General features: G+C 44.8%; 1 non-coding gene across 1 annotated transcript; it reads right to left on the reverse strand.

The window, feature by feature from the left end:
- Window positions 1–20,132: 20,132 nt before the first annotated feature.
- LOC127212527 (small nucleolar RNA SNORA36 family) lies at window positions 20,133–20,213 on the reverse strand. Its single transcript, XR_007833568.1, has one exon. It is a non-coding gene; the product is annotated as a small nucleolar RNA SNORA36 family (small nucleolar RNA).
- Window positions 20,214–72,089: the final 51,876 nt, after the last annotated feature.

The raw sequence follows: 72,089 nt of genomic DNA on the forward strand, positions 1-72,089 counted from the left end.
TTTTGTTTTTTGTTTTTTGAAACGGGGTTTTTTTCTGGGTAGCTCTGGCTGTCTTGGAACTCACTCACTCAGGCTGGCCTCAAGTTCACAGAGATCTACCTGCTTCTGCCTATTGATTAAAGCATGTGCCACCAGCACCTGGCTGAATTTCTAACATTTTTAAATTTGGGAAAAGAAATTGTGTTCTACATACAAATGAGCTTCTGATTGTAGGTAGCTTATTTTTTTCTAGTTCAGTGTCTGGTATTAGGCAACCTTTGAAGTAATGACACTTGTGGTTTGAATAAGAATGGATCCCAAAGGCTCATATGTTTGGATGCTTAGTGACTGAGGAGTGGCACTATCTAAGAAGGGTTAGAAGAGTTCAGAGGTGTGGCTTTCTTGCAGTAGGTGTGGCCTTCTTGGAGTGGGCTTGGAGGTTTCTTTGTTTTCTTCTTCCTCCTCCTCCTCTTCCTCCTTCTTCTTTTTTCTGAGACAGGGTTTCTTTGTGTAACAATCCTGGCTATCCTGGACTCACTTTTGTAGACCAGGCTGGCCTTGAACTTACAGCCATCTGTCTGCCTCTGTCTCTGCCTCCTGAGTGCTGGGATTAAAGGCATAGCGTGGAGGTTTCAAAAAGCTCATACCAGGTTGTGTTTCTGTTGCTGCCTACTGATCAGCTTGTAGCTCTCAGCTACTGTTCCAGAGCCTGTCTGCCCCCTGCTGTGATGATAATGGACTAACCATCTGATGCTGTAAGTAAGCCCCAGTTAGATGCTTTCTCTTATAACAGTTGCCTCGACCATGGTGTCTCTTCGCAGCAATAAAAGCGAGTAAGACAACACTCATCCACTAGTTTGTCTCTATTCTTGATGAAATGGCATAATGTAAATTGTGTTTTCTTTGTTCAAACTGTTATCACAATTAAGATCAGCAATATATTAACAAAAAAAGTCTAGGTGGGTGGAGGCTGGGGAGGAGCCTGCCCACAGGTGTTAGCTAGAAGAGGTAAGAGCTGCAGGGGCTGAGAAAGGAGGTGGGCAATGGTGAACGTCATGAGAAATGTTATTGTCATTGATGCTATAACTCGAGAAATTAGTTTAGATCCCAAGCCCACAGCTTACCGACCTGGAGAGGCAGGAAGACCTCGATTGCAGCAATGGACCCATACGTGGGAACACCAGTGAGTTTCATAAAGATTTATAGTCAATCCACATTGATATAACTATATCCCATTCACACCTAAACCAGGGTAAATGCATCCCTAATTCAACCTCCTCTGCAGCAGATCTCAGAAATGTCTGCGGATGTTCGGTTGTCGCTTGATGAGATGGTGATGCGCCAGAAGATGTAGAAAAGGGTCATACAAACCAGACTCTTGCAGACCATGTTCTGCGAACTTTTGCTAAATTGCCCTCTGGTGCAGGAAGCTTACCAACCCTGGGAGAGTCTCCTTCTGCCTCTGTGGCTCAATTATAGTGGACCAGAGCAGAGGAGAGATGAGGCACCTCCATAGATCAGGCCTAGGTCATATGCCCGTGGTGGGGGGAGGAGTGGGCACTTTGGTTTTTTTTTTGCAAAATTCTACAGGCTAGGTAGAGGCCAGGTATAACTTCTAAAGGAACATAGGAGTTCTGGTAACTAGAATATGCTTGTTTGGGATTACAAAGGGACAATAAGGCTTCTTCACTCTGCAGAACTAGGACTCATAATAGTACACTTGACCACAATTTAGCCAGGCTGACAGATTATGTTTACCTTATGCCCTGCCCAGTTCTTTATTGAGACCTGTAGCTCAGGTCAGTATCCTGAATATGGGCTGAAACTCCTCATGTTTGTTTTCTCAAAATGGCCGTTTTAACAGGAAGCCTTTTCATCATCACTTCTTTCTGTTTATGGGGATTGTTGTTTGACAGAACTTTTCCTGGGAGACATAACATGCACGTCTGTTCGACTGAGGCAGGGATCTCATAACAGACCAAGGTATGGATATCACCAGACCCTAACTTGGTGAACCAATGGGTTTTAATGAGGGAATATTGGTGAGGGGTTACTTACAGGAACAAGGCCCCCTCCAGCATGGGTGACAGCTTACAGAAGCTGAGAAGCCTGGAGCATATCGCATGTTGGGAACAAGCGAGAGAGACTTATTCTAATTCCTCCCATTTCGTTTTTAGACTCCATTCAATCGGAGGGAGAAACCACAGTCAAGGCCCCAGGCTGAGGAGCTGGGGACTCCCCAAAGCTGAACAGCCTCTGTTGTAAGGAGACACTTGTCTGAGTCCAGACATCTCAGGGACAACTTGTAAGCAGACAATTGTTGGAGTCCAGCACTTTCGAGCACAGTTTCTCCATCTTGCTGCAGGGTCAGCTAAGTTCATGTTCCCAGGCCTGAGGGACCCACTGCTATCCTGACTGATGAAACTCCCCTGCTCAACCCCTCACGACAACATCTGACTGGACAGGGCCACAGCCCACCAACGCCCCCCTTGCTTAATGGCTTCATCCTTTAAATATACTGCACAGTGTCCCTTCAGAGCTGCAGTTCAGCTCCTCTGTGGCCCTGACCCATCAGTAGCAGCTTGATCACAGTAAATTTCCTTCATCTGTGTTGACCTGGTGTTTGAGTTATGTTGGATATAAGAGGACTTCACAACAGTGCATAGTGTGCAGGTATCTCGACAATTTGGGAGAAAGTCTTTTCCAAGGAACTCTAGTCTAACCCTCTTCTAGTCAGCCTCATGGGCCCTTGCATGTATACATGTGTCATACCTGGCTGCAGGAGATTTTAAAAACCCACAAAAAGAATAAAATATTGCCTAGCTTTAAAGGCAGCCATATATTGTGTTTGTAATCCAAAACAGTGAGAATCCATAGGGTACCTTGGAATTACCTATGCCTACCAGATACAGGAGAGACATCAGGTAGGTAGATTTTCACTAGTCCTGGCTCTCTGCTAAGCAGAAGTTGGAGAAGGTGGTTTAGACTGTCATTTTGTTTAGTTTTGGTTTTTTCCAGACAGAGTTTCTCTGCGTAGCACTGGCTGTCCTAGATCTCGCTCTTGTAGACCAGGCTGGCCTAGAACACAGAGATTTGCCTGCCTCTGCCTCCCAGTGCTGGGATTAAAGGTGTGCGCCACCACGGATTGGCCCTTGGAAGTTTTAGATTGTAAATACTCATGAATCCCCAAAGATTTAGGTCTGTACAACCCTTTGAACTTACCTGAAAATCAAGCAAAGGTCATAAGCAAATTTCTATTTGATATTCTGTCTACAGATGAAGTTTTGTGAAATTATTGGTTGAGAAAAAAGAAGGCTTTTGGACTCACAGAAATGGAAAGAAACAATTCTTTTTCATACATGACAGCAAATTTGAAATATAACTGAAGAGTTTAATGGGATATATATTTTCTCTCAGAAACCTCAGCTAATGAAATTGCAAATGTATGTATGTATCTGTTGTGCCCAGCAGAGGGAGCCCCAGAGTTCCTAATGTATACCAGCACAGCACACATAAAAAACTTTGTATCCAAGAGATAGCACAACTTTCATTTTTCTGGAGGAAGTGAGGTTAACTTATGCATAGAATTGCTCATGCATCTTATTGCAAGAATCCCAAGAGTTAAGAAGTAAAAGCTTTTTGCATACAAACCAAACCAAACAGCAACAACCAAAACCCTACAGAGGGATTCAGAAGATGGCATTCCTCTTCTACATTCTCTCCAATTCCATGCTTCCAAAACAGCCATTTTGAACACTGACTTGACTTTACTTTGGGAAAAATATTATCTACCTTTTAAGTAATTTGACAACAAAACGTACATTTAAAAGGGTACTGAAACGCCTGGTGGTGGTGGTGCATGCCTTTAATCCCTATACTTAGGAGGCAAAGGCAGGTGAATCTCAATTTTGAGGCCAGCCTGGGCTATGGAGCAAGTTCCAGAAAAGTCAAGGTTGCACAGAGAAACTCTGTCACAAACAAACAAACAAACAAACAAACACAAAAAACAAAAACAACCAAAAAAACCTGAAGGGCACTTAGTGAAAGACACTTTTCTCTCCCACTGGATTCCTAACCCCTTTGCTTTTTAACTAATACCCACTTCCGTCAAGCAGTTAAAAAATAATCCTGCCACAGATTCCATGTGACAAGTCCTCTAACAATTGTAATAATTCTTAAAAAGGAAAAATGTATCTCTATATGGCTGAAACCCCCCAAAACTTTCCAATAGGAACCCAGGGGTCCCACATCTGTTTCTTGCAGGCGGTATATTAATCATTGACGTGTATTTATCAACAGGCATTGGCTGCTGGTTGCCTATGGTGGAAGTAAGTGAAGGACAGGTTCATGTTTACGTCATGGTAGACGAGGATGACGTGCATCCTCCATCCTCACCTCTTGTATAGCGTCCCTATTTGTTGGCTAATTTACAGATCAGGCCGTATGTTCTTGCTTGTCTGGGAGAGGAAAGAAGGCCGAGCATCCTGACCTTGGAGTATGTGCGGGACGAGCACCCCTTTTCCCTGGTGCCCCGCTCCCTAGCATCCTCTTCTCACTGAGGGTTCCCCTTCCAAATCCGAGTATCACCCTGCCTTAGTTAGGGTTCCTCTAGCTGGGAAGAGAAACTACGGCCACGACAGCAAAGGAAAAGGTTTAGCCAGGACTGGCTTACAGTTTAGAGGTTTATTTAGCCCATTGTCCTGGGGAGAGATAGGGTAGCACACAGGCAGGCTGCAGAGGGACCAAATTCTACGTCTTGGGAGAAAACTGACTTGAGCTTCTGAGCCCTCAAAACCCACCCCCCATAATGACATGCTTCCTCCAGCAAAGACACGCCTACTCTAATGAGGCCACACTTCCTAATAGTGCCACTCTTTATGGGCCAACCATTCAAACACATGAGTCTCTGGGGGCCATTCCTGTTCAAACCACCACACACTGTGTATTTATTACCTAGTAGCCCTGGACTGGATCCCAAGTTGTAGAAAGCTTTCTTGACATTGTCAACCATCGAAACTAAAACCAACCAACCAACAGAGCCCTTTTTCCTTTTTAGTCTGGTCTTCACCAAGAGTTCCTGCTTCTGCAACAGGTCAATCATTCATAAGTTTGAAAATGTAGACGAATCACTTTGGAACTGTGGTGTTTTTTTTGTTTTTTTTTGTTTTTTTTTGGTTTTTCGAGACAGGGTTTCTCTGTGTAGCCTTGGCCATCCTGGACTCACTTTGTAGACCAGGCTGGCCTTGAACTCACAGCGATCCACCTGCCTCTGCCTCCTGAGTGCTGGGATTAAAGGCGTGCACCACCACTCCCGGCTTTTTTTTTCCTTTTTTAATTAAAAAAAAAGTTTGTGGGGGAGGAGGTGCTGGAGAGATGGCTCAGCAGTTAAGAGCACTGGCTGCTCTTTGAAGGTCCTGAGTTCAAATCCCAGTTCAAAACCCACATGGTGGCTCATAGTCATCTACAGCTGTTGTTCCAGAGGATCCCATGCCCTCTTCTGGTGTGCAGATATGCATGCAGCTAACACACCCACATATGTACATGCATAAATTTTTTAAAAGTTTTTTTTTTTTTGTAGCCCCAGCTGGTCTGGAACTCACTAGATTAGGCTGGCCTCAAACTCACAAAGATCTTTCTGCCTTTGGCTCCCAAGTGCTAGGGCCCACACAGGGAGAGTTTGTCTTAAAATTATTTTTATTTCTACTTCATCTGTATAAGTGTTTTTGCCTGCATGTGTATATACAGACCACACGTATGCCCAGTGCTTGCAAAGGCCAGAAGAGGGCATCAGATGCTCTGGAATTGGAGCTAGAGACAGCTGTGAGCCTCTAGGTGGGCGAGAAGAATGAAACCCAGGGTCTCTAATGCTGGGCCTTCTCTCCCAGCTCCACATGAGGAGCTCCTCCCCCTCCCTCCCTCCCTCTCTTCTTCCCTCCCTCCCTCCCCCTTCCTTCTTTATTTTTAAAAAAATATTTATTTATTATGTACACAGTGTTCTGCCTGCATGTACACCTGCACACCAGATCTCATGGTTGTGAGGCACCATGTGGTTGCTGGGAATTGAACTCGGCACCTCTGAAAGAGCAACCAATGATCTTGACCTCTTAGTCATCTCTCCAGCCCCTCTTTTTTTCTTATAATGGATCTTGGTACTATTTTTTTAAGAAACCTTGGGGCCAATAGTCTTTAGATGGCCCCTCTGGTTGGGAAGCTACTGGGGCACTGAGGACTTCCCTTGGGCAGAGCGCCACCCTCTTCTTAAACTATTTTTGAGTACCCAAATAATGTCTTGCAGTCTGGCATTGTCATGTGGTTCCTCAGGGTTCCTTCCTGCTTGTGGGACTCACCTTGCAACCCAGTTTTAGTGAGTGGTACCTGAAGGAGAGGCAGAAAAGGCGTTTGTAAAATTTCCTTTTAAAGTGCATAATACATCTTGGCGTGGTGGCACACGCCTGTAATCCCAGTGCTTAGGGAGGCAGAGGCAGGTGGATCTCTGTGAGTTCAGTGCTAGCCTGTTCTACAAAGTGAGTTCCAAGACAGCTGAGGCTACACAGAGAAATCCCATCTCAAAAATGCATAATATATGGTTATTAATTATGGGTGTCTTTTTATTTATGTGAGATCTCAGGAATACAGACATTGCACATAGTCAGAATTCTCTACCCAGAAAGGACAGTTGTGTGCTAAGAAGTTGTCATGTAAGTTTTAGCTTTTTTTTTTGTTTTTGTTTTTTGAGACAAGGTTTCTCTGTGTAGCCCTGGCTGTCCTGGACTGGCTTTGTAGACCAGGCTAGCCTCAAACTTGCAGAGATCTGCCTGCCCCTGCCTCCCAAGTGCTGGGGAGTTTTAGCTTTTTAAAAGTATTATTTTTAAGTTGGTATGCATATATTTTTATATCTATCAGCCTGCATTCTGTCTTGATAAATGTATAATTTATGTGATACTCACATGATGATGAACATGTCTGTCTTCTCAAATACTCGCCATTTTTTTTGTGAAAAAAACTCAAAACCTTTAATTCTACCTTTGTTTTGAACTGCTCATTGCATTATTGCTGACTCTGTACGCTCAGCTGTGTGTGTTACATTTTCATAAAAATATCTATGTGTATGATGGTTCATGTCTGTTCCAGCATTTGGGAGGTTGAGTTCAAGGCCAGGCTGAGCTACATAGTAAGATCCTGCCTCAATCGACAGCAACAAGACTTGTGTCTTTAAAAAAAAGACTTGTGTCTTTAACTGGACATAGTCTGTGATTTAATCTGGCTATTGCAATGACAGTCAAGAAATCATTAACTTCTGGGAGATTGGAGGGACAGAATAGCCCTGTTAACCCAGATTTGTTAAATTCCCCTTAAAAAATAAAAATCTAAAAATGTAACACTAGAGGGCAGCAAAACACCGTTGCCCGCCTCCCACCCCGCCCCCCCCCAAAAATTCATTCTGGCTCGAATACTGTTTTCCTGACAAAGTGGTGTTTGTTAACTAGCTCTTAAAAAGAACTGCCCTGATATGGGAGATGCTTCTCTCTACACAGTCTCACTCAAATCTTCGCGCTTGCTTTATGTTTTCCTCCACACCACCTTCCCGGGACCGGGATTTGCTTAGGAAGCACGTTCGCTTGCTGTAGACTGAACACCCGAACTCTCCTAGTTCCTTTCCAAAGTCAGCTAGTTTTTATCCTCTTCAGACATACCACGTCTTCTGCGGAGAGGCAGCCTCTCCACGGTCTGAACCTCTCCGTTTATTCAGATTCTATTAAGAAATGCCCCCCTCACCGCCTCTCCCCCCCACCCCTCACCAAAGACCCTTCCCTCAGGAGACAGTAGACTCTGGGGGTCATGTGAGCTCATAGAGATGACCCTGTACTGTCTTGAAGGATTGCTGTGTACAGTAAAAAAAGCTATGCCACGTTTAGCTACACACTTTATCCTAACTCTGTTCCCGCTGCTTAAGATGGACTGATAACTCAGGCTATCTTTTTTTTTTTCTTTCTTTCTTTTTTTTTGGTTTTTTGAGACAGGGTTTCTCTTGTAGCCTTGGCTGTCCTGGGCTCACTTTATAGACCAGACTGGCCTCGAACTCACAGAGATCTGCCTGCCTCTGCCTCCCGAGTGCTGGGATCAATCCCCCATACAAGTTGTTGGAGAAAAGATGTGAAGACCTGCCACAGCTGTATAAGATGGCCAAATGAGGCCAGGTTTGGTGGTGCACGCCTTTAATCCCAGCACTCTGGAGGCAGAGGCAGGTGGATCGTTCGTTGTGAGTTCAAGGCCAGTCTGGTCTACAAAGAGAGTCCAGGATAGTCAAGACTACACAGAGAAACCCTATCTTGAAAAACCAAAAAATAAAATAAAATAAACAAATAAGATGGCCAAATGTAGTCACTGCTGGCAGACAGTGGAGTCCTCTAGCTGGAATTCACATGACTTTTATGCTGGGCAATGTTTTCTAGTGCTGGGTCGTGGTGGTGACAGAGCCTGGAGTGCTGGGTCATGGTGGTGGTCTCTCTCATGGGTTCTGTTGGGTGAGTTCCATAACCTCCCTTTCTTCATTTAGAAAATAAAGTCATTTTAGATAGTGACTCTGAAGCAAAATTGTGCCCCTGAATCTGATTTGAAGTAGATCCTCAACTTTACCTTCAGAGTCACATATTTGATAGTGTAGGTCTGTGGTGTATAGTTGGGTATTGTGGCATGTATAAGTGTAAATCTAATTTGCCCCCTAGGACATGAATATCCACGCTAGATAATTGCTACTATTCCCTTTCACTGTCCATCCATCCACCCACCCACCTATCCATTCATCCATCCTTCCATCCATCCATCCATCCATTCATCTATCCCCCTACCCATCAATCCATCGATCCATCCATCCATCCATCCATCCATCCATCCATCCATCCATTCATCCATCCACCTACCCATCCATCCATTCATCCACCCACCCATTTATCCCCCAACCCATCCATCCATCCATCCATCCCCCTACCCATCCATATATCCATCCATCCATCCACCTACCCATCCATCCGCTCATCCATCCATCCATCCATTCATCAACTATGTATCAAAAATGCTGAAAGTCTATATCAATCTATTTCGAATTCTGGAACAGTAATAAGTTTTCAAGATGGTTATTTAAGCTAGGCCGGAGACAGACAGACAGACAGACAGACAGACACACACACACACACACACACACACACACACACACACGTATATTACAGCTAGTGGGGTGACAGGAACTTGGTTAGGTTATACCGACACCGTTACTTGTGTTCTAAACTTCAGTGTCTTGACTGTATATGACATAATGGACCCCACCTGCTGGGTACAAGAGCTGAGGAATGGGTGCGTTTTACTCAAGTGGCTGAGTGATAGGCATCCTGGAAAGAATGGGTGTCCTAGCGCCATCACCTGTCGCCTATTGGCAGGCTGATCTTGGTAAGGAGAGCTGGCAAGGTGTTTCATTTCCTGTCTCCAGTAATTGTGACGCTTCAAAAGGAAGTATAAAACCTCACTGCATGTTTCCTGGGCTGAAGATTAGGATTCAATGAGGCGATACAGCGCATTAAGCCCTGTGTATACTATGAAGGGCTGTGCCACTCAGCGCAGCCGCAGGACTGCATTACCGTGCCAAGCAGGAGCTCTGAGGCTGTCTCAGCTGAAGGTAGCAAAGACAGCAACAGGCAGGGGCAATCTGAGTTTATGAGTGAATGACCTCTCTGGGGTTTCGCTTTTGCTTTCGCTTTGCTAAGACTGCGAAGGCCCCATGCCTTTGGTTCTCCACCTCACCCAAAGCTGCTTCTCCAACGAGGCTCTTTCATGGAGTGTTTGTCTTAGTCACTAAACATTGTACCCAGTCTTCCAAGTCAGCCTCAGCCACGCCCCATTATGGCTGTTTACTTCTGCAAATGTAAGGGTTCCTGGTAAGCTGGGCTTCAAAGGCTAAAGAACTTCCACTATGCTTTATTTGGGATTGGCTTTCTAAAGAAAGAAAGAGGGGGAGGGGACCGGAGAAAGGGAAGGAGATTACCCCCCACCCCCCACATGGCTCCTGAAGAATCTGGCTTCCTGTCTTAAAGGAAAAAGGAGACACAGGCCAAGCTTTTCAGCATCACTTGTGGCACTGACGCTCTGAGGAAGGTAAAATCGACAGCACAAACAGCCTAAGAGTGACCATTTTATGCCGTCCGTCCTACCAGCACCTGGCTTTAAGCTTACATTGAGCCTTTCCTAAAACACAACAGCAGCAGGCGAGAAGTTTCTCTTCCCATCGTGGATCCCGCTCCTCTCCTTCTGATTTGAGTGTTTTTTGTTTTTTAAAATTATTTATTTATTTTATTTTATTTTTATTTTGTAAGAGTGCCTTGATTTGAGCACGACAAAGGGTTGTGCAGTGCTGTTTCAAGCGTTTCGGTCTCCTCCAGGCTGCTCCTTGTCTCTCTGCGCACCTAAGGTAAACAACCCATGTGAGGGAAGAAGCTTTAACAACAGCTTAGGGACCTCACGCTTGTGTGGAGGAGCCAGGAGGATCTTACTCGAATGTTGTCGGGTTCCATCTGCTCTCGGTTTAGGAAGCCACACGAGGGACCGGAACTCAGCATTCAGAGTCAGGTGACCACTGCAAATGCCCATGAGCCCTTGTTTGGCCAGCGTTCCTGCCCCCGCCAGGGTTCTTTGCCCTTCCTAACGTTCTGGATGACTGCTCCTTCCTTTTTGTTTTGTTTTTTATTTTTTGAGACAGGGTCTCTCTGTGTAGCCTTGGCTGTCCTGGACTCACTTTGTAGACCAGGCTGGTCTCGAACTCACAGAGATCCGCCTGCCTCTGCCTCCTGAGTGCTGGGATTAAAGGCGTGCGCCACCACGACCGGCTTGCCCTTCCATTTCTGAGAGCCCTGAGTGAGCAATTGAAAGCGATGGTCCTTGGGCTGGGGGCTGCCAAGCTTCCAACTCCGAACGATTTTTATGTCTCCTGGGTATCAACACACTCCACAGTTTCTTTGGCTTCTGTTAGAATTGTAGCACAGGGCTCAGACCTAAAGCCTTGTTGGGAGGACGGTGGGCGAATGGTGCTACTGTCCGTTGCTCTGCCTTCAAGATGTTTTAGCTGTGTGGTGCAGTTGATATCTGTTTAAGCTAAGTCCTACAAAACTCAAGTTTATTTAGACTGTCTTAAAGTTACTACATGAACGTAGATGATGTTTAAAGATGTATTTATTATGTATACAGTGCTCTGCCTGCATGGACACCTGCAGGCCAGAGAGGGCAGCATATCACCTTACAGATGGTTGTGAGCGACCATGTGGTTGCTGGGAATTGAACTCAGGACCTCTGGAAGAGCAGTCAGTGCTCTTAACCTCTGAGCCATCTGTCCAACTAGATGATGTTTAATGATGCGTTTTGTTTGTTTGTTTTGGAGACAGGGTTTCTCTGTGTAGCCTTGACTGTCCTTGACTCACTTTGTAGACCAGGCTGGCCTCGAACTCACAGCAATCTGCCTGTCTCTGCCTCCCAAGTGCTGGGGTTAAAGGTGTGTGCCACCATGCCCGGTGAGGTTTAATGATGCTTAAAGTAGGTTTCTTTCTTTCTTTCTTTCTTTCTTTCTTTCTTTCTTTCTTCTTTCTTTCTTTCTTTCTTTCTTTCTTTCTTTCTTCCTTCCTTTCTTTTTTCTGAGACAGGGTTTCTCTGTGTAACAGCCTTTGTTGTCCTGTAATTAGCACTGTAAACCAGGCTGGCCTCGAACTCATAGAGTTCCAGTTGCCTCTGCCTCCTGAGTGCTCGGATAAAAGGCATGCACTACCGAACCCAGCCAGTTTTTCCTTTTGAACAAGGTACTGAATCTGTGTTTTGACACAGGCGAAAGGGAAAGACTTAAATATTGCATCGCTTCAGGTGTAGTGATTGAAAAGTCCTTCTTTGAAATGGGTACACGGTCCTCTTTAACTTCCTCCAGGCACGATGTGTGTCACAAGGTTGTTGTGGTGTGCAGGGTCACTCACAAGGCTGTCAAGACTGACAAGGGACCCTGAGGATGTGTCTGGGTCTGGGCTACTCTCTTTCCTGGTTTTTGGATCTCCAGTCAAACACAGTTGGTATTTTCACTGTGTCCTTGATATTTTTACTGCCCCCTTCTGGTGGGTCTTCTAGTTGCTTGTTTCCGTTTTGATTATTGTATTTTCTAGTTCTTGTATTTCCCTGTTCCCTTTTCAGAAGCCTTCCTGTTACTGTTTGCCTTTTCTGACTCCTTGGTGAATTGTTTATTAATTTACTTATTCTTTGTTTTATTTTTTTAAAAATCTCTTCGAACACCAGTAATCATACTAATTTCAAAGTCTTGTCTGAAAAATGCCGTCATCTGGGCTATGCAAGTATGTATTTTATCATTTTTACTTGTTACTCACATTCTCCGCAAACCCCCCCCCCCAGTCTCCTTGACGCCTGCGTATATCACAGTATTATATACATATATTTTGTAACAAGGTCACATTTAACCCAGGCTAGTCTAGAATGTATTGTGTAGTCCAGGTTGGCCTTGAATTCAGTATTCTCCTGCTTCTGGTTCCCAAATGCTAGAATATACGCACTTATAGGCAGGCCAAATGCTGGAATATACGCATTTATAGGCGGGCCGCCACACCTAAGGAGGTCTGATTTTACCATGTGCCCATGTGGTGGATGTTGGGTTTGAAATGCTTAATTTGCAAAAGTAATTTGAGACTTAATGTAATCTCTCTCCTTGGAGAGGATTTTATTTGGCTCTCACTAGGTGCCTGGAGGTGTTTGGACCTAGAATCCAGGGTCATGTTAAATTGAATTGAGAAACTGAGATTTGCAGGCCAGTGGTACAGGAGAGCAGGCTGAACTATAGCTTGAGCTCCTTTGCAGGGTGCAGCCCTCAGGAAGGCAGCCCCCAGCACTGGTACCTCCCTGGAGCCTCTTGCCTGGAGACTTTATATTTTCTTCCTGTTATTCTCATAAAATGTCAAAGGTACTGCTCTGTCTTCTATCTGTCCCGTAGGGCCAGCAACACACCCAGCTGTGGGATCCTGTGTCTCTGAATCTCCAGTTTTCACTAGATTGTTGCCAAGTAATTTCTCGCTAGCTATTTGATCCTTTTATGAAAAAAAAAATGTATTTTTGATTCATCTGACTTTAATTGTCTGCCGTAAATGGAAATGGAGTTTGGGAGACGATCTGTGGAGGCTGGCTTGTGTTTGTTTCCACAGGGAAAAATTTCCAGTTGCTTTCTCTGCTCCTAAGGTCATCAAAAGTCAGCTCTCAATTCACCAGATGCCTCAACTGCAACACAGGAAGCCAGTCCCTGAGGACTGTGCTGCTGGGGTCCTGGATCACACAGGCAAAACAAAACTCCGATGAAGACAGTGCCTCTTAGCAGTTCACTGTGACAGTCTCACTGTGGTGCACGAACCTTCACCTTGTGAGGAAGAGAATGCAGTGAAATCATCTTCTCCAGACTTGGACTGGGGCTCACACACAGCAAATACACACTCCTACACTACCTTGTGCTACAGACTCTGTGTGTGTGTGTGTGTGTGTGTGTGTGTGTGTGTATGTGTCTGTTTGTGCGTGTGTGCGCGCGTGGGCCCATGTGTGTGCGTGTGTGTGCACATGTGTGTGCATGTGTGTGTGCATGCGAAAGTGTGTGTGCACGCCTGTGCATGTGCGTGTGTGTGCAGGTCTGTGTGTGTGCATATAAGAGTGTGTGCGCGCGCATGTGTGTGTGTGTGTATGTGTGTTTGCAAGTATTTCTTCCACCGGCTTTCACGTGTTAGCATGCCATTGGGTTAGAGCAGGGGGCTGCAGTGTGGACTGCTGATCCCACCTAGAGTTTCCATGTGTTTGGGATGGAGTCTGGAATTTGCATTTCAAACAAGTTCCCAGGTGCCCCTGCTGAGTTGAGAACCACACTTAGAGACTCTCCTGTCTCCTCTAGTCCCTTGAGGGCAGGGAAACAGTAATATACACACCTTGGTTTTTCACAGTAACTGGATGCTCAGTACAGTGAGCCACACTTATGTAACATTCATGGTTCTAATAATGAGGTGTGCCCCCACCCTCCCATCCCCCACCCCCTACCCCTCACGACTCCCCCACTCCAGTACTGAGGGGTTGAACCCAAGGCGTCACACGCACACCAGATCAGAAAGAGCTCTGCCACTGGCGTACATCCCTAGCTCTTTATTGTTTTTTGATATATTAACTTATTTTTGACCACTTCATCCATGCCTGTGGTGTACTTTGATCCTGCTCACTCTGCCGTTGCTTTCTCTTACCTCTCCCATTCATTCCTGCTGTGCTGTTGTTTTTGATACTGGAAGTTCTCATAGTGCACTGGGAAGGCTTTATTTCATTCACAGTTCCATATAGCACTTTATTATCAAAAGCAGTAAGGGCAGGAACTCAAGCAGAGCCGGAACCTAGAGGCAGGAGCTGATGCAGAGGCCATAGAGGGGAGCTGCTCACTGGCTTGCTCCCTATGGCTTGCTCAGCCTGCTTTCTAATAGAAGCCAGGACCACCTGCCCAGAGGTAGTCCCATTCACAGTGGCCTGGAGCCTTCCCAGCCCTATAATTTTATTCGTAGTTGGATTTCTATCATAGCCAGATTTCTCAACTGAGGCTCTCTCCTCTCCAGCGCCTGTCTCTAGCTTGTGTCAAGTTGATATAATACTAGCTAGCACACACGGAGCCAGCATGCTGCACAAAATGAACAGGAAAATAATTTTAAAAAAAGTAACAAAGTCGGCGGGTGTTGTGGCACACACCTTTAATTAATCTCAGTACTTGGGAGGATGAGACAGGTGGATCTCTGTGAGTTCAAGACCAGCCTGCTCTACAAAGCGAGTCTAGGACAGCTAGGACTGTTACATAGAGAAACCCTGTCTTGGAAAACAAAAACAAAAACAAAAACAAAAACCAACCAAACAAAAAGCAAAGCCAGGAGAAAGAACCTTTAGAGTCTGAAGCAAGTGGCCACACATGACCCCTAGACTCTGATTGAGTCTGTCTGAATAAATACACAAGGACTTGCTGCTCATGGTCTGCAGATGGTAGAGGAAAGACTTCCATGTGGTAGGATGGGGACTAGGCAAAGCCTTCATGTGGTACTCGCTGGCTGTTCTTCTGTGGGACCGTCTTCTCTTGCAGTCCTGTATTCTCCTGATGGAGCGGCTCCTTTGTCTGTCAAGATGCTGGATAAGACACTGGGGTGGTTAGTGACAGCAGACATCCCAATTGAGTTAAGCTCAACAAACGACGGGCTGTCTGCCACACGTCTGATGTCTCTAGAAGTAAAGAAAGAAACGAAACACACTTTGTGCCATCTCGTTCTGTTGGGGATGCGAGGCAGCGGCAAGGGTGGGCAGAGGGCAGAGATGGATAAGGGCGTGGACTGCGAACTTTTAAATACACATTGGGACCCTTCGGTGAGTCAGAGAAGATGCTAAATAATTACAGCGGACGAGCAGAGAGAGAGAAGACTATGGGGTCACTCCATCTTATGAAGGGCTGTGGGAGCGATGGGAAGAGGCTATTTAATGCATTCAGACCTGATCAAAATATGGGTAGGGGCTTGGGGCAGAACTCTCTTTTTAAATTTTATTTTTTAAATTTTATTTTAAAATAGCCTCAGTTAACCTGGGGCAGGGCAGATATCAATCCTCTAAACTACTTTCCGTAGTAGGGCCTCAGGCATGGAAATCCCTGTCTCAATCCCATGCCATCTGCTTCTAATAACCTCTATCAAGCTACCTCCCACCCATAATCCCAAATACTTGCTAATGTTCTCCATCTGGGCTGGATTCTCCATCCACACCAGCCATGTGCTTCTCCTCCAGCTAACCCATGGCAGCCTTCCTCTCTTCACTTCAGGTCTCTCTGTTTTCCCTTGTGGTGGTCTCTCTTTTCTTCTTCCCAGGATTCCTCTCTCTCCTGGGCCCACCTATCTCCTGCCCTGACCAGGTGGGGCAGAACTCTTAACAGGCTGCTGAGTAGGGGATTATGCAGTTGAATCTTTCTTTTTTGTTGTTTGTTTTTTTCAAGACAGGGTTTCTCTGTGTAGCCACAGCTATCTTGGAACTTGCTCTGTAGACCAGGCTGGCCTCGAACTCAGAGACTGGCTTGCTCCTGAGTTCTGAGATCAAAGGCATTCACTACCATGCTCAGCTTGCTTGGTTGAATTTTGAAGTCTTAATTGCTGCTGTTAAAAGTTTGCAGACACACAGAGGAAGGGGAGGCAGGCTATCCTGATGAGACCTGATAGTTTGTGGCCAGACGGTGGGGGAGGACGACCCTCCCCCATCAGAGGTCTAGGGGAGGGCAATAGTGCGGTAGAGGGAGGGAGGGTGGGACCTGGAACATCGAGAGGTTAACAATCAGGATGCGATGTGAATAAATTATGATAAATAAAAAATAAAAATGGAGCCGGGCATGGTGGTGCACACCTTTAATCCCAGCACTCGGGAGGCAGAGGCAGGTGGATCACTGTGAGTTTGAGGCCAGCCTGGTCTACAAAGTGAGTCCAGGATGGTCAACGCTACACAGAGAAACCCTGTCTTGAAAAACCAAAAAAAAAAAAAAAAAAAAAAAAAAAAAAAAAAAAAATTGGAAGTGGGAAAAAAGGGATTCTGCGGGGTGTGATGGTGCACACCTTTAATTCTAGCGCTCACGGAGGCAGAGGCAGGAGGATCACTGTGAGTTTGAGGCCTGGTCCACCACAAAGCAACTCCAGGACAGCCAAGGCTACACAGGGGTGTGGGGGTGTGTGGAAGTCAGGATTCCGTGAAAAGAAGAATTAGTTTTCTCAAATGACTGTTAGTGGGATGTAAGGTACCCTGACCTCCAGATGTGTCTGAGAACCTCCAGGTCACAGAATTCGGGAGGTGCTCTTTGCTTATGTCACAGCCATCATTAGCGGATCGTCAGTGTTAGTTTTGTCAATCAGATGTGAATCAAGACAGAGCAGGAAAGAGAGACTCTCAGCGAGGAATCGCTTCCATCAGATTGGCTTGTGGGCATGACTGGGGGACAGTTTCTTGATTGTTGATCGCCATGAGAGCCTGACTCCCACCATGGGCAATGCCATCGCTGGGTAAGCGGGCCTGGGTAAGCCAGGGCAGCAAGCCAGGGAGCAAGTCCATGGACAACATTCCTACCCGGTCTCTGCTTTGGCTCCTGCCTCCAGGTTCCCTCATAGCTCTGGTTTCCCCTGGTGATGGACTATAACCTGTAAGAGAGGTAAACCCCTTCCTCTCCAGGTTGCTTTTAGTCAGTGTTCCTTTAATAGCGACAGAGAAAGCAAACTAAGACACAGAGGCAGCAAAAGTCACTTGGAACTTCAGAATTCTCTGTATCAGGAGAATAAAAACGTCAGTTGGTCATATCAGACCACTTAGAAACCCAGTCTGAGCCAAGTTTATAATGAATTCAACTCCAGGCTCCTTGCATAACATATACACATATACATATATATGCATATGTGCGCGCACACACACACAAACACACACACACACACACACACACATGCACACACATCAAGATTTCTCTGTGTAGCCCTCGCTGTTGTGGAACTCACCCTGTAGACCAATTCACAGAGATCTGCCTTCCCCTGCCACCTCAGGGCTGCGACTAAAAGTGTGCGCTACCACTGCCTGGCGACACCTCTGAATATTTAGACAAAGGTAAATTAACAGCACTGGAGCTAAATGCTGTAGGCATGGAGTTGGCCTCCCCTCACTGTCTTTGCTTTGGCTTTCCTCTTTATTGCTAGCTTTTCTGCCTAATTGCCATGTCTGTGTCTACTTCCTCGCCTGCAGAGAGTGCATCCTCATGGTAGCAGAGGTGCAGAGCTATGGCTTATATTTTGCTACCACCTTGGGTACAGTTTCCTGCAAATAAGGACATTTACAGTCTTTGGGAGATTTAAAATAGTCCCCAAATAGCAGACACACAAACTTTTTGCTTGCTTAGATGCAAACTGATTAAAACATATGGCTTAAGGTCCCGAGGTGCCTTCTTTATGCTTTTGTAAGGTGGTGCATGGTCTTGATTAACTAGGCGGATTGTAGAATATGTGGTTCATGGGGCAGTGAAAGCTGTAGATTTCAGAGGCGTAGATTGCAACATTTCACGTTAATACAAGTTTTTTTGCATTAGGAGGGTTTGATATCTTTCCCTTCTGTAAGCACTGACCTATACTTGCTTTCCATATTGGACTATACCCTAGTCTACTGTCTTTGAAATTATTTGTAGTTGGTAAGGTCTCCCACAAAGCTGCATAAGAAGCAAAGAATTTCCTTTCATGTTTTGGTACTACGAGCTCAGTGCTGGGCCTCTGTGGGTTGGATTGTGCCCCTAGAAAGACAGGCTGAGTTTCTAATTCCTAGCACCCCAGAACAGGAGTTCACTGATGGTGGGTTTAATATTTTAACACGAGGTTACACTGGTGTGAGTGTGGGGCCCCTAATCCAATGTGACTTGTGTCCTTATATAAACATGGAGTGAAGACACAGCTGCACACAGGAGAGCCAGCGATTGCTGAGAAACCAGGAGTTTAGGAAAAACAAGGGGGGCGGGAGAGATGTTTCCCACACCTCCTAGAGGAACCATCATCCTGCTGGACACCTCCCAGGACTTGCAGCCTCCAGGACTGCGACAACACATTTCTGTTGTTAAAGGTCAGCTGTGGGTTCCATGGAAGGTAACGATGGATCTGTCTGTGCTGGGGACTTGCTTTGGCTGCGACCTGGATGGCTTAATATGGTGTGATGGATGGAAAGAGACCTGGTTGGGAAGGCAGACCAGCCACCCACCACCATTGTTGCAGGAACGATCTAAGATGTCTTCTGTAGCAAAGGCTGCTCAGTGGCTTCCCTGCCACTCCCCTCCTCTTAGTTTCAGCTCAGTTGATGGCTGGTAGAGGGATGGGCAGGGTGCTTACAACTCTGCAGTAGCTAGTGCTAATCCACATTGTCCCTAGCAATGACACATCACCCCAACAGCCCTACCCCCAAACTGCCGTGTAAATTCTTTTCTCTTGGTGCTGCCGAGCTCTGGCCTGTGGCAGCCATCACTGTCTCATTTCTGCGTTGGGAGACTGCAGCCTCGTTGAAGACTTGCCAGCAGAAGAAGGCCATGCTCTGGTGTCCTTCACCCAGCTTCTTGTTCCGGCAGGCCTGACCTCCATCCCGTCTGTCTTCCAGCTCCAGGTCTTGCTGTGTTTCACTTCTCCCTGAGGCAGTCAGTATTCCTTCCTGCCATTTTCAACAACCCAGACACACAGCAAATCTCTCCTGAGCCTCCCCCTCCTCCAGGTAGAGATTTGTTTTGCTTCAGATCTTTCTAGAATACAGGGCAGTAGTCTTTGGATCCTTTACAACGTAAGTTTCTCGAGTCAGGAGATGCGTACTGTTTATGTTCTTAGTCTTATGACTAGATTACATTTGGGAATCTAGTGTTGGGAACGAGGATCATTTGCTTAAATGAGAAAAAGGAATAATGCACTGGCTGTGTGGGCATACCTAGACTGTTTCATGGTGACAGGACTCTTAAGGGGAAGCCTGTAGGAGGCGCTCCCGGAAGTGGAGCTGGTCTGGGCAAAATGAGGTGGGTGGTACATGGTACCACCTTCTCACTCTTCCTCTACTGTGGCCTCTGTAGAACTTTCTGGATTTGATGGATCACTCTGGTGACCATCTCCTTTGGCCTTAATAGAGTTTGGATTTTTACACCCAAGTTCCTTTTCATATAAAATGACTATAACAAATCACACACTCTGATGCTACTGAAACACACACACACACACACACACACACACACACACACACACACACATACACACGTGAACACACGGATCTTGGGGAAAGTAACAAAGAAGATGATTTGTCTGATGCAAAGCCTTCTAGTATGATCCATGGATTTCATAGGATCAGCTTTTAGAAATAGGACCAGCTCAAAGCACTCAGATTTGACCAAAGTTTATACGAGCAAACCTCCCTTAAAAACTTTAGCAGCTTTCCCAAATCCTTTCTGGTTCTTCTCCCAAGCTCCCACACATCATCACCAGAATGTTACACATCCTGTCACGACAGGATGAAAAGTAATGTGGTAATCTGACCTTCCTATACTTAAAAACATATTGAGAATTTCAATTTTCCCTCAAAGTTCAATGACCAGAACAGGGAAGCTGCCCTGAACTGAACTCAATATTTTGGAGGTGGCCTATACTTTTAGTGCAAACTATCAGGCATTGCAACATGGAAGTGAACAAGTGAGATACACATGTTTAGTATTTAGTAAAAACAACCTGAGTCTTTCAGGATCAAGCTATACCCTAGAGAGCTGTCATTATGCAGGAGACAGCTATCAGCCAGACAGTCGGCCCTGCCCTTGATCACCAGGAAGTGCCCTACAGCTCATTTCTTTGCATGAATGCTTTGGGACATCCTCTCTGATTATAGGAATATTCTAGGGTCACGTGACCTCTCAAATGGTTATGTAATAGTATTTCATTGATTTGTACCATTGATTTAATAATAATGTTACAGGTAGAACACAGAAGCACTGTACTTAACTGATAAGATCATGTTGAGTTTTTAAAAAATGCATTTATTTTCATTTAATGTGCATTTGTGTTTGCCCTGCGTGCATGTCTGTGTGAGGGAGTCTGGTCCACTGGAACTGGAGTCACAGACCGTTGTGAGCTGCCGTGAGGGTGCTGGGAATTGAACCCAGGTCCTTTGGAAGAGCAGCAGGTGCTGTTAACCACGGAGCCATCTCTCCAGCCCCCATGTTGATTTTATTAACGTCAGAATGCGTGAAAAGCTACATTGTCTTCAAAAGAAATAAGCTATACTGAAGTCTTTAGCATTTTTATATGTGTGTATACATATGTTACTGTATGCATGCAGTTCGTTATCATATAGAGTGTGCTTTCCTATTATATGCTTGCCATTATATATCCCACATAGTATATATACTATAAATTATAGTTATATGCTATACATTATACGAACACACTCTTTTGTTTATTTTCAAGCATATATATATATTTACATATATATATAAACTGTTGAGTATATTTCTTCTTCATACTCCTGAACCTTTGTTTCCCCTTCTTTCCCTCCCCCTCCTCTCGGTCCCCTTTGTCCTCCTACATAGCTCTACTTTCATGTTATATGTATGGTTTTATATATTCGTAAAGTCCAGGAAGCACAAATGAGAGAAAACACATTATTTGTCTTTCTGTGATTGGCTTAACTAGCTTAATGTGATTATTTCCAGTTGTGCCCGTTTTCTGCACATGATATAACTTGTTCTTTGTGGCTTAAAAAATTCATTGTACACACACACACACACACACACACACACACACTCACTCCTCACTTGGAATGTAGTTTGGAGATCCCATTACAAATTAGAACAAACGCAGACTGGCCTTGGGCAGCAACATACCCTTATAAAAACAATATTAGCAGAAAGAACTCCAAGGTAGTGAGGCAGGAAGGCTGGGGGGGCTCACTGACAGCAGCTCTTGGCCCCTCAGGAGGATCTTACATAACACTCTCAACTTACACTGGCCGTCCTCCCCAGATGAAATGGGCATGAAGGCTGTGTAGCTGCTTTGAAAGCCACACAATGTTGTATGACTTGCATGTGATTGTCCACATTGGTTCCTATTTAGCTCTGGACAGGAAGTTGCACATGGATCATTAGTCACCAAACATGAAGGTCCATGATTCCTTTCCTGGCCACCATGGAAACTTCTGGAAAAGAACCAAACTCTTATGGGCCCTGATTCAGTCTCCATCTTCAATGACCTTGCTCTGTCTCACCCACGCCATGGGGCTATCTATGCTCTGGTGTGTGCTGGAGTGTCTCAGCATACCACTTTAATTGTTTAGGGCCTGGTTATCAGCTTGAAAAAGTGAACATTTCAGAAACATGACTAAGAGGGATAGAAGATGGATTTAGGTGTCTGTGTCTCACAACACCCTACAAGGATTCACTGGCGGAACAAGTGAGCCTTGGGAGGAAAAGCTGTTGGCTTCTTACAGTTAGGGCATTGGTGGGTTTAGGTCATTGGTCAGGGTTCAGCCTGGGAGCTTAGGATCAAGGGAGAAGGCCTAGACTTACGCATCACTGGCCCTCAAGGCCGCTGCCCTGACCCCAGTAGAGCACAGCGATAGTTTCCCTTGCTGTTTGTTCCTAATTTTCTTTATTGTTAGTATCTTTGGTTGCCATAAAACACATAACATAAAAATTACCATGTAAGCCATTTCTTTGTGTACGGTTTAGTGATGCTGTGAATTTGCACCTTGCCGTACATTCACCCTCCAGAATTCTTCCCACCTTGCAAAACTGAAATTCATCTCCATTGAACAATGGTTCCTCATTCGCCCCACTCCCACCTCCTGGGATACATCACTCCATCATCTGTCTATGTGATTTGGCTGCTCCAGGTACCGTACGAAAGTAAAATCAGGTAGTGTTTGTCTTTTGTAAGTGGCTTGTGCGCTTGGCATGGTGTCTCTAAGTTTCATCCACATCACTGCACAGCGCATTTCTCCTTGTTAAGGCGAACAGGACGGTTTTTTTTTTTTTTTTTTAAGAACCCTGTGAACAGACCATATGGTGGACTAGTGCTCATCCTTCTTGGCTGATCTTGATTCTTCTGGAAACGTCCCTTTAAGGTGTTTTAGATATCCATGCCTCCAGGTTTCAACATGCAGGAGGGGTATGGGCTTTCTGAGGACACAGACAGTGGATGAAACCAGACCCCTCTACACAGTCTGCACAAGGGCTATGTCTTTGCTGGCCTTTAGAAGAATCATGTTCTTTAAACTTTGAGTGGTGAATTGTACTGCATGTGGGTGGTGGGGAGTGTGGCTCTGTCCATTCCCCAGGGGACATTTAGCAGGATTTAGTGTTTGCTGTAACTTGGCATCTAGTTTGTGAAAGATCAGGATGCTGCAGGAAGCTGAACAACAGGCAGGGTGGCTTCAGCGGTTATCCAGTCCTAATGCTAACAGTGCTGACGTCAAGAAGTGCTGACACAGAGTCCATCTCTCACGAAGGTCACACTGTGTATGGAGTGTGGCCTATGGGGGGCGGATTTCTAGTCTTTTCGCACACTGATGATTCTCCTCTTTCAAAGAGGCCTGGCATAGCCTGAAATAGAAGGACGTCCATCTACGTCACACACTCAAGAGTTGATAGAAAGATCACATAAACAGTGGTTTCTTACATAAACACCATTTGACAAAACGCAAAGCTCTCCCAACAGCAGCAGGCATTCGGGGAGCGCAGCCTCTGCTCTGCTCTGGGAGCCCCCACTAGAACATGCCATTGCTAATGTAAACAGGACGAGCCCCTTCAGCTTCGGCGCTGTTTACCAGGAACCTGCTAGAGTAAACAAGGCTGTTAAGTTTAATTTAGCAAGCAGCTGTAACGGCTGGCCGTGATCCCTGCAGAGCCACAAACACTGTGGGGGCGCAACTGACAGATGCTGTGGTCCAGATTTGTCTAAAGAGGGGGAGTGCTCCTGAACGCTGTCGAAAGGGGTGATGGTCAACTCCCTTCCCTAGTGGGGAAGAACCAACTTAAAAGCCAAAGCAGTCGCTCTGGGGCATCCTTCCTGCTCTGAGACCCCGCGGCTGCGCATCAGGGTCTGTGGCAGCCGAGTATGAAGCGTGGAAGGCATAGGTAGCGCTCTTCTCCCCGAAGGTGCAAATCACACCCTTAAACAAAACTTGCGCAGGGTTTTTGTCTGTTTGCCATTTTAGAATTCGCATCTACAGAAGGGCAGGCAAAGAGGGAAGACCCTTAGCTGACATCACAGCCTATCCTGCAGCTCCAAGGAGTCCATGCTGCCTCGATAGGAGCAGGCACATCCCTACTGACAGTCTGCACTATGCTGCAGAGCCAGGGTGGAGCATGGTTTTGTTTGTTCTCTGGCTAAGCTTGTTGAGCGGGAGAAAGCTTAAATTTAGGGCCACGTCCGCAGGGAAACACAGGTGAGCTTTGTCCTCTGGGTTCCTGGTCAGCTGCAGTTTCCCATTACTTCTACTTTGTGCTCTATCAACTCGTTAAAAGTTACAGCTGGTCCTCCACGCAGCAGGTCAGCATCCAGGCTATTAACCTGAGAGGTTCAGAGCTTGGCTCTGGCACTCACATGCTGGGTGCGCTCAGGCAAGTTGCTCGACCTTTTGTGCCCCTCATTCAAGGGCAAAATGAGGAGGAAAATACTCGCACCTGCTGCAAATGGCTTTGTGGATTTGAATGGCTTAGTATTTGCCAAGAATGTATAGGACAGTTTCAGGCAGATGGTGGATTTAAAAAAGAAAAAAAGATTTTATTTATTATGTATACAGTGTTCTGCCTGCATGTCCACCTGAACTCCACAAGAGGGCAGCAGATCTCATTATAGACGGTTGTGAGCCACCATGTGGTTGCTGGAAATTGAACTCAGGACCTTTGGAAGAGCAGCCAGTGCTCTTAACCTCTGAACCATCTCCCCATCCCTGATGGTGGATTCTTTATTCGCCAATAAACACCTGGCACCATAAGTGGGAGGCTTAACATTCACGAGCTGGGCTGTAAATTTAGCAGCAGCCTTTGCTGAAGGGAGCAGGTACCCTGAAGCTAATGTGTATGTGCCAAGCTCCAGTGTCCTAGAGATGATTTTTAACTCCAGCTACGAAGGATTTCTGTCATTGCAAGGCCTGCACTTTTTGAGGGTCCTGGAAAAAGTGTCCAGCGGCTTTCATTAGTCCACTCCTGAGCTAACCACAGGTCTTTCCTTCTATTGGAGTGAGTATGAGCATGGGATAGCTCATCCAAATTGGGTAAAGTAGAAATTTTCTGGAGCAGGAAGCTAGCATGTCTGAAGACACACCCTGTAGTTCAGTGGTACAGAACCTTCCTAATGCTATGAGCTTTTAATACAGTTCTTCATGTTGTGGTGACTTCCCCAACTATAAAATTATTTCTATTGTTACTTCATAACTGTGATTTTACTACTGTCATGAATCATAGTGTACATATCTGTGTTTTCCTGTGGTCTTTGGTGACCCCTGTGAAAGGACCATTCTGCCCATGAAAGAGTTGTGCTCCACAGGTCAGGAACCACTGTTGTAGTCTCTCTGACACGAAAGTGGGGCAAAGCGATTCTGGTGGGAGCTGAAAGGGCCCTGGGTTAAGGGTACAGTTAGGACGGTGTGTGGGGCGTGTCAGGAGATGAGCTAGGCGGTGAAGCTTCAGTTTGCTCTCACCTTTTGCCTTGTGGAATCCTCCTTTAGAGGCTCAGATAGAAGGGAGGAACCTACTTGCCTCTTATGAGTGAGAAGGGGCCGGAAATGTGGGAAATGGAGGGCTGAAGAGTGGCCTGTCCTGCCAGGTGTGGTGGTGCATGACTTTAATCCCAGCAGGTGGATCTCTGTGAATTCGAGGCTAGCCTGGTCTTCAAAGTGAGTCTAGGACAGCCAAGGCTCCTTCCTTACCTTTACAGAGAACTTTTCAGACCTCATCTTCCCTGGGGGCATCCATGGTTCAGAAAACTGCCTAGGATGGCCAAACTATTAAATAATTAATTAATAATTCCATTTTATTTACATTTTAATTGATTTATTTTATATGCGTGGGCACATGCATATCAGAGGGCCTGTGTCGACGTCAGGGGAAAATCTGTTGGACTGGTTCTCTCCTACCATGTAGGTCCCAGGGACCAACTCAGGTCATCAGGCTTGGTGTCAAGTGGCTTTTTGTTTTGTTTTGTTTTGCTTTGTTTTCCAAGACAGGGTTTCTCTGTGTAGCCTTGGCTGTCCTGGACTGCATTGTAGACCAGGCTGGCCTCGAACTCACAGAGATCCGCCTGCCTCTGCCTCCCGAGTGCTGGAACTACAGGAGTGTGTTACCACCACATGGCTTGCAAGGGGCTTTATTTACCTGTTGAAACATGTCACTGGTCCGCTCACTGATCTTCGAGGCAGGGTCTTGTGTGCAGAGTTACAGGTTCTGCTGTTAGGAAATTATATTAATTTATTCAGCATGTGTTTGCATGCATGTGCAGGTGTGTGTGTGTGTGTGTGGTCTGTGTGTGTGCATGTGAGTGTGTGTGTGCTGTAGCATGCACATGGAGGCCAGAGGGCAACCTACAGTTGTTTATTCCCTTCCACTTGGGGACCCTGGGGATCCAAGTAAGGTCATCAGGTTTGGTAGCAAGCATGTTTCTTCACTGAGCCATTTTGATGGTCCTTCTTAGAAAGTGTTAAACGGGACAACGCTGTGTGTCTCCTCTGTGTGTCTCCTCTTCTCTCCCCGTGGACCCCTAGGCTCAAGTCCTAATCTCCAAGACTGGTGATTATGAGCTTATTTGGTAACAAGGACTCTGCAGATGCCACGTGTTATAGTTAGGCTCTTAGTTTTGCCCTTAGTCTAATAAACAGTGATGATAAAAAGGGAAGACTTGGACATCCCCACGGGGAGTACAGCGGATGGACACAAAGGTGGATCTCAAGGTGAAGGTCCAGGGACAGTGATGGACAGCAACCCACCAGAATCCACAAGAGGGACAGAACAGCTTCTCAGTGTCCTCAGAAAGAATTAACCTTGCTAAGACCTTGATCTTAGACCCTTAGTCCCCAAGCTGGGAAGCTACCTTCCTGCTATTTAAGTCACCCAGTCTAAGGTGCTTTGTTACAGCAACCCTAGCTAAGCAATGCCAATGTGAATGTTGGAGTTGTCTGTCTGGAAGCAAGCAGAGGCCTCCTCCCAGGCTGTCTGACCGGCCCTGCACTATCCATACAGTCCTACCCAGATTCTGGCCCAGATTCTCCTATATTTCTCAAGCAGAATGTTGCCTTTGCTCTTGCAGGCTGTGTCTGTGGGGGCCGAGAATGGAGCTCTTTGTTTAGAATTTGCGTGGTGTACATAAATATCAGCTGTGAGCATATGGAGATCTTTCAAGCCAGAGGCGGTTCAGAATTAGGCTTCGTTTGTCAAAGACATTTCCTGCTCAAATTCATCACGAGCTTCCTTGCAGCCTCCCTTCCTGGGCCTGGCCCCCTTTCCCAACCCCAAATATGTAAGAGGCTTTCTTAGCGGCGTTGGCCCAACAGGATGTTAGAAGAAATGGATTTAAAAAAAAAGTAGTACACCAGATGAATGGGGGGGGGGGGGAACAAAAAAACAAAACAAAACAACAACCCTGTTTCTTCTGTGTATAACTTCAGAATTATAAAAAAAGAAATAAGTAAATTTTTTGTTTTTTGTTTGCAGGTGGGCATGCTGTTAAGTGCATGTGAATTGTACAGCAAAGGCTAGCCTTACAGAGAACAACTACACCAGTTGTTTCTATTTCGGAAACGTAGGCATGAAATTCCACCTTCAAGGCTTTTCATGCCCATTGCCAGGCTGCCTGTGTGCTTACACCCCAGCTGTGACGCAGGGTGAGTCAAGTTCAAGGTCCACTCCAAGCCAGAGAGCTCCAAAGACAAGGTAGGGCTCGGCCACGGGGGAGCCCTTCTCTGGATGCTGGGCGCCGGCTGCTCCGTTCCTGCCATTTTGCCTTTTGAAGGATGCTTTACAGTGTCCCAGTACAGCATCCCAGCTACTGGCTCTGGAAAAGCCCGTTTGAATGAGAAATATTTCACTAGCTGCCAGGGAAGTGGTGAGAGAGGCAGTGTTGTGAGAAGGCAGCTGCACTTGCTCATGTGTGGTGAGGAGGCAAGTCCTGGTTAGTCGGGATCCAGGCTTCACACCCCATTTACAGGGTGTCCCACAGATTTCTCTCTTGTCACCCAAACCACAGCCCTGGGGAAGTAGCCGTCTTCTGGTAGCTTCTGGCATGGATATTTATGGCGTCATGGCCGGCCTTTGTTAAAGTGAGTTTTTAAAATTAATTTTTCAAGTTAGCATACAAAGTAATGTGTTCACTATAGCATTTTCATATACTCGATATTACATGCTTTTCTCCTTTGCTCATCTTCCCTCCTTCCTCCCCTTTCCTTGGCTCATTGCCCCTCCCACCTCCAGCTTACTCCCTTTCTTTCATAGTCACTCTGCTGTCTCTTCTGAATGCGTTCCATTACCTTTTTAACCTCCTACCTCCCTAAAGATCTCTTCCTGTCCTTTTATTATCCCAGTGTCATCACACACACACATACACACACACACATACACACACACACACACACACACACACGCATACACAGAAGCATACAAACACATTTTAAATTTTGGTTCTGCGTACAGGAGTAAACAATGCGATTCGCCTTTCTGAGTCTTTTTTTTTTTTTTTTTTCTTCTTCTCCTGATGTAAAGATAACCAGGTGCATCTGTTTTCCTGAAAACACGGTGCTCTCATTTTTCACCGCAGCTCCGCACATGCGCTGCACGCTTTCTTTATTCATTCACCTGTTGATGGACATCTAGTCTGATATGTATCATGAGTGCCACTCCTGTCATCATGGATGTGCACGTATGAGCCGAAGTGGTTCCTTCCAGCAGCCTCAGAAGGCCCTGCGTGTCCATAGGGAACTGCAGATGGTCACCACAGTGATAAGCATGCATAAAGACCTATAGAGTCTATACGCAAAGGATGGCAGCTTCTGGACAAACTTCCTGATAGTTCCCTTTATAACTGCTAATTAGCTGCAAAATTGAGAACATAAGAATAATAGCCACAATTCCTAATGCTCAATTTAGAATGTGTTCCTCCCCCCCCAGTTCCCTCTTCTCCCCCCCTGCCACCCCCTGGAAACCATGAATTGGAGATGTCACTTCCCGAGCAACAGCGTCAAAATGGGGACCTTTGAGGAGAGCTCAGGCCGCAAGGGCTCTGCCTTCATGAATGGACTGGTGTAGAAGGACTAGAGAGAGTTCAGGGTTTTATATTTTCTGTCCTCTCTCTCTCTCTCTCTCTCTCTCTCTCATCTATCTATCTATCTATCTATCTATCTATCTATCTATCTATCTAATCTATTCACTGTATATCTAACTGTAGCCCCTGCTCCTGGTCCCACCCTCCCCTCCCTCTTCTCCATCCCTTTTCCCCATCCTTTGTCCCCATCCCTCCTCCCCTACTCCTCAGATATGTGTCCTGTGTTGTAGCTCCGCCCTCCCCTCTTTACCCACCTAATCCAGCACATCAAGTCGAATCAGGACTGAGCACATCCTCTTCCCCTAACAAGGCACCCCCACCAGGGGGAAGTGATAGAAAATCAGGCAATGGAGTCCGTGTCAGAGAAAGCCCGGGATCCCCTTACCAGGGGACCCACATGAAGACCAAGCTGCCCATCAGGTACATATGTGTAGGGAGCCTAGGTCCAGTCCATGCATGGTCCTTGGTTGGTGCATCAGTCTCTGTAAGCATCCCTGGGCCCTGGTTAGCTGGCTTCTTCTTGTTGGTCTTCTTTGTAGAGCTCCTGTCCCCTCTGGGTCCTTCTAGTGCCCCCCCTCCTTCCACAAGACTCCCTGTGCTCTGCTCAGTGTTTGGTTGTGAGTCTGATCATCTGTTTCTATCTGTTGCTTTGTGGAGCCTCTCAGAGGACAGCTATGCTAGGCTCCAGTCTGTAAGCATAGCAGAGTGCCATAAATAGTGTCAGGGATTGGCTCTCTCCCATGGGGTGGGTCTCAGGCTGGGCCAGGCATTGGTTGGGCATTCCCTCAATCTCTGCTCTCTCTTTATCCCATCACATCTTGCAGACAGGGTAAGTTTTGGGTTGAAGGTTTTGTTGGTGGATTGGTGCTCCCTCCCTCCGCTATGAGTCCTGTCTAGTTAGAGGCTGTCCTCTTCAGTCTCCACGGCCCTTGCTGCTAGGAGTCTCAGCTACAGTCATCCCCATGTCCTCCCAGGAGCCTACCTTCTCATAGGTCTCCAGCTTGTCACAGAGATGCCCCTGCCTACAGTTTCTCTTCTCTCTGCCCTCTGTCCTCCTACCCCCTCTCCCCATGTCAGTCCTCCACCCTCATTTCTCTCCCAGCTTGCCCTTCTACCCTGTTCCTCAACTGCTTCTGCTATCTACTCTATTTCCTCTTCCTAGAGAGATTTAAGAATCCTCCCTTGTTGCTTATCTTCTTTGGGTTTGCAGGCAAACAGATGGAACTAGAAAAGATTATCCTGAGTGAAGAAAGACACACATAGCATGTATTCACCAATAAGCAGATATTAGCCATATCCTGTAGGATAAACCACACTACAATCCACAGACCCAAAGAAGCTAAGTAACAAGAGATCCACCTGCCTTTCCTCCCAGATGCTGAGTTTAGAGACCTGGGCCAGCGTGCCATTAACTACTGAGCTTTTTATCAATGATCTAGTTTTGAGCTTTCAATTGTTGAAACGCAAGGTAAAAATAATACTAATACAAGTACTTGTTTAGTGGTATAGTACATCTGAGAGAATGGAGAACAGGAAGCGTAAAACAAAAGAAGTCAGCTTTAGGTAAAATTTATTTAAGGCCTACAGTGTGCCAGGAAATGCACTATTCTTTTTTTGTGTGTGTATTTGCATCCTGGGCATGGGGTAGGAGTATGAATTAAAATCATTTTCAGAACTTATCCTGAATCACTGAAAAAGAATCATTTGTATGTATGACATGAAAAGCTGCATTAGAGTTTGAAGGGTAGCAAGAGGAAGTTAATTATCCAAAAGAAAGGAAAAAAAAAAAAATAAAAAAAATAAAATAACCCCCAAATCCAGCCAAAATATTTTTTCTGATTTACTGAATAGTCTAATCCCTGAATGTTTTCAAGGTCAAGGCTCAACCTTGTTTAGACATAATTGGTTTCTTGCCTCAAGTCAGGAGTTCGGCTTTAGAGCAGAACACACTGATCAGAAACAGCTTTCAGAGAACTTCACTGTCCCAGCTCTACCACAGTGACATTCAGGTAGTATGACCTCAAGTAAGTTTGTGCCATGGATGAGCAGGCAGTTGAGCAGTGGATGACCAGGGAGTTGAGCAGTGGATGGCCAGGGAGTTGAGCAGTGGATGACCAGGGAGTTGAGCAGTGGATGACCAGGGAGTTGAGCAGTGGATGGCCAGGGAGTTGAGCAGTGGATGACCAGAAAATTGAGGAGTGGGTGACCAGGGAGTTGAGTGTTGGGTGAGTAAGGAGTTGACCACTGTGCAGCAGGTGGTTCTGTTTCTTTTTCCCCATTTAAAGATGGTAAAGAGTTTCTCTAAGTTGCAGCAAGAGAAATACAGGTTAGAACAGAAGTAAGCACAAAGGAACCCTGAAAAGACCTTCAGTTGTAGAAAGATGAATTATTCTTTCTATATTAATTAATGCAGTAAATTATTACAGCAGCAGTTTCCTTTAATCAGCCAATCTCCCGATGACTGACACAGAGAGACTATGATTTATTATTAAGATGTAAACATGATTCCGGGCAGATTCTGAGCTACTCTAATCTTAGTTCCTTTAAACCCCACATAAAAGCCAATTACTTGCCAATCTGATGACTCCCAGGTGGCTTCTGCTTCATCAGCCTGTCCTTAAAGCCTCATGTTCATTGTCCTCTGGCTTCCTCCTTCTGCTACATTTCCTCCTTCCTCTCCATCCTCCTCTCTCTAAGTCCCAAGCCTGGGAACCTAACTCTCCACCTTTCACTTTTCTGCCCAGTCATAGGCTTCAGTATTTTTATTTAGCCAATCAGGATAATTGGGGACCATTCCTTATCATCACATGGTTACAGGAGATAGTTTAATATTCATAACAATGTCCATGGCAGGGTGGTAACCAGATCTCAAGGTACTGAAGCTAGCATTTGAAAACACAAGCTGGGCCCTCCCTCCTCCCAACGTTCAGTGAAGTTCTTTCTGGGGTATCTATGACAACAGAAAGGTCCCATGGCTCCCTGGAAAAGAAAACTTGTTCCTGTTTTCCCTTACATGTCCATCTATTTATTACCTGCCTGGAGAGAGCCATGGGAGGAATGATACCCAGTCCCCTTTTCTTGTAGTCAAAGCACTTAGCTGTTTTGAGTCACTCGGATGGTGGTTCCTGAGGCTTGTTGTAGGATAAAAGGGATAATAGATGTCAGCTACCAAGTGGCAAGAGAGAGCCACAGATTAAGTGCATGAACAAAATAAGGATTTAAGATGTTCAGCGATAGATAGGCATCATGACATTGTCAGGGGCCAAAACTTTCAGCAAATGTCATTTACTTCATAGTCCAATATGATGGCTTCAGCTCTGGGAATCATGTCTGTGCTATAACAAGGAGAAAATAAAGGCTGGAGATATAGCATAAAAGCAGAAAGAACTATGCAGCTGTCAGGGGGACCAGAAAGAGAGGGAGACAGGGCTGGCAAGATGGCTGTATTGTCCATGGTTGGATTCCTGTCTGGGAGAAGGCTCCAATAGGAATCTTTCTATACCCTACTTGGATTTTTCTCTGTGTTTCTCCAAAGAGTTTGATTTGATTTTGAAATCCTGACAATAGTAACACTTTCACAGATGCTGGAGATATTCACTACAGGAGCACAGTGCTACTTCCAAACGGCAGCTGGACGGACGCTTGGGGGTGGCAGGGCAGCAGCCTGAGAGTCTGCATTCCTGGAAAGTTCACATGTGAAGGGATGATGCAGTGCACAGACTGTGCTCTTCTCAGTGTAATGGGTTTAGAGAAGCTTCTAGGTGGCCATCTAAGTCTTAGCTTGTAGCAAGGCAACAAGGAGGAGATGGGGTGAGAGAGTCATGGTGTCTGCCAGCGGTTCTCCTACCTAAGAGGCCTGGGGAGGCTGTGAAAACACAGGCTTGGGGAATCCCAACAGTGGATTTCCATGTGGCAGCCTTACAGTGGTGGGCAGACATCTGGTTTTCCTAACATGCTGTCTGGGTGATTTCTTTCTTTCTTTTTAAAGTATTTATTTATTTATTTGTATATATGTACTCTATTCGCATGTATGTCTTCATGGCAGAAGAGGGCATCAGACAGAAGAGGGTATCGGTTCCTATTACAGATGGCTGTAAGCCACCATGTGGCTGCTGGGAATTGGAACTCAGGACCTTTGGAAGAGCCAGTGCTCTTAATCGCTGAGCCATCTCTCCAGCCCTGTCTGGGTGATTTCTGATGAAGGTGGTCAGGTGCACTTTGAAAGCAGGTGTCGGGACAGTGTGAGGTCTTGGCCATTTGGATCATAAGCCTACCGATGTGGTGTTCTGGGAATTACTCTTCTTATTCATTAAAGGAAGACATGTTGCTAATCTCTGTGTCTCAGAAAAATTGCATCAAAGCCCTTCCCCTGTTTTGGAGCTGAACATTTTTTTTTCAGGAAGCTTGGGGATGCCTCAACTCAGATACCCTAGTAAGATGTCATTGACAGGGCAGCTCAAGCCATGTACATTTTACCTCTCATTGTTCTGCAGGTTGGAAGGTGAGACACTGGGGATTTGGTCTTCAACATAAGAAATGCCTCCATGAGATCTAGTTGTAAGGCATTTTCTCAATTAGTGGTCAATGGGGAATGGCTCAGTCCATTTTGAGTGGTGTCATCTGTGGGCTGGGGGTCCTGGGTCTTAAACCATCCTGAGATAGTTATGGGGAGCAAGGCAGTAAGCAGCATCCCTCTGTGGCCTCTGGATCAGCGGCTGTCTTCAGTTTCCAGTCTTGACTTCCTCCAATGATTGACTCTGATGTGGAAGTGTGAGCTGAATAAACCCTTTCCTCCCCAACTTGCTTTTCGGTCAACCCTAACCCTAACCCTGAGTTTCGTCACAGCAACAGTAACCCTATCTAAGACATTTAATATTCTCTTTTTTTTGTGGTATTGTAGATGGAACCAGGCCCTTCTGTATATTAGGCAAGGGCTTTCCTACTGAGCTGTACCTCAGCCCTTATATTCTCTTGAATATATCCAATATTTTATTGACAAGGGTCGGAGGAAAGAAAAGGAGTCCATCCCTTAAACCAGCAGGACACACTCAGCGTGTTCTACAATATAGTTAACCCCAACTTCTAAGCCAGCCCTAATAAACTGAAACATGGGGAAATGGCTTTTTTTTAATATCAGGAATCCAGGGGTTGCTTTTCATTTTTTTTCCTTTTACATCATTTTTTTTCTGGCCTGTCAGTCCAAGAAGTGCTGAATCTGGTGGTGCACATCTCTAACCCCTGAACTCAGGAAGCAGAAGCAGGAGGATTCTCTAAGTTCAAGACACATCACCTGACTGCTTCTCCAGGGGACAGGCTCGGTAACTTCAGGCCCTGCTCACTAAACACGAAACCACTTAGGCTCTGAGGAACGAAAAGCATGGCGGGCCCCATAGGTACATTTCCTGCCCCTCCCCCTGTGTCTCAGTAGACTAAGTGGTTTAGAAGTTGGGGTTAACTACATTCTAGAACAGGCTGAGTGTACCCCTGGCTCAAGGGACTCCTTTTTTCTTTAATGGTGGAAAATATCTTTAATCTCATTTTTAATTAAAGCATATGTATAAGATTTAAAGGTAAAAAAGTAGCTTATAGTGGGTACCAATAGCATTCCCTTACTTACCCCTAGTTCCAATGATTTTAGCTCTTTTAGCTATACCCTTCACTTATCTTACAATTGCTAAATAACAGACACTATTCTGGTTTTTCTTTAAAATTCTGATGAACTAATAAGTTTAATTATGGTGACTTACAAGAATATGGATGGGGCGTATTTACAGAAGCATGGGCAACTTATTTTTTTTCATTCAGAAAATTCATTCAGAAATGTGTTGATATGTTCATGTGAGTGCATGTACCACAAAGGCAAGGAGAGAGCATAAGATTCCCTGGAGCTGGCGCTAAGGGCAGGGGTGGGCTGTACGGTGTGGGTGCTGAGAACCAAACTCAGGGCTCTTTAAGAGCTATATATGCTTTTAACTGATCAGCCATCTCTCCAGTCCCAGAGTCTAGATTTCTAACAAGGCCACTTGCTCGGCAAGAGAATATGTAGTACAATTGTTGTATGGATATTTTCTGTTCTCTGCCACCAAAATGTGTGAAGATTGATGACTGGGGGTCCTGCTAGATCGGAATACTGACATATTGCATAGCAAAGGGTTCACGAGAAAAACAGAATAATAGGCTAGTCTGCCTTCTCTCTCTCTCTCTCTCTCTCTCTCTCTCTCTCTCTCTCTCTCCATCTATCTATCCTGTCAGAAGGCATTGAATCACATGGTTTTGGAATTTAGGAAGTCTTACTTTCTGCTATAGGATGAAAGTTGCAGACCAGACTAGTCACTGGTGCAGACTGAAGTCTGAGAGCTCAGTAACGGGCAGCATAGTTGTGTGTGTTGAGATCTGATGACAAGGAGTGCTAGAAAATGGATGCCTCTGCTCAAGCAGCTCAGAAGCTAGGAATTCTCTCTTCTTCTTTTCCCTCTGTTAAAATTTATTAATGCATGCATGGTGTGTGCATGCGTATGTGTGCATGCGTGCATGAGTGTAAAAGCAAGCAAACAATTCAGGAATCAGTTTTTTCCGCCTACTGTAGGTTCTGATGATTGAATGCAGATGGCGACACTTATACTGACTTACCAGCTAGGAAATCTTATGTCCACCACTCTTCTTCTTTCTTTTTGTTCTCTTTTTGAGACAGGGTGTCATTTCTGTAGCCCTAGATGGCCTGGAACTCACTACGCGGACCAGGCTGTCCCTGAACTTAAAGAATCTTCCTGCTTCTGTTTCCTGAATGCAAGGATTATAATGCCGCCGTTGGCACTTCTTTTCTGTTGTTTCCAGCCCCTCAGAAGATTGGATGAGCATAGTGGGGTAGGGGGCATCTGATTTACTCAGCCCACCAATTTAAGTGATTATCTCTCTGGCTGTACACCTAGATACAGACAGAAGCATGCTTAAGTAGTTTTCTGGTCAACTCATGGCACATAAAAGTAACCATCACATGGACTGTAGGCATTTAAATTTTTTCTACATATTATAAACTTGTAGTGCCTTAACAGTCCTTTCAGGCTGAGAGAAATTGCCCTTAGACTGATTCTTAGAGGTAGCAAATAGCCGAACAGAGAGCATTCCATTGATCTACAGACTATCAGCCCACAGCTATAGCTCATCTGTGTAATCGATCTACCTCACAACACAATATCCCTCTGTCTTAACAACCCATATGAACCAGGCAACTAGTCACTGTCTGTATAAATCCAAAGTTTGCTGAACATTTTCAATGTAGCAGTGGTACATTGCTCACTACCCCTCTATGCCTTTCCTGTAGAAATCCCCAAGAAGGCTCCAACTTAGCCTTACTTGCTCTGTTCCCCATCTCTTGGTCATTCTAGTGTCTTTTTGCATAAGTCCACATGGGCAGTTGGAGCTCTTGTGTGGAGGACTCCTGAGTGTAATGGACTTGGTAGTGCTGGATCATTCCTGTGATGACACTTGACTGATTATCATACAAAGTATTAATAACAGATGTCCATGGACTTGGGGCTCTGTATGTATAACTGGAACTCTTGGGATTTTGAGAACCCAGGGGACTATGTGCCTGTTGTTATTTTTCTGTTTGTCATTACCCTATCTCTCAGACATATTATTATTATTATTATTATTATTATTATTATTATTATTATTATTATTATCTTTATCTGGGCCATGTAGAATAAGTTTTTTTTGAAACATTGCCTCCAAACTTTTGTGATTAAGTACTCTTGTCTTTGAGGATGGGTAACTCCCCTCTGACTGATCATAAAGTTATAACAAATTGTGTAACCATTGCTCTCTTTCCACTTAATAAATATCTTATGAATAATTGAAGCTCGCTGAATTAGTTTGGCCATGAAAGCGTCTTCCTCCTTTGCTGGGAATACAGCCAGAGTTGTATATTAAAAGATGTGCACATATGCTCATGTGGAACAAACTCCCTGGCAGAACGTAAGTAGTGGGGGAGTAAGGAACGTACAGAAAAGTAGGAAGCAGTACCAAAGAAATAATGTACGGGAAGGCCTCAGCAGATTACACAAAAGGAGAGCAATGTCTTTCCTAGGAGGAGAGGATGCTGTGCGCACCCTTATGCAGCCCTTTCTTTTCCTGATTCAACTGAAAGGAACAAATTCTGGAGTGAAGAAGAGAGGGATAGAAGGAAAGCTGACACAGGACCTGAGCCAACACTTGGGGTAGCAATACTGCCTTTGTCCACATCTCTCCAGTAAGAGCTACCTTTCCTGCCCATATGAAAACAAGACTGGTTTCTGTGTAGCCAGACTGAATTGGAGATAAGGTGCAGAGACCCGTCTCTTTAGTCAGTTCAGCTGACTTCAGTGAGGGGCACTGGAGACAGATGGATGACTACCCATTCACAAAGTTATACTGCAGCATTTGGGTTCTTCTTTTTTTGAGAGATCAGGTGATGTTTGGCAGGCAGTCCTGAGGAATGGAGGAGAGGGGGGCCTCAAAGAAAGTTATACAAGTCAGTCACAAATCCTGTATACTCAGTGACTCTGAGACTTTGGGCAAGTTCTTTCATTAACTTACCAGATGAGGGAGGCAGAGGCAGGCAGATCTCTGTGAGTTCGAGGCTAGCCTGGTCTACAAAGCAAGTCCAGGACAGGCAAATCTACAAAGAGAAACCCTGTCTTGAAAAACCAAACAAACAAAAAAGCAAAACCCAAAACAAAACAGTAACAACAAAACAACGACAACAACAACAACAACAACAAAACTTACCAAATAAGCAAAAGAACTTTGGATTCTTATGGGAAGGCAGTACAATAATAAAGAAATAGAAAAATTTAACAAAAGTTACAAAGGGCATCCAGGGGCCGGGAGAATGATGATAAGAGAGGTAAGTCAGACATGGTTTTCGTGAGTCTTGTAAGGGTGAGACAGACAGACAGACAGATACAAACATACCCCATGCAAAGTTGCTAAGGAATCAAATGAGGGCCGTGGAGAGAAAAAGAGGCCGAAGGTATAAGTAGATGAATCAGCTTGGGGTGGGTAGTCACAAGGGGCCTCAGAGGACGCGATGGCTGAGCTGACAAAACATGGAAAAGCACTTGACCCTTGAACTGGGCGGCAGTGAGAGCAACATGTGTAGAGGTGGTGAGGAAAAGAGCTGGGATCTCTGGAGGAAGCCCAGCGTGCCCCTGCTGGAGAATATCCAATGTGCTGTTCTGGAGCTAGGTCAGGGCTGATCATGTGAGGCAGGTAGGCCCTGGTGGGCATTCCATATTTCATGCCAAGTGACAGAGAAGACTGTTAGGATGGAAAATGATACAATGCATCTCACTTTACTTAATTTAAAAATAAGTTTATTTTATTTTTAACTGGCACAGAATAATGGTATGTATATCTACCCAGTGCACTGGGATGTCTTGATGCATATACACTTGTGTAATGATTCAGCTGGGTAACTGGTTCCAACATTTATGATTTCTCTGTGGTGAAAATATTAAAAATACCCTTTCTACGTATTTTGAAATATACAATATATTATTATTACTTCTGGTTACTCCTGTTGATCAGTCTCTTATTTCTTTGTCCATTTTTAAGCCTCCTTCATCTTCTGATTACAATAAAGAAATTTAGCTTTTGGATAATGCCTATCCCAGAAACCATGGTGCTGTATGAGACTGTTCCTGGTGACAAATGAACAAATGTCCACTCGTCCCAGATAGGGGACCAATGCCAGAGCAACACTGGAGGAAGCACAGCTCACAGAAAGCATTAGAAAACCCAGAATTGTTAAACATGAAGGTTCTTCTTTTTTTCTTCAAGTGAAGAAAATGACTGCTGCTTTTTATCCAGAAGGCTGGAGTGGATGGTGTGTGACAACCTGGTGACCTTTCTGCTGCTCTGAAGAGCCAGCCTTTCCGAATTCCCCCACATCCTTGAGCTTGAGCGTTGTCTTTCAGAGAACAGAACCATCCTTATGGAAGAGGTCCCCTGTGTACTTTGAATTCTCCGACAATAGAATATATCCCTAGGCTTCTTAACAATTTGTCTTCCTTAGGCCCTTGCCCTGAGCGCTGCTTAATCAGTCAATAGATCTCATTCTTATTGTAAAGTTCATAGGTGCTTTGCCGGTTTGTAAGAGAGTTTTGATGTAGCCATCCCCAAAGCTTTGTTGTGATAGTTGTCACAACTCCCTCCCCCAATTTTACTGCATTTAAATGTGTAAGAAAAGTGAACTATGGGGTCAGACTCTAGGAGTTTTGACCTAGAACCTGTGAAAGTGGTGTTTGTCACCTGTGTGACATGTGAGGGCCCCAAACACAAAGTAAGGAGACTATTAAAGTCCAATTTGATAATTAAATTGCCTATAGGAGCAGAGATTATTGAAGGCAGATGACAATGCTTCTCAGCGTTCCTCCATCTACGGTCCCATATACACTCATGGCTTTGATTTTAAAGCCGAATGAGCCTATTTCATCTCTCGGGGCGTGGCTCTTAGATTCTGACTGAGTGACTGGTAGAGAGTCAAGGGCACACTGCTGCCCACAGGAGGCTCTCCTTACTACGGATCCTCCAGTTTGGGAGGATTAGCTCAAGATAGGTCATAAAATATGTTTCCAGAAAGAAATTAGGGCACAGCCAAATAATTTTCTGGAGGAGGCCCACACGGCTGGTGCTACTGCCACTGTTTCTCTTTCCAGCTCTCTGTGGCCACCACCACTTGTGTCCCTTGGCCCTACCAGTCAGTTGCTGAGGGTCTTCTAGTGAGATTCTGCCTCTTAGTTGTGGGCTATGGAGCCTTTGCATTTGATTTAAAAAGAGGTGTAAGTGATTATGCACGCATACTTTCCCAAATGAAAAAAATGATTTTTTTTGGTTGTGTCTGTAGTTCAAAGGAAAAATTTTGCCTTTCAGACATGTTTTTCCCAGAATCTCATGTGTTGACGGAAAAATGGTTTCAGTGTGGACTACATTTGTAACCTCCCCCCACTCAGAAAAAGGGGAAGAAGAAGAAGAAGAAGAAGAAGAAGAAGAAGAAGAAGAAGAAGAAGGAAGAAAAAGGGGAAGAAGAAGAAGAAAGAAGAAGAAGAAGAAGAAGAAGAAAGAAGAAGAAAGAAGAAGAAGAAGAAGAAGAAGAAGAAGAAGGAGCATCATCATATATGTTACTGAGTTATACATATTATAGATATTTTAGGTAGATAGTTAATAGTATAATTCCTTATGATTTTTTAGACATCAACTGTTATTTTATCCTCTCCGTCCCTTCTGTAGTTATCTCCCTCCCCGCTCAATTTTCCCCACTTAACCCTTCAGATCACTTGTGCCCTGCTATTCCCTTCTCTGTTGCCTCTCCTTCCTCTCACTGCAATATTACTTTCATGGTTCCTGCTGTTGCTCCAGGTTATGTATTCATATGTGAATGCTAGGGGGAAGAGCCTCAGATGAGCTAAAATATGTGACGCTTGTCTTTCTGAGTCTGGGTTACTCCACTCAATATGATCTCTTCTAGTTCCATTCATTTACCTGCAAAGCTCATGATTTCATTGGTCCTCACAGCTGAGAAGCAGCCCATAGTGTACCACATCTTCATTAAGCCCTTGACAGTTGAAGGGCATGTAGGCCGGTCCCATTTCCTAGCATCTGTGACTTGAGCAGCCATGACCATGGCTGAGCAAACACCTGGAGAGTATGGGATGTCGAGTCCCTTGACATAGGCCATGGGATGTTTGTAGTTGGTCATGGGAGAGATCTATTTTCAGCTTCTTGAGGATTCTCCACACTGACTTCTAGAGTGGCTGGACCAGTTTGCAATCTCTTCATAGTGAACGAGGGCTCCCTTTCTCCCAAACCCTCTCCTGCATTTGTTGGTCTTTGCCATTCTGACTGAGGTAAGATGAAATCTTAAAGTTCTTTTGATTTGTGATGACAAACACTTTTGGTTAGGGCATGGGTTCTTAGCTTTATTTTTTAATCTTTTGAGAACTCTCTGTTCAGATTCCAGTGCCATTTTTTTTTGAATGGGTCATTTAAAAAAAAAAACTTGATTTTTTAGTTCTTTACAGATTCTTTTATTTCAAGTGTGCCACTCATGTCCCCTCAGAACCCTATTAGTCACAGGTATCAGGTGTCACCACTTCCTTGAGGTGTTATTCTTTGCCTCATGTGAAAGTGCTGGCTGGCTTCACTCTGGTTCTGCTCCATTCTTGGGACTGGTTTCCAGGAGCTAAATGCAAACATTTGATAATGATGATCTAATTCTCTGACCCTTTCTAGGTATGCAGTGTGTGTGTGTGTGTGTGTGTGTGTGTGTTTTCTCCAGAGCACTGATTTTTTTTTTTTTTGGGAATTTGAGACACTGGGCCTGTGACAGGGAGAGTTTAGGAAGTTTTGTGCTGCTGGCTTTAATGTACCTTTGCATAAAATCAGCGAGAGTCTTTATTTCTGTATCTTTTAATCCTTAGTTTTTTCCTAATCCTTCTAAGAATAATGACATTGGAGAATGGACTACAGAGAGTCTGCCTTTCCAAACAGAGTTAGACTGTAGCATATTGTAGTCATAGATGCAAATGACAGTCAAAAAAAAAAAAAAAAAAAAAAAAAAAAAAACCAGCAGGCTGCTGTGGACAGCTGTCAAGGATGAGGTACCTGGAGGGTCCCTAGCTTGGTAACTAGTAAGTGGTGTGTAGCTGGTACAACTGTGTGCTGTGACCCAAGGAGGGGCCACCGTCGGCTCTAGTGCTGCTGTGGCAGAGTGAGGTAGAGTCTGGGAACCAAGTCCCAAACCTTGTTCGGATCATAAGCAGGTCTCATAGGCCTCTCAGAACCCCGGACTTCTTAACCGCACAGCAGGGCTGAATGACCTTTCTGTAAATCTCAATTGATGAACAGTATTACACATTTGAAAGAGCCCAACCCATAATAAATGCTGATCTATTTTTACATCTGTTGATCTATTCTCAAAAGGACGAAGACCATGAAAACAAAATGCCTTCTTTCTTTTGGTTTTTTTCAAGACAGGGTTTCTCTGTGTAGCTTTGACTGTCCTGGACTCACTTTGTAGACCAGTCTGGCCTCAAACTCACAGTGATCCGCCTGTCTCTGCCTTCTGAGTGCTGGGATTAAAGGCATGTGCCACCATGCCTGGCTAAAATGCCTTCTTATAATACTGTTCAGTAAGAATTTATGGAAAATACTCATAAGGTGAGCTTCTCAGGTACTAGTCTCTAACAGAGTCTCTCTCTCTCTCTCTCTCTCTCTCTCTCTCTCTCTCTCTCTCTCTCTCTCTCTCTCTCCTCTCTCTCTCTCTCTCTCTCTCTCTCTCTCTCTCTCTCTCTCTCTCTCCCTCTCTCTCTCTCTCACACACACACACACACACATTCTGAGACATGGTCTCATGGAGTCCAGGATGTCCTGAAATTCACTATGTGGCCAAGGCTGGCCTTGAGCTTCTGATCCCCCGGCCTCCACTTTCCAATTACTGGGACTATAGGTGTATGTCACCACGCCTGGCGCAACAGGGTTTTACTCAATAAGAACGGCTTGGGAGGAATAAGAAAGAGGTTTTGGGAGCGAGGCAGTCAGCTGCAGGGGCTGAGGTGGCAAGGTTTGCGTAGTTCAAAATTGTTCTGGGCTTTCGCTTTTTCTCCACCTCATTTTGATCTTCTCTGTCTATAGACACAGCCTACTGGCAAAGAGGCATTCCTTTTGGCCTTGAAAAGATTTCCGGGACTACTTTTGTGTTTACAGAAGTCAGATAGAACTGAGATCTTTCTCCCTTATCCTAAGTGGTCACAGCACGTGCTGGTATACGGAGCTGATCCCATCTATTGGTGATGGATATAGGAGAAACAACATGGAAATGACATAGTTGTTATTCATGGCAAGATGGGTAGCACAGTTCTGGCCGCTTCTCATAGACACTGTTCTCTACGGTGATGGGCCCGGGACACCATAAGGGAAGGATGCTGTAAAGAAGGGTTTGAAACAGGGACATCATCTCTTCCTGTACCCTTCATCTGGAAGCCAAACTTTTCAGTGTTCTTTTAGGATTCCGGGGGCCAAAACAAGCAAGGAGGCTGGTTCCAGCAGGCTTCCAGGAACAATGTGGGTATCTTCTGTTTGTGCAGTGCCTTTTGCTTTGGGAAGCAGCCCTGGGCTGTCACTTGACCCTCGCATAAACCCGGTGAGGTGGCGGCTGGGGAGGCATTAATTTCTTTCTTTTACAGCCGTGAAATCCAAGGAGATATTAAGTGTCTCGCCATGATCTCATAGAACATAAGTGATACAGCCCCGCTCTCCGGGGACCCCCGTCTAGTCTTCTGTACGTACGCTGCATCTTCTTGAGTACTCATATCCTTTTAAAAGTTTGTAATGGGATCTCTAATGGATATGCAATATGTGTTTGGTTTGAAATTCAGAAAATTATGAAAGATGAAGGACAGCAAGTAGCCAAGAAGAGACTTGATACCCTATGAGAATATATAGGGGGACGTAATCCCCCTCAGGAACAGTCATAGGGGAGGGGAATAATGGGAAAATGGGGGGGGGAGGAATGGGAGGATACAAGGGATGGGATAAACATTGAGATGTAACAAGAATAAATTAATTAATAAAAAAAAAAAAAAAAAAAAAAAAACACTGAAAAGCAAGTCTTTCTCCCCCTTCCTCATGTCTCTAGCAGCATCCAACCTGAGTGTGCCACCATTGTTATTCCTCGTGTGTTCTTTGGAAATACTCTTGAATTTTGAAATTATTTATTAGCATACATTCGCTGTATATAATAATGTATATAATTGCATATTATATTTGTATATCGTGCATGCTATTCTATACGTTGTATATAGTAAAACACTTTTACACCTGTATATAATGTATTTTGGTCATATTTACCTCCTATGCGATCTTAAACACAAATTTATAATCTTCTCTCTTCTCAATAGAATTTAAGAAACAAGGCAGTAAGAGTGCCACGGAGAACCGGGCTTCAAGAAAGTGATTAAAAAAAAAAAGTGGCACATACCTATGATGCCAGCCCTTGTGAGGCCATGCAGCCCGCTGTACATAGTGAGCTCCGGGCTAGCCAAGACTAATAGTGAGACTTTGTCTCAAAAAGAAAACAGACAGACAAAAAAGAAAGAAAAAAGACATTGCTAAATGGCTTTGAATGGGCTTTATGAGAACATATCTAACAATCGTAGCTTTGCCTTTGGCAGCCTAATGACACATTTTAACTTTTCAGACATGAAAAACTTTAGACCTTAAAACTAATTGAGATGAAGAGTTAAAAGATGTTCTCACTATGAGCTCTTTCTCACCAGAAGTAACACTAAAGTTATAGTAGATCGTTCTTACATGGTTTCCTAAGAGCTCTCCACCACCCTTAGCACTTCCTGTGTCCTGCGTTTTCCAGGCCTCACAGGCACAGTGTTAGCCTTTCTGTTGAGAGAGCAACTCAGGGGGAGGAGAGACTTGCTTCTCCCTCATTGTCAGTGGCTTCAGCCTACACAGTAGGGTGGATGTGGCACCTCAGAAAAGCACACTTCGCTGTAGCCAGAGATCAAGAAGACAAACGCCACAGTTCAGGGCTTTCTCCTTTCTCCCTCTTACTCTATCTGGGGCTTTGGCCTAGGGGATGGTGACACCCACAGCCAGGGTTGCCCCCTCCTCCCTCTTTTGTTGGTCTTCTTTGGAATTGCCCTTGCAGACACACCCCCCCGGTGTGCTTAACTCACGTAGGCCTTTCTCAATCCAATCAGTTGCTAGTAAGATCACCCATCCTAGGAACTATACTACGTGTAAACGCATTATCTATTTTTGCGGTCAAGAAGACCAAGTCTCAAGCCTAAGCGATTTCCTCAAGATTGCAGCACATGCATTAAAGCAGCGCTGAAACTAGAGGGTGGGCAGAGCAAGGTGACTTTACCTCAAGATCCACAGGCTTCACCTCTATGCCACTGTGAAGACAATAGTTCCTTCTGGCTGACTAGATCCGGGGAACAGTTCTGCTGAGGAAGAAGGAGCTCCTGGGGAGCTTGCTCCCTCATTCTGGCTTATATATGGTGTTAAGTCAACAATGTTGGATCTGCTTTTGCCTTCTATTTATCGTCTCCCTTCTGCCAGGCTTATGCTCAAGGATCTGGAATTTGCTTTTAGGTTCGAGAGGTTATTTCCTTTCTTCTACTTCTTCTAAGTTAGAGCTGGAAAACCTTTTCCTCTTATAAGTACTTGGCAATGTTTTCTAGAACAAAACCATCAAGGTGGGGCTTGAGAGGTAGAAGTGGAAGACAGCCACCTTGTATAACGGAAACATGAGGCCTGGCATCTCCAGTCTTAGAGTTAGTTCTCCGAATGAGGGTTACCGTCCACAAAGTCATGGTGCGCCAGCTCTCCTGATGTAGCACATTATTTTATCATCCTGAAGCGAAGGGCAGCCTGTCCTTTTCAATCCACAGCAAAGTTAAATATTTAGTTCATTTTCCCAAGACTGACCAAAAAGCATAGGACCTGAACTGGCCGCATTAAACAAACAAACAAACAAACAAACAATACAATTTGTAACCACCAATAAAGCAATCAGCTGTGTCACTTTCAAATTTCTGTACAAAATTCTATATCAACTCTCTTTGCAAATCAATAGTTTGTGTGAAGCTGTGTGAAGACCAAAGTGTAGGTGGTCCTGGTTATTGGATGCTGAGAGCTGATGAGCCAAGTATGGTGTTAACTGCTGATTTAACAACAGAGCCTGGAGTCAACTGACAGGATGGCACCAGCTGAGGAGCTGCCTGGCTAAGGTTGACCTGTGTCTGTGTCTGTGGGAGATTGTCTTGATTATTAATTAATTAAAGGGCCCAGCCCACTGTGGGCAGTGTCATCCCTAGGCAGGAATGCATTCCCTCAGAGTGCTGGTTGAGTATCAGCTGGTCTGTCAGCTGGCAAGCACCATCTTCCATGGTTCCTGCTGGAGTGTGGAATGGCAAGCAGGTCTGCTTTCAAATTCCTGTTTTGCGTTCCTCCCTTGACTTCCCTCTTGGTGGTCTGTGATCTGGAAGTGTAAGCTGAAATGAACTCCCTTACACTGCTTTTGGTCGGTATGTTTTATCCTAGCAACAGAGGTGAAACTGGTTTTTTTTAAAATTATAACACGAAGAGCCTACAGCTATTTCTAATTTAAAACTGTGTGGCAACCCTTCGTTTTCAACAGTGGGAAACATGGTGTGCATTATTATTCTTAATATTAGAATTTCTGTAACACATAAGTAATTTGGAGCTAACATCACTTAGGTATGGTTAGGGGAAGGGAAAGGCTTCTAGGTTCTCTAAATGAGCTGACTCTTGGATTTTTTTGTTTTGTTTTGGTTTTTTTCATTTTGCCTTACTTTATTTTTACTCCCATATGCATAGCTCCAGGGAAAATTTATCTTTTTTTGGATGTTTGAACTTCCTGAACACATCTTAGTTAGGATAAATAGCTTTAGTGACTCGAGGGACCTCAGGGGCGCCATGTTACAGAATTTGAATATATCTTTCGGTTCGGAAAACAGACTATAATAAGAAAATGCCTACCATTGTCTTGGGGCCTCATTTGCAACACATTCTTCTCATGCTTGCAATTTAGGCAGGGTTCATGTGCCAAGGTGTAGGACGAAAGATAACCAGACCCAGAATAAACCAGGCAGCAGGACAAGTCCTGAATTTTAATGTGCCTTAAAAATGTTACACCATCGTGGGGCTGCGCTTGAAAGGGAGGACATAAAGATAAAGGTGATATTTAAAGGTCTATTTCACTGGCAGGTGTTACAGTGCAATAAGGGTTGACAACACCTGTGCTGGCAGCTAGACCCTCGCTCACCACAGGCTTGCTTCTAAAGCCATGGGGTGGAGGAGAAGGTCACTGGCTTCGTCAGGAGGGTACACTGTCTGGGTTTGACAGGGGGATTCTGGGAAAGATACTTACTCTTATGTGTGTGCCTCAGTTTCTTTATCTGTACAACAAAGATACCTACATCATAGGGTTGTTGTTGAGGGTTATTTGGTGAACTTGTTAGGTGGGGAATTGATGGGAATTGATGATACTAAACCAGCGGTTCTTGACCTGTGGGTCAAGGTCCCCCACAGGGGTTTCATGTCTGATATCCTGCATATCAGATATTACATTATGATTCATAACAGCACCAACATTACAGTTATCAAGGGGCAGTGAAATAATTTTATGGTTGGGGGGGGTCACCACTGTGGGACTCTGTTGGATAAGGTTGAAGTCTGACTTCTCCAGATAGCTGTTTTGCGCTTAGTCTATGAAGGCGCACCCCGTTTTCTCGGTGGGGTTCCCACTCCGCCTGATCTGGTAACCCCAGATTTTGTAAGGAGTGTCACATAGACCTCAAGGAAGATGAAAGGCCAGACCCTTTCCTGATAAAGAACTTGTTCTATAAGCACAGGGAATTCCAGGAAGTACTCCACCCTTGAGAAGCACCGGGCTAAACCAATAGCCCTTCAATCCCAATCCCCTCAAGCTTTTTACCAAAGAAGCTACAAAGGAGAGCTAGCATTCTCTTCTTTCAGTTGCTCTTGTGGGCAGGGGTGGCCAGCTGAAAGGCTCCGGGCAAGCTACTTACACAGTGCTCGCCAATTCATACAGTTCTAAGTCAATGGGACAGAAGAGAAAGTCTACAGGACAGATTCCTAGAATGAGTTTGCTCTCCATAAAAGGGTCAGTTTCAAGGGGCACCCTTCCTTCTTGCACTGACCAGGGATGTGATGTCTAAAACTATCGCAGGCATATATCAACCATGAGGTGATAAGCAAACAGGAAGCCGAGAGAGTCTCAGCCTCAATGGCCCCAACGTCTTTACACTGAGGAGCCATTGGCAGCACCTACAACATTAGGCTTCTTGTTTGCAAGGCTCCCGGTGTTGGGCAGCTGAAAGCATTTCTAGCTGATGGGCATGGTTATTATAATTCCTTCCAGACACATCTAAAAATGTGCTGTTTTGGAATTACTTCACTAAAGCTATATCAGGTTCTGATTAGGGATTCAGAAATCTCTGGAAATGGGGTCTTTGTGAGTCCGCCTGGCAAGATCACTAGGGAGTCCAGATACAGTTGACTGTGAGACGCGTTAGTCATGAATTCACTTTGTTGGATGGTGGTTGAACTTGTCCTAAGTGCTAAGTGTAGGCACTGTGGATTCAAGATGGATGTGAGGACCCTGCGTTCTGCAGGCAATTTAGGCTCAGGCTGGTGGTGACAAGGGCAAAGCAGCAGGCCAGGCATGGAGATGAGAAAGCAGTGGGGAGAGAGGATCTCCCTGCTCTGAAGTTTTAATCAAGCAGATTCATTTCTCCTGCCAACCAGGCTCTGGAGATGTATGCAATTGTGTATGTAAACATATTAACAAATATAAAATATATTAATGGATTTATGAATGCAGCAGTCTACAGAGCACTAGCCTAACTTCAGAGAAAGTTCATGGCCACATACTTTATGGGACTAATTACACAAAGCTAGTTCGATGTCTTAATTTTATTTTCAGAAGAGTTAAGATTATGCTTTATTTCCTATTGTTATGTTTTTTGCTAAGATAATTTTTACTTGGTGCAATTCTTTTTTAAAAATTATTTATTTATGTATTTTACATACATGAGTGCTCTGTCTTTATGACTACCATTTCAGATGGTTGGGAGCTACCATGTGGTCGCTGGGAACTGAACTCAGGACCTCTGGGAAAGCAGCTAGTGCTCTTAACTGCTGAGCCGTCTCTCCAGTGCCACTTGGTGCAATTCTTCTTCGTTGTAAATTCACAAGGATAACTGTCTAGTTTGTTGATATCGGGTTGCTTTGCTTGGTGGACATTATGTCCATCCAGTCTTCCCAGTTGAGATGCTACAGATGCAAATGTGGTCGAAAGGGTTAATCTGTCCGTCAAATTTATATCATGTATAGTTGTAGTTGTGGCTAGTTTAATATGTTTTTGATTAACATTTCCCTAGTTACTTTTCAGATGTTAACAAAATATGATTCTTTAGTCAGGTTTAGAAAAACCAGTTAAAGGTTTTCTTTCTTTTTTCTTTTTTTTAATGCACATGTGCGTGCACACACACTCGTGTGTGTGTGTGTGTGTGTGTGTATTTTTAGGTTGTTAGTTATTTTGAGTTATGTCTATAATTAATGCTTAGTATTAATTTAATAAAAGATGAATGGTTTATATATTTTTGTCTTAGTTAATCCATAGGGGAAATTGGAGGAATTCTTCTCTATCCTATCCTAGGGCTGACTTGTCAGGTAGGATCAACTTCTTGTTTCAAGAGCTCATTAATTCTGTTTGCTGTAGGGCAGCTCACATGCTGGGTACCAAGGGTTCATCTTCTGTGAAGAGGAGAGCAAGTAACGAACCCAAAGTGGTGTGGGTGTGAGCCAGTGGCTCGGGATTGGAGGCAGTGCTTGGCCTGTTTTAAGTCACGGGGAGGCCAGGTTGCTGGAGCAAGGCAGGCACCATGTAAGTGAAGTGTAGCTAGTAAGTACCAACTGTTGCCTTGGTCCGTCTGTCTGGGAAGAGGAGGAGAAAAATAGAACCTAAGCGCTGGAACGCTTTAGGATGGTGAGGGTTTGGCATGCCGATATGAGTCAGATAGTGTCAGCTGGGGGGAGGGGGAGAGGAGGGGTGGCTGACAGACAGTATCCATGAGGGAACGTGAGGACATAGGAGCCAGGGTACAGGCTGAGAGCTCTAAGAAGATCAAAATTGGTGCAGGTGTGGGCAAAATGTCCTCACTCTTTCCTCTGAGGCAAGAGGTCCGTTGGCTGGGCAAGATAGCCGAAGGCTGGGCTAATGGGGGATTTGAAGATTGGCTTTGGTGCACTCAGCCGTCTTTCCCAATTCAGTCAGTGGGGCTCTCTCTCAAATGTGAGTCCTTTGATTTGGTGTGGGAGGAGCTTGGCATCTGAGTGGTGAATGGGCTAAGAAGGACAGCTTGGGCAATATTCAAAATGTCTACTGTACGTACAGAAGGAGAAGCTAAGCAGGTGTCTGGATACTGTGGATTCGGGGCCTCCCAGAATGTCTTGCAGGGGGCCTGTTTATCTTGATTGTGTTGACTGAGGTTGGAAGCCTTGTCTACCACGGGCGGCACCATTCCCTGGCAGGATCCTTGACTGTGTAAGTGGAGAAAGGAAGCTGGGCAGCATGCATGAGCTCATTACTTTCTCTTCCTGACTGTGGATATGATGCAAACAGCTCCCTCAAGTTCTTGCCTCTGTGAGTACCCTGCTATGACAGCAATAGTCTGGGGCTGTGAGCCCAAAAGAAACCCTTTCCCATTCTAGTTGATTTCTAAAGGGCATTTTTTTTTTTTTATCATCACAACAAAGGAAAAGAAACCAAAGCAGACATCAAGTTAAAGAGGGTGGATGTCATCTGATCACATGGCATTTCATGTCCTAGAGGATGAAGTAACTTACAGAGTGGCTCTCTGCTAATGGGGGAGACTGAGCAGACCGAGGCATCATTTAGCACTAAATGGTGAGAGAAAGAAGAATTGGGCTCTGAGCTGAGGATATGTCTGAGAGGTGTGGATGGTATGGCAGGCATGCAAGGTTTGCCTTACAGTGTGAATGAGAGATGTCCCACATAGACTCGTGCGTTTGAACACTTCTTGTTGGTGGGACTGTTTTGAGAAGTTGCCTGTGAGATGTGGGGCCTAGCTGGTCGATGTAGGTCAGTAGGTGTAAGTGTTTAAATTGGGGGGGAGGAGGGGAGGGAGGAGAACCACCTCTGGGTCCAGCCTGTACTGTGTCTGCCTCCCGGGTGGGATGCCAGGTGCAGAATGCTGCCATGTGCTCCTGCAGGCATGTGTTCTGCTTGTTGTGATGAGCCATACCTCCCTGAAGCCATAAGCCAAATAAACTTTCCTGCTTTTAAGATGTTTCTCTCAGGTATTCTGTCACAGCAGTGGGTAAAGTAAGCAACGTGGCACAGGGAGACAGTGAGGGCAAACCAAGCAGACCGAGGGCAGGCCCACAGCTGGATTTGACAAAGTGGGTGCCACTGGCATGGACCAGAAGGGTCTTATTGGAGGGACGGTCATTTAGTGCTTCATTTAGAGGGAGGAAGAGAGTGGGGGGTGGCGTGGGGGAATACTATGAGGAGTCTAAATTCACCCTTGGATTTGGCAAAGTAGAACACTTCAGCCTTGACAAGAGCCTTCTAAGAGGTGTTTACAGGGGTGACAGGTTGTCTGGACCAGTTTTATGTCAACATGACAGAAGTTAGAGTCCCTTTGGAAGGAGACACTTCAACTGAGAGGATCACCTACCTAACTGACCTGTGGGTAAGCCTGTGGTACATTTTCTTGAGTGATGATTGCTGTGGGAGAGCCCAGATCACTGTGGGCAATGCCACTCCTGGGCTGGTAGTCCTGGGGTGTCTAAGAGAGCGGACTGAGTAAGCCTTGGGGGAAAGTTAAGTAAGTAGCACCCCTCTATGACTTCTGATCAGTTCCTGACTTCAGGTTCCTGCTCTGCTTGTGTTCCTGCCCCGTCTTCCTTCCCTCAGTGTGGTGGAGCGTGATCTGAGAATTATAAGCCGAAATAAATCCTCTCCTCCCAAACTAGAGTTTTTTCTTACCTGTGATATCATTTTAGAAGTCCCACACAGTGTTAAGCTGAGTTCTTGCTGTTCATGTTGGTTATATGGATAATTCTACACAAATGGATCTGTATGAGCTCACATCTCTCAGTCTGAGCAATGGTGTGTCTTGATGTCAGTGAGTACGCATCAAATTCAGCAGAGGAGAGTAAGGAGGCAAACAGTGCGCCTGTTATTGAGGGAGATTTTGTGGGATGCCATGTCCAAATCTTAGGAAGAAAGTCTGTCTGCTGGGATGCAGCAGCCTTCTTAAGAGGGTGGGAGCCCTTAGAACCAACCAAAACTTGATTGGCCTAATATGAGAAGTTTTATCCCTGCTAGAACATAAGACAATTTTTTATTAAACTTTTTTTTTTTTTCCTGTGGATCATTGGGAAACTTTTTTGGTTTCTGGTTGTGGCCTGGATAACCAGAACAAGCCTGTTTCTCCTCTTATGTAAGACCTTTGGTCGGAACCTGACTTTTCAAGTTCCTTCTCCTCTCTTTTCACTTAGAAACTTCTGGCAAAGAAAACATGGTTCTTATGTGCAGGTGACAAAATTATTGGTCCTCTCTCTTGCTGTACAAGGTTTTGAGATAACATCTGAGTATGTGATAGACTATGTGGTTTGGTTCACCAGCCTGCTGCAGGACTCGGGGACAGACGCACCTAAATGGTTATGGCGATGGGCAGGGCTGCTTTATCATGTATGAATTTGGTTAATACCTCATTAGCTTATTAAACCCAGAGAACAAAGGGCTGAATAAAATAATGGCTGCGTTCCCAGAGCAGTTTACACAGATGGCTAAGTGAGTTTAGTAAACAAAACAAAACAGAAACCAAGGGTACCATTTGGTCCATGTGCAGAGGGGAGGCTGTAAAGGTTCATATTTTCTTTTAAGTGCATCGGTGATGGTGGGAACAGCCAGCAGCATTTCAGTGGTAATTGGTGCTGGCTTCTGTGCTGCCAGCACAGCCATTCTTTGATAATGGGTAACTGGGAACCCTCACAGGGTTAGACCAGCTCAAAGTCAGAACAGCTTTTGGGGTCAGATTTTACTTAATGGCCACGTGGGTAAGAGTGACTTTAAGAAAGTGACACATGAGCCTTGGGGTAGATGGTGAATATTGCTATTTGTCTTGAGGTGAGCAACTTGCTGCTTATTTAAAAATTTATACATTTTGCTATACATACTAGCTAATGTTGATAATATAGTGGGTAACGAAACAGCCTCCATGGGCTCACTGTGTAATATAAAAACTTCTACTGATGAGCATCGATTCCTCTCATGGAACTCTCTCTCCTAGCCTTGTTTTTAACTATATTTTTACAACTTTTTTGAGATTATAATATAATTATATCACTCCCCCTTTCACCTTCCCTCATCCAAGTTCTCCCATGCACCCCTTTCTTTTAAGTTAATGGCCACACATACTTACATACATGCATACATACGTGCTTACATGTAACATTTCCCCTCCTAAGTATATAAGTACAACCTGCTTCATCTGTACATTACATGTATGCAAATGTTTTCAGGACTGACCATTTGGTATGTATCAGTTGGTATGCTCTTCCTTGCAGAAGACTATTTTCTGCATTCCACAGTCCTTCATTGCCTGTAGCTCAGTGTCTAGGGTTGAGACTTTCTGAGCTCTTCCTTTTCCATGTTAGAATGTCTACTGGTGTCATCACTGTTTGGGCCATGTTTAGGCAGTCATGCTGGTGGCACTTCATGCTTCTCTGCAATTTCTAGAAGACATAATCTCACAGCAAACTTCTCGATTCTCTGGCTCTTATAATTGCTTTGCCTCCTCTTTGGAAATGTTCCCTGAGCTGTAGGTGCAGGAGTTTTGTGGATGTATTCACCAGGACTGTGCTTCACAACTCTACATTTTGACTGGTTGTAGTTTTCTGTAATGGCCTCTGTCTGGTACAAAGAGAAGTTTCCTTGATGAGATGTGAAAACTACAGTTACCTGTGGGTCCTAGGGTAAGTGTTTAGAGTGCAGTTAGGGATTACCCTGGGTTAGTAAAGTGTTGGTTGTAGGCTGTCCTCTAAGATCCATGACTTCACTAACCCTAGGTATTTGGCTAGATTTACAGTATGAGGCATGATTTTCCTCATGTTGAGTGGGTCTTAAATCTCACTGGTTGCTGCCAAGGTATGCATGCCACTACTACACCCTTACAGTAACTGTGCCATGCTGGTCATTGTTATGGCTCATAGACATCATAGCTGGCTAGCATTATTGGTTTCTTCCTTCCTTTGGAAGCTTACACAGTGCCTTCTGGTACCATGAAAGCTAGTCCACAGGGAGGAGGCTTTCAGGTCAGATGCAATTTGGGTCCTTTCGACCCCGTGTACAAAGTGCATGGTGTCTTCAGCAACAGTGACTTACCTTCCACCTCTTGTGGACAAACCCATTATTTTCTTTATCCCATATTCTTCCCCAGAAATCACTAGCTTTATATTTTCTCTATGCCTATGATTATGTAAATAGTACATTGATTGTCTTTGCACTTTCAGACATTTCATATCACAACATTGATTTTTCCATGATTTGACCTCTCCCCCTTCTATAGAATATTTGGCAAGTGGTATTTGCTTGTTGTGATTCTAAGGTTGTTCCCAGCAAGGACTATGAGTTCAAAGCTGGCACACAAGTTGTTGAATTCTTGGGAAGAGTGTCCACACACATGGACATACTTGCTCTTTATTTCCAACCAATATTCTTGCTTTTGAAACATCTCTATGTTCCTCACTAGAACCTGTCTATATTGTGATGAAGATAGAAGAAATAATGCACGCAAAGAAGCTATGCATAGTGCCCTCTTCATAGTTGTGCTAATGTAACTGTTGTGCTGGGAACTACTTTCTCAGTTGACTATGGGAGGCTTCCCTGGCTTTTCTCTCTCCTGCAGGTAGTATGTTAATATTCTCCAAAGAGCATTTTCCTAAGTCTCTTATGTGGTCTGTATTTTTAAAGTACTTAGGGATTTTTTTTTGGCATTTATTGCTTATGTCTTCTATTATTACAGTACATAGCCTGCCACTTGCTTTGCTTCTCACTAGCCTGTGAGTTATTATTTAAGGGCAGCATAGTACATAGCTCCAAATCCAGGATGTAAGGGAACTCAGTAAGTTGTGCTACATATTTGGGAACAAATTGGTATTTATTAGTATATGGCTATTACATTCACAAGCTATGAAATCAGGTCAATGGTGCTCTTACATTCACATAATTGTGAGTGGGAGCTTATTGCTATTGCTTAGTGTATGAACTGCTAACTCTCTGAGACACTGGTACCAAAGGGCCCCATGGGATGAAGGTCTTGCCTCACCATAGATGGGGAGCCAAAATCAGACGTGGAACACAAGTAGGAAATATGTATTTTTCTTAAGGGATGGCTAAAGCAGAACAGAGAAAACAAATGAGACCTCGGTGCCCTCAAGTGAAGACATCGGTCTGCATTATTATAATGCCAGAAAACTTTAAAATTTGTATGAATGGTTTAAGTGCAAATCACCAAACAAATATGAGGAGAATCATTTGCATCTCTGATGAACTGGCTTTTCCCACCACCAACTCAACAGCTGGAGCTGTGGCTGGAAGGAGAATGCTTAGCAAAAGAAAGCATTTAGAACTGTTCCTCCCCAATCCCCCCCACCCCCCAGGCTCAGGGATCTGTGCTGAAGGACAGGCAGAAAGAGTGGAAGAGTCAGAGACGGTGGGTGACTTCAAGGAAACTGTTTTCTGACAGAGCAGGGTAGTTGCACATGTGAGCTCACAGCACTTGGGGACAGTGTGCCCAAGACCCGTGCAAGCCCAGGCATGACAAAATCCCAGCACAGAGGGGAGGAGGTGGGCTTGGAATCCCACTCCTAGGTGAAGAACTATCCACTGACAGCAGCTGGGAGAGCAGGAGTCAATTTTCTTTAGTAGTGTGACACCTGGCATGTCAACCACACTCAGGGCCCATACCCAAGAGTAGTCAGGCAATACAAACTAGACTTGATGTATATGGACACATATATGGATATGTATGTGTATGTGTGTATGTATGTATGTATGTATGTATGTATGTATGTATGTATGCATGCATGTATTATGTTTGTAGGTAGAGAACAAAATTGGTAGGGACAGAAAACACAAGGTTTGGTAGGTAGCGCTGTGACACTAGATCTGGGAGGAATTGGGGGAGGGGGTGAAAAATGATCAAAGTACAATGTATGAAATTCTCAAAGAATTAATAAAAATATCATTTTTAAGAGTCATGTTACAATTGTTAGAAGTCAAACTTTGCTCTCCCCTCTCCAGCTGCATTTACTCATGATTTGGCAGGGTACTGTCTATTATGGTGAAGAAGGCACGGTGGGTGGAGAATGCTGGAAGGCAGCTCCCTGCCCCTGTTAGCGCTCATCTGGGCCGCCTCAGCTGCTCACATCTCAGTGAAATGGGAAGCAGGGAGCGTGTAGACAGAGGTCCTGTCTATAAACCACGGGTGCCTGTCTCCTCATAGCCCACTTCCTCCAGACTCTACAGCTTTCTGAAACAGTACTATCCGTTGGTGAGCCAAGTATCCAAACAGGAGCCCACTGGGGACATCTTACATCCAAACCATAACATTAGTCTTTTAAAGAAAAATTGAAGCCAATTTTTAAAATTAAGCAATTTATTTTGACATCGGACAGATGGGTCTGACTGATATCACCATTTTGGGGGAGATTTATAGGAGACAAGCGATTAGGTGAAATATTGAGTACAAGCATCATTTGTTGGCACAGAAGTTGAAGGGAAGATGTTAAGTGGGAAAAAGGATCCAGTTGATTTTGAAAGCCTGGGAATAAATCAGCGGAAGAAGGAAGATTTGGTGAGGAAATTAAGAAAGACAAACAGACATATTTTTTTTGAGGGTTGGGGTACCAGGGGAGGGAAAATATTTAGGAGCCAAAAACTATTAAGGAAAGAAAAAAAAAACCAACCTTATTATACTATCACTGCAGTTATTTCTGCCTTCTGCCTTTTGAAACATCCTGTCCTTGCCTTGCCAAGTTTCTGTCTACAGTCATTTGTCTGTAAAAAAAAACATTGTTGCAACGTCGGGTACATAAAATGAGATGAATTCCAGTTTTCTGTCTTCAGGTATATCTGGTATATGTCAATATTTCTACTTAGTCTTCATGACTCTCTTAAAAATTGCTCCAAACTCTCCGTGGGGTTTCCTCTCGTTTCATGCATTGGGCACAGGCTTCCTTCTCCGAGCTAGTTGTCATCATCACTCAGGGACCGAGCCAGTGGGAAGCCTGCATTTAGGAGCCTTAAAATACTTGCTTGTAGGTGCGCTGTCTTGGGTGTCTCCTGCCTCCCTCAGCTTTGAGGAGAAAGAGAAGCGAATCAGGGGAATCAGAAATGGAGGGAAGGGCACTGATGTGGAAAGGCCGGGAAGAAGGGTGCTCTGGCATCCCCTCTCCTTGTCCTTTCTCCATTGACTTTCTTTTCCTACCCGGGGCCAGGCACACGTCAGTACATACTTGCTTGTTTACTGTGCTTCTTTCTTCTTCTCCCCAGACTCTCTCACCCAGGAGCTTGGCACTATTCTGAGATTCTAGACTGTTTTGGTACCCACTTTCCCAAAACTTTACGATGTCTCCTTTATTATACCGAGGTGGAATTTGTAGGTCGTAGAATCCCAACGGCCATGATTAAGCAGAGTCACTCTAATGTTGTTGTAAAGAGAAGAAATGAAGAGAGACAAGTTTGAAAGAAGCACACGTGTGAGTGGACAGGCACAGACGTACTAAGTCTTAGGGAAGGCGACACACAAGTGTCTGGATAACGAAGACACTTAAGAGAAGCAAACGGAGCGCAGCTGGATGCTGTTGGCACCTTAGAGCATGGGATAGCACCGTAGACTACAGAAGTTTGGCACCTTCCTGTCTAGTCTGGCCACTGTACCAGAGCGGCTGGCTGAGGGGTCATAGTCCATGGGACTCTGCGTCTAAGCTTACTTGGAGGCTTTTTTAAATGTACATTTTATCGTTATAGTTTATTCATATTATATCACTCTGATCTTCCTGTTCCCACCCTTCCTCTCTCTTCTGCCATATTCCTCTCCCCTAGACCTCTGATGGGGGGTGGGGATCCCTCCTACCCCACTGTCTGACCACTACTTATTAGGTCTCATCAAGACAGCCTGTATCCTCTTCCTTTGTGTGCCTGCAAAGCCATCTTGCCCAGGGGGCAGCGACACCAGAGTGCCCATCAGAGGTTCAGCAGCAGTCTCCATCCCCCCTCCCTAACCACGCGTCTGAACAGGGGTTCTTGGTCCTCCGCACACATTGTCCTTGGTCGGTGCACCAGTTTGTGCAGGCTCCCCTGTATTTGGAGGCTTCTTAGAAACTTCTCCAACTGTCTGCATCAGTTGCTGAAAGTCCTAGCATGATCATCACCCTCCATCCATGCACACGGTATATACATGCATGTACTTAGGCTTATGGTGAAGTGTGCCATACAACATGTAGAATGCCACACACAGTGTACATCTTGGTGCCTCAAATACCATGGAAGGAGTTGTTGGTGGTGACATGAATTTCTGAAGTGATGAACAAGTGAATTGAAGGGAGAGAGGGAGTGTAAAGCCCTGGATATAGATGGTGACCTTGTTCCGAGAAAGTTCAGTGGACACAGGTACAATGCAGGAATATTTGCATGTAAAATAGTTAGGTCCTATGCCCAGATAATTAGAGGCACATTTCCCTTTCTTTCATTTATATTCAAAAGTCATGGTGACCTGGGGAAATTCTTGGTTTGGAGGGGGTTGAGGAGATCCAAAGATTCCTTGTGCTTCTGAACTCCGCTAGTTAAATTTTGATAGCACTCCCTAGTTATCATGACAATCAGAAATCCTCCAATTAAAGTTAACGACAGAATGACTTTAGGGTGTGGCAGCTTCACTGAAAATCACCATATGGTAGTAAGAAGGAAAACTGGAGCCAAGACCCACCTTCCCAGCTTTGGTTAGGAGTATAGGCAGGGGGCCTTTCATCCTTCACGGCTTCTGACATTTCCTGTCCAGGTCTGGGGAGGAACCAATCTTGCAGGTCTCTGTGAGACAGCGTGCAGTGTTCTTGGCCTGCTGTGCATCTTTGCTCATTCTCTTGGGCAGTGCACAGCCCCTTTTCTCTGGAAAGCCAGTCTCTATTCCATTTCAGCAACAAGGTTCCAGGGTAGATGCTCAGGAACAGAGTAAGCAGTGAGCAGGTTGGCATGGGATTCCAAGCAAAGCACCCTGCTCTCCTTGCCCTATGGATGGACCAAGGAGAGTGCTTGCCTAGATTTGTTTTTCATGCAGAGTTGAAGGAGAGCTTCTTAGAGTTCATAGTGATAATGGGTGCCAGGACTCAGAAGCTTCCAGCAGGTTTAGCTCTACTTTGTAGAGAAAGCTGGAGTGAGAAGCCACCCTTGACAGAGAGAGAAGTGGAAATGAGAGGTTTTTGTTTTGTTTTTTGAGACAGGGTTTCTCTGTATAGCCTTGGCTGTCCTGGACTCACTTCGTAGATCAGGCTGGCCTCCAACTCACAGAGATCCACCTGCCTCTGCCTCCCATGGTGCTGGGATTACAGGCGTGTGCCACCACGCCTGGGTAAGATGAGAGATCTTAACATCAAATAGTGATCTTTGAAGCAGGACAGTATTCTTGCCTTTTCTCCTCTTTGCGTTTGCTATTTTGAATGTCTTTCTGAGGTGGACAACCCAAAGCTCTGCAGCTCACCCAGTGGTCTTTTCATCAGATCCTTTCTTACTCACTGCACAGTATGGGAGCCATTCCGACAGGAACCTTTGAGCTCGGGTGTGATTAGGCCAAGCTGAGATGCAGGCATCACATGCAGGCTGGATTTCAAGGACCTAGAGCTCAGCTAAAAAAATTAGTTTTTGCACTGACCGTATGTTAAAGACTATTCATCTGGCTATTCTTCTATTGTTAAAGCTAATTTTATTTCACTGGCACTTTTCGTTGGGGCTCTGAGAAAGTTAAAAATTACACCCATGACTCACATTATATTCCTCTCAGACAACATTGCTCCAGAAACATCTACCTCTACTTGCTACTTTCTCCATCAAATTTCCCAGTTATTAAGTCTGCAGGTTAATTTCATACATTTATCTATCAGAAGAGATGGACAAATGCTGGCTATTCACCCTGCTGTTTCCCACAGTTTTACCTGTAGTTCACAACACTGGAGTGCAGTTCATAATTCATGAGGGTAAAGAAATGAGCTCTGAGATTGAATATTCTTCAAAAGGCCTGCAAAGTCTTGGCTTTAGTCACTCCTGGCACCTCTGCCCTGAGTGATTAGCATCACCATGGCTTAGGAGTCCCAGCTAACGACACACTGCTGGGTCCAGCCAGCAGATAGCAGTGTGTGTGTGTGTGTGTGTGTGTGTGTGTGTGTGTGTGTGTGTGTGTGTTTTCCATGAGAAGAAGCCATGAGAATGTACACCACTGACATTTATTAGTGTTTTTCAAAAACTCAGCAATGCAGGTGAAGGAATCCAAGCTGCAGGTGCACTTTCTGCCATGTTTTAGAGTGGTGTTGATGGAACAGAAGCTTTGATAGGCCTTAGCTATAATTCAGTCAGTGGAAAGTAATTGTGGGATCATGAACACCACAGATGTCTAAAGTACAGTTTGACATCTTAATAGAGATTCGATTCTGATAAGCCACATAAGGGCTTGGGGCTGCAGAGACTGATGCACCACTCAAGGACCAGGCACAGAAAGACCTTTGCCCCCTGCTCAGTTGTAACCAATAGGCTGCTCACTGTCCATGTGGGTCCTCTAGGCTGCTCACTGTCCATGTGGGCCCTCTAGGAAGGGAGGCAGGGGCTGTCTCGGACTCTGTGGCCTGCGCTTTGCTCACTGTCCTTTGGTGGGCAGCCTTGCCAGGCCACAGAGGAAGAGGACTCAGGTAGTCTTGATGAGACTTGATAGTCTGGGGTCAGTTGGTATGGGGAGAAGGGCTCCCTCTTTCTGAGGATTAGGGGAGGGAGGAGAGGGGAAGAGGGAAGGGAAGGTGGGACCAGGAAGAGACAAGGGAGGGATCTATGGTTGGGATGTAAAGTGAATAAATTGAAAAAAATAAATAAATTTAAGTTAAAAAAAGGAAAAGACTTGGAACTCATGTCAAAGGACAAACTTAATACAAATAAACATTTTTAATTTTAGGACATTGTAGAGGTTTATATTGTTGGTAAACTAATTACAGTACATTTTAACAACAACATTTAAAAAGGAGAGTGTAGTCACCAACCTTTGCTGAACAGATTTTATGTGCTGTGTGCATATGTGGATGTGTTTAAATGTGTATATATGTGTGTGTTTGTATGTATTAATGTGTGTCTCTGTATAGTGTATGTATGTGTGAGCGAGTATGTGTGTGTGCCTAGGTTTTTTTTTCCCTGTAGGGTAGGAACTGTTATAACCTACATTTTACTGCTGAAGGGATGGCATTTTCTAGAAGCTTACTCACTCGCTTAGGTTGCTCAGCTTTAACAACATGGCTTGGGGTTAACATCTGGCAAGCTGCAGGTCACACCGTCCCCAAGGCACAGCCTACTAGAACCTCCCGTGAAAGCCCTTTACTTGGGTGACTTTATGACAAAGCCAGAACAAGAATAGCTTGATACTAAAGATAAAATCAGCGACATTGTCCACATTTGAGGACATATTTTAGGTACAGGATCAGCAATAGATGCCACGTATATGCTTTCTTACTCTGTATTGTGTAGGTGAAACTTTCAGGTTTCTTCTGACTTTCAGCACTTTAAAATGTATTGTAGGTAATACTACCATATTTTTCCTTTTTATAAAGGGTCTTGCTGTATAGCTCTGATTGACCTGGAACTCAGTATGTAACTGGTCTCGAACTCATGGCAGTCCTCCTGCCTCATCCTCTTGAGCTTGTTCCTCTGTGGTGGATCTTTGCTTTGTTCATACTAGAAACCCGCACCTCTAGGACCAGAATCCTGCAGCCTGAGGTTCAGTTCTGGCCTCATCTGTTATTCGCTTTATGCTCTTGGGCCCAGTTTCCTGCTTACACCGGTGACAAAACATCAGTCGCCACGGGAAAGTCAAAAGGAGTGTGTGAGGTGTTTGCTAACCTTTGAAGAGTGCCTGTTGCAGGGAGAACACCAACTCCATGTCTCTAGTGCCCTGATTATCTGGCCATGAAAACCAAAACCAAACCAACCAACCAACCAACCAAAACCAACCAAACAAAAACTGATAATGCTATTAAAGTCAGACAGCTGTGGGCTCCGGCTTTCTCACTCAGATGTGGACCCAAGGACTGTGGATGAGGAAAGAACACAGGATTACCTATGGGACCAGGACACAGAGTGGTCCATATCACAGCGCCTCTTACTGCGTTGTCTGGGAGTTAGCCCGCTAGCCTCCTTTAACTTCAGAGGTTGCTGGGATACTGTATGTATTAGCTGTGGGCATAACAATGCTACGTCACAGGCTTCATAAAACACAGTGGTCTATAGACAGTGGGAGTTTGTCATCACCCTTGTAGCCCCGTGGGTTGGTGATGGTAGCCTGACTGATGGAGTCGGGGATTTATGGCTCTGCTTGAGCTGACTTGGCTCCATCTCGGGTGTCTAGCTCCTCCCCAAATGTGGGCTCAACAGCTACCTGAAGGAACTCTCTCTCCAAGAGACGGAAGGGTGTGGGTCAACTACTTAGGGCTGCCATAAATGACCTGCTACTAACACAGTGTCTTAAAACAAGAGGAATGTATTCTTCCCAAGAGCTCTAGCAGGAAGTCTAAAACCGAGGTGCCAGCAGACCCACCATGCCTCCCTCTGACTGGTCCAGCGCTCCCTTGAGTCTGCTCAGTTGTCATGGCCATGTGTTTCTTGGCTCCTGGCAGCATCACTGCAGTCTGCATCTCTCCTCCTTGGCATTTTCTGTGGCCTGTCCCAGATAATGACACTGTGTTGGATTAGGACATTTTTTTAAGCATGATTTCTTCTCACTTCTGACATAAGCGCATTTATAAGACTCTAAGTAATATTACATTTAAAAATCTTCAACGGAACATGACTTTTTTGGGCCACAGATAACACTAAACAGGCACGTTCTTTGCATCTGTTTGCATCCCCTTGGTGAAAGTAAGCCACCAGGCCAAGCTCTAAGCTCAGAGGCAGGCCGGCACATTACATTTGTATTGAGAAGAACTGAAGACTCACATGACATGATATAGGAGGAGGTCTTTACCTACAGGGACGTACATGGCTGTGATCCAGGAAGAAGAGGCTTGCCAGTAACTCTGCTGGACTGCATCACTCTCCTTAATCCCATCTGTACCAATGGGGGCTACTATGAAGTCCCTGTCTCATGGGGTAGCTATAGTGAAATATTCACACACAACCGTTGATCAGTAAAGCGTTGGCACAGAGTAACGGACGCTGTTTTTCCATCCTTGTAAGCTTGCGTTTCCCCTTCCACCATTCACCATTTGCTTCACCCGTTTTCCGCGTTCTGCCGATGCCAATACCTTTTTGAGTCAGTGCAGACTCCTCCTTCGTTTGTGTTTTTTCTTGGAAGCACGCTCCTATTCCTCAGGCTGGCTTTGAGCTTGCTGCGTGCTTGAAGATGACGCTGCCTTTCTGACCCTCCTGCCTCCACCTCCAGAGTGCTGGTATCACAGTGTTTTGCCATGCCTGGGATTGTGCAGTGCTGGGGCTGTGTGCATGCCAGGCAAGTACTCTACCAACTGAGGGACTTCCCTGGCCTGACACAAAGAAGTTCCGTTCTGCTTTATTTACATGGGTTAGAAAAGAAATTCCCCTGGTGAGGAATTGAGTTACTGGGATTTGGAAGGGGAGAGTCTCAATTGCAGGGAAAGATAACTTCCTATTCCATGGACTGTTGATGCAGTGGGTAACAGTGGGCAATAAAAAAAGCCACAGAAGGGCTGTGACCTCCTGGGAGGGGGAATTCTGGGAGCCAGGATATTTGGTACAGCTCTGGTAAAAGCAGTGGGAGTCAAGTGGGTCATGACCTTTGTAAAGTAGAAGTGATCCAATGCAGTTTTCAAGCAACGTCTAATTAGATAAGGACAGCATGGCAAAGAACACTGCGCCATCACCCAGCCTGGTTTCTGGGTCCTGAGAGATAAAGTGACTGTGCTGGGCAACGGGTCCCCAGTGCAATCACTCTCTGGAGCAGGAGTCAGTCTATGCTAAGGAGTTACACACATTTCATCATCTCCGGAAGGTGATGTCAGAGAAAGGATGAAAGCATTTGGATTTCTTTCTTCTTCTTCTTCTTCTTCTTTTTTTTTTTTTTTTTTTTTTTTTAATGAAAACTGTTTATTTGGTGGGGTCTTTGTGGTTAGCTTTTATACCAAAATAATTTCTCGATGATTCACTTTCCATGTCCGTAGCAGGCAGAGATGGCAACCAGGGTGACTGAGGCTGGAAGATTGGTGCTCCCTCTGTCCCCTCCCCCACACTTTAAAGAGCCAGTTTTGTGTGGGGGGGGCAGGGGGGGGAGGTTCTGGAGTTCTTGGGATTCTGGTGAGCTCAGTCCCCACTGGGGAAATAGTGTACGGTTAGGAAACGGAGATGCCAACACTGACTGGATGTAGACAGTCTTTATAACTGTGAGAATTTTGGTAGGAAAAAGCCATAGGGTTTTTTGTTGTTGTTGATTTTTTTTTTAAACCAGCTGAGTTGTTGTCGGCTCCTGCTGGTCTAAATGTAAATATTTCTGCTAAGATGGTTGTGATGAGTCAGATGGCTTCCCTGCCCTCACCCGGAAGGTTGCTAACATGAGTCTGTTCAGCACACTGACATGCAGCCACAGCTAACTTCCTGGCTAAGGAAAGATGCTTAAAGATGGAGAGGGGCTACTGGGCCATTCCCAGCACAGTACACAGCTGAAAGAGACCCTCTCGGGAGACTTTTGCCTGTGGGTCATGTGGAGACCGAGGAGCTGTTTGGCTCTTTCTGTATTTGTGGTTGCGTGCGCGCACACGCAGGCTTCTCCACAGCATGGGGTGGCGGTGCATACTGCCTGAAAAGAGCCATGTCCTTCCTCAGCTCCCCTGTTTCCTGAGCACAGGGTTATTCATGGAACATGGAGAGAAGAGTGCGTTGACCTAGGGACCTGGGGATCTTACATAAGCCACACAAGATGAAGCCACGGGAGCCTGGCAGGGGAATCTCATTCTCTTCGCCAGTGATGTGTCAGTGTTTCTGTTCCATCCAGTCCTGATAAACAACATAAAGGAGCTGAAGGGGAAGAGGGGCAGCCTGCAGTGGATGGTTTCCTTTGATGAGAATGGCTGGGGGAAGAAGAGGCATTGTAATAAAGGACTTTTTAAGCTGTTCCTTTCCTTCCCATCTTTAAAAGAAAACAAAAAACAAAAACAATGACAATACTTGTGGTGTCTGGAGATTTCATAGTCCACCTTGAGGACCAAAGAGAATACACCAAGGAAGAAGTTAAGAGTAAAAAGGGAAAAGGAACAAAAGAACCAACATCTCCCCCTCCTCCTCCTCCCCCCTCCTCCTGCCCCCTCCTCCCCCTCCCCCTCCCCCTCCTCCTCCTCTTCCTCTCCCCCCTCCTCCTCCTCTCCCTCCTCCCCCCCCTCCTCCTCTCCCTCCTCCTCCTCCTCCTCCTCCTCCTCTTTCTTCTCTTCTTCTCTTGGATTTTCAAGACAGGGTTTCTCTGAGAAGCCCTGACCATCTTGGAACTTGCTCTGTAGACCAGGCTTGCCTCAAACTCAGAGATCCACCTGGCTTTGCCTCCCAGGTGCTGGTATTAAAGGTGTGCACTCATACCACTGGCTTAAGGAACAACAATTCTTAAGAAGCTGAGATAATAGTATTATTGGGAACAATTCCAGGCAAGCCTGGGCTCATCATTTCAGGCCAGCCTGGGCTACAAATTGAGACTATCTCACAAAATACAAGTACATAAAATAACAAAATCCCATTTAGGACCTCCTTGAGAGTCCAGCAGCAGACTGGAGTCCTATTATCTGACTATGACAGATGATTGCAAGTGTGACACCAAATACATGTAAGCACATTGTGCTCAAGGGAAGGAAGATTTGGTTGGCCAATAAGGTCAAGAAACAGCAAGCTCTTGATCCCTAGGTCTGGACATATGTGTCAAAGATATTCTCTAGCATAGGGCAGAAAGGCACACTAGAGACAGGATGGAAAGTTCCTGGAGTGCGCTCCATGAGGGAAGGCTGTCAGCCTGTCTTACACACCAACCACAGAAGATGAGCCATGACAAAAGTGTGTGGATCCACCTGGTATTGTGGACGATGTAGATAAGTAGCAATGGGACCCAGACGGCATGGCAGGTCAGGTACCTTATAGAAATGGCTGAAACACAAACAAACACCTCATGGAAAGAGAGCTGTTACCACTAACCCCAAGCACAGTGTTGCCAGAACTTAAGTGTTGCAGAGAAAATACTGGTTTTTCAGGTGAAATTTTCTAAGGTAGAAAGATGGCAGTTGTATTAGTCAGGGTTCTTTAAAGAAACAGACTGATAGAACACACACACACACACACACACACACACACACACACACACACACACTCCTCCAACTGATCAAGATTTGGACTGAAAGGCTGACTTGAACAAGTACATATACATATATTTTAAATACACACACACACACACATATGTATATATATGATTTATTAGGGTGGCTTACAGGCTGTGGTCCAAGTAGTTCAACATGGCTATCATGGGATCAAGAGGCCAAGGATCAAATAGTTGTTCAGATCATGAGACTGATTGTCTCAGCAGGCCCAAGCTGGTGCTGGACTCTCAGGGAGGTCCTAAAGAATGGCCAGTTTTCAGTCCATGTTGCAATCCTAAAGAAGTAGGTTCTACATTGCAGAAGAAGGGCCAGAAAAATTGTAAGAGCCAGGGAGCAAAAGGCTGTGCCTCCTGGTACTATCAGAAGCTATACCTGTAAAGCGTCACTAACATGGCTGCCCAAATGTGAACTGAACAAAGATGAGACCAAAGAATATGCCGAACTGGGCAGGAAAAAGGCCAGGAGGCCTCAACTCTACACAAAAAACTAAAAATAACCGAGGAAAGACAGGAATGGGAGAGGTGGCCTTCCCCAGGGAAGAGCACACCGATTAGTTGTCCTGTGCCAAATGATCATCCCTGAAAACACACATGCATGTAAGCATTATAAAGACTGAACAGGTTATACTTGTATACACAAATATGTATATATATATACACACACACACGTATAATGTGTGTATGTATCATACATTTACATATATGCATGAAATAACAATTAAATAAAAATAGGTCATGAATTTGAAGAATAGACAGAGCTATATGGGAGGGTTTGGAGGGAGAAAGGGGAAGGGAGAAATCTAATTAGTTATAATTTAAAGAAGAAGGAGGTGAAGAAAAAGACTAACAACAGCAATGATGATGATGATGATGATGATGATGATGATGATGATGATGATAATAATAATAATAATAATAATAATAATAATAATAATAATAGAATTAGTCTCTGACACCAGTGTCTCAGGGATAGGACAGATGAACTTGCAAGCAGATGAAAAGCGGCCACACTCTTTGTCAAAATATCACAAAATGGTCTCAGCCCAGGTGCTAGTATTGGTTCCCTGTGCAATCAGTTTACTACTACAACCACGATGCTGTAGGAAGTCACCAAGCACACATGCACAAACAGGCCCAGGTTCAGCCCTAGACAGAGGCCGATAAGAGGTAGACAGCTTCTCAGTCAAGAGGATAGCAAAGCTGTTTTCACAAAAAAGAAAGAAACCAGAGTTCAGCCATTTATATATTAAGAACAAAATAAACCCTTTAAATACCAACTGATGGAGGATTTCATCTTGAACTGTCTTGGACAAGTACACAGAAAAGAATCACAAACTGTGTGTGACCAATTGATAACAAGGGATGAAATATAAAGCGGACACGTTGGTATTCCATATGTGAAAAGATAGAAATATAGAACAGATACAGGGAACACTGGGCAGGATGGGGATTGGCTCAAAATAGGACGCAATATTCACTTCATATACTTTGGGGGAAAGGAATTAAGAATTGGCTATCAGGAGGCAGTGAGATGAAAGCCTGGTGACCCAAGTTGGGTCTATAGAGCCATGGTGGGAGAATAGAATGACTTCTAAAAGTTTTATTCTGGCCAGTCTTGGTAGCATTCACCTTTAATCCTAGCACTCAGGAGGTAGAGACAGGTAGATCTCAGTGAATTCTGGGACAGCTTAATCTACATATCCAGTTCTTGAGCAGACACAACTTTTTGACCATACTCTTCTTCTTTTAAGAATATTGATACAGTGTGTGTTCCAAGGAATTGACCCATTTCATCTAGGTTATCGAATTTGTGAGCACATGTCCACAGGTGATATCCTATCTTTTGTTTCTGATGTTAATTTTATTGAAACCAGGGCTTTGTGCATGCTAGGCCAGTACTCTACTGCTGAGCTATATGCCGAGCCCCTGATGTAGTGATTTTTGTTATGTCTTATTTTCCTTCTAGCCTGGTTATAGGCCTATTATTTTAGTTATATTTTCAAAGAGTTGTTTGGGGTTTTCCATGGGGCTACTTTGGCCAGCAACTCAATTAGTTGTAGCCCCTTCCTGGCACTGGTGGTGGAAGGTGTTTAGTTGGGGCATTATCTCCCCTACTATTTGGTGACCCCATTTAGATTTCTTTTGTATATGTATGTACACACCCATACACATATATAATATGAGTTTGTGTTTCATATAGATATGTATGTATTTTAAGAAGCTCCTACTGTAGCAGGTTTCCATATGACCCCTCAAATGGCTTTCAGTGTTAGTTGTCCCTTCCTCTTTGTCCCATGTTTTGTTTGGAAATGTGTTTAATCTCCTTGCATGTAGAGATTCTTCTAAGTGGTTTTCTCTTATTTACTTCCAGTTTAATTTCACTGTGGCATGCGAGCAGGCATTGCATAATTTCTATTCTTTTAAACTTGTTAAATGGCACCGGCTGTTTGTCATCTGTCTTGGTGAATGTTTTGTGCACACCTGAGAAGATGCTATACGGATGAAGTCGTCTGTAGATGTCCATCACACCCAGTCGGTTGAAGGTGTGGGGTTCAGTTATGTCCTTACTCACTTTCTGCCTGTTGCATCTGTGTTTCTCACAGAGGGCTACTGAGGTCTCCAATGACAGCGTGGAGTCATCTCTCTTTCTTTGAAGTTCTACTACGTGTTTGGATGCATTTTGCTGTGTATTCAGGTACAAACACACTAACAGTTGTTATGTCTGTTAAGTTTCTATGTGAATCGAGTCCCTTAGAAATTCACAGTAACTTTCTGTGTTGAGAAGTTTCTCCATGTAGAATGTATATAGCAGTTGCTGTTTTCTTTCGCTCAGTGTCCACATGGTATAGAAATAGTCCAATCTGACTTCAAGAGCGTTCCTAGCCTTTCCAAACTCCTGATGGGGCAGAGGTCAGACCTTCAATTCCTCCATACTCAACCCGGTGGCAACTGGAGAACGGAGGCAGGGGAAACTAAGTGGAAGCTTGAAGGAGAGTCTCCAGGTATTTTGAAAAGAGCAGACTTGGTGTATGAGTGGAATGGGTAGAGATGGAAGTGAAGGGATCTGAAGCATGGCCGCCTTCCGTGTGTGCTCTCCTTCCCTCTCTGGGGTGTTTGCGAATTTCAACCAACGATCTTCAGTGTGCAAGCACTTTCAGATGTTTTCATGTCACTTGCTTAAAGGTTGCCTTGACCCAGTGTTGAGGCCTTGGCTGGAGGCTATAGTCAGTTTCCCATTTTGGCAGGCAATAAAATCAACACCACAACCCCTTCCTTTGCCAGTTTCTCATCCTCTGGGTCACTGTCTACTAACCCTGGTCACCGAATTGTCAGCACCGGACAGCTGGACACATTGCCCCTCTGCTTTTATCATGTCCACATAAGTCAGAAAACCTATTAAAACAGTTGTGTGGGGCCTTTGCTTGCAGCACTCCTCTGGGATCACTTCTGAGCTGTAGGCTAAAGGATGCCGAAGAATAGGAGAGAGAACGAGAACAAATCAGATCATTTGACTGTAGGCACCAGGGAGCCTTGCTCTCCCGTGCTGTTCTGGTGGGTATAGGGTACCAGAGAGGATGTGTGGATGGGGTAACTAGTGTACCTGTGTACATAAAAGTTCATAGTATTCATAACATGGAGAATTAAATGTTACAAAGGATAAATAATTGTAACTTACTCATTCTAGTACTTCTAAATGCTTTACGATATTCTATTTTATGCAGTCACTGTTATTTCTTTAAAAGGAACAATTTTCAAGGTTTCATTTCTCCCACAGAAATAATTTGCTCATGTGTATCTGGTCTTTGGATTAATTTCTTTGAAAAAATATATATTAAAGTTATTAAATGAAACATTAAAACATTTCTCCCTTTATATACATTTCCCAAATGTGTCTCTAGTTTACATTTTATCAATAGACTGTTCACTCCACAGCCCATAACATTGATCAATTAAAGGAGAACTGCACGGGTTGTACTTTAAAATTTAAGAATGAAAACTGTATGTACACTTTGTTATGAAATGAGAGTTGGCAACTGTATATTTAGAAAGAAAGATACCCACCGAAGAGCAGCTGAACTTGACCCCCTTGGGATGAGACTTTAGTGAATTATATTATCTTACTTTTAAACAAATTCCCCAGGTTTCCTTGGTGCTGGGCACTGAACGCATTCCTGCCAGGCACGTGATCTACCGAGCTATTCTTATCTTACAGGAAAGGACCAAAGACTTTGGGAGACTGGTGAAAGTGTGAGAGGAGATGCCACTTCAGGCAGAGACACTGCAGGCTTCCATCACTCAGCACTTCTCCTGGTACAGCCTGCTAGAGTTAGGGGTTCAGGAGGCAATTCCGTTGCAACTTCTTTTTAACTTCTAATTGTCATTCAATGTATTTTTGCCTCGCAAGCTTGCTTATTAAGCCATTAGTCCATTCGCTTTTCAAAAGGCAGACCACGGGCTTTGTCTTTTGCTGGTGCCTATTACATGCCTGTCTTCCCATTTGGAAACACCGTGTCACAGTCTGGCATTTAGTCGGTAATTTGGAGGAAATTGAAATGTGTTTGGAGGCAAGAAGGAGGAACCTGAGCTCTCAGAGTGCGGACTGTCACGGGCCATCTAGTAGGTAGGTCTCTTCTTGGTTTAGTGGGAGTAGGGGGATGGTCTAGGTTAGCATGGTTGAGGACATGACTTCCCATCTCTGCCTTAGAACTCCCAACCCAGGGCCTTAAACCTAGACACTTTCTGGGGGAATTGGTGACAGAAGGGGATCCTCTTCTTAGGTGTTAACTTATAGAAATGTCAGACTGTTGTGTTTAATTTACCAGTGTGGCCTAATAATGCTTATTATTAGGCCCAAATTATTATTACGGTAGTATTTTCTAACCTGCTATCAATCAATCAAGAGACAAACACCTGCTATATTATCAAATAGCCTTAGTTAACCTGGGGCAGGGCAAATATTAATCCCCTAAACTACCTCCCATAGTGGGGGTCTGCTTCTAATAATTTCTATCAAGCTAACCTCCCATCCATAATCCCAAATACTTGCTAATTATCATCATCTGGGCCAAGTCTCCATCCACGCCACCATGTGCTTTTCCTCCACCTCTCTTCTCCTCCAGTCTCTCCCTCTCCCCCAGCTGTGGAGCCTTAGTCACACCTATCCATTTGCCATACTCAGGTGTGATGGCCTTTTATTGGTCTAACAGGTTAGGCTCTTAGGCAAGGTACAGGTGGGGCACAGAGACAGCAAGCAGTAATTAGCACCAAGATACAACAGACCAACCTCCAACACCAGGCTCTCTGAGTACCTTAGTAGTAGAAAAACACGTAGGAAAACACGTCCACCACGGTCTATTTCCTTTGGATAGAATTCATCAGCACTGTGCACAGCCTCTCACTTTAGACGGTTGTTTGATTTTTCTTTTGTGGAGTCGCTGCAAAATGCTACCTCCAGGGAGAGCACAGGCCTGTGTTCAGTGTTCAAACGAGCTGGCTTCTTGCCCCAGCCTTCCCTTGTCAGGTCTATGATCCAAAGCGGATGGGGCAGTAGAAACTGGAGTGCCTCATTTTGACACGGAATTGGACTCTTGTTTCCTGTCACTCGGACACTTGGGCTGCATCTTCCTGTGATTCCATCCCGTAGGAGAAGTAGAAGAGAAAAAAAAAAAAAAAAAAAAAAAAAAAAAAAGACGATGAATAGCAGTTCCACTCGTCTTAGAACTCTCGATGTGAGTACAAACATTTAGATTTACAGTGGTTATACTGAAAAAGGACCGTTGTTGTTTTTAATAGAGCTGTAATGTCAGTGGGCGAAATTGGAATCTGTGTGCCTGCAAATACACAAACGCGTTGTGGTCATCTGTGAAAACGTCTCTTTAAAGTACCTTCCTACCTGCCTCCCGTGGTCCCCTCCCCCACCTTCCTGCGGTATGTGCTGAGCATTGAATCC

This window comes from Acomys russatus, chromosome 30 (assembly GCF_903995435.1).
Source record: "Acomys russatus chromosome 30, mAcoRus1.1, whole genome shotgun sequence".
Taxonomy (NCBI): Eukaryota; Metazoa; Chordata; class Mammalia; order Rodentia; family Muridae; genus Acomys; species Acomys russatus.